General features: G+C 38.4%; 1 protein-coding gene across 1 annotated transcript; it reads left to right on the top strand.

Annotated features, from left to right (window-relative positions):
• The first annotated feature begins 13,157 nt into the window (after nt 1-13,157).
• LOC118850890 (6-methylsalicylic acid synthase-like) lies at nt 13,158-37,335 on the top strand. The gene is made up of 6 exons (XM_036760526.1): nt 13,158-13,212; nt 16,258-16,411; nt 22,331-22,491; nt 27,733-27,936; nt 29,753-29,934; nt 31,783-37,335. Exons 1-6 carry the CDS (start codon nt 13,158-13,160, stop codon nt 37,333-37,335), a joined length of 6,309 nt encoding a protein of 2,102 aa, XP_036616421.1.
• Nucleotides 37,336-61,704: the final 24,369 nt, after the last annotated feature.

Below are 61,704 nucleotides of genomic sequence, written 5' to 3'. Positions count from 1 at the left end.
AAGAGGCGGGGAAGTGAGACTCCGAGGACTTTTTCCTGGTCTCAGTTTGACCCTTGTCACAACCCCGGTGTGCGTTGAGACCTTGGACTGGCTTAAACATTATTTCTGGAGGGATACTTGGGAGGGGGAGAGGGGAAAATCTCAGGGAGTAAGACAACCTTGCTGGGAGATTCTCTCCACTCCGATATAGAAATCTAAGCAAAAGGGTCCCTACCAAGAGGCTGAGCAGCGAACACCATAAGCTCATGCCAATAGAGGCTTTCAGGTGTATGTAGAGATTAATGGTCTAGCAATGTAAAAAAGCCAACTGATCATCGAAAGGATGTTTAAGACCTACCCAGTTTTGCAGATAGGTGCCATCATCTATAAGGTTTCTTAAGGATCTACGGGATAACAATATAGCCAACTCTGAATCATCCAAACTAATGAAAGGAAAAAATTTTTTAATGGCTTTGAGTTGCTTTTTCCCATCATGTTTATTTTCTCATATCTGACTCGGGCTAATGGGGGAAGGAGCCCACATGAGGATCGGTTATAGGAAGAAGCCCATTTAAGATTAAAAATGTGCTGTGGATATACAAAGCACAAGTACATTAGTTCTCAGGTGGACATAATAAAGAGTTTCTTATATAGTATTGATACAAAATTGACAACTGAATGGTAGGTAGGGTCTCTAGCAGGGGTAAGGAAACCTGTGGCCTCAAGGCCTCATGTGGCCCTCTAGGTCCTCAAGTGTGGCCCTTTGATTGAATCCAAACTTCACAGAACAAATTCCTTTAATAAAAGGATTTGTCCTGTAAAACTTGGATTCAGTCAAAAGGCAGCACCCAAGAACCTAGAAAGCCACAGGTAGCCTGGAGGAAACAGGTTCCTCACCCCTGTGGTGAAGTCTTCTTTCATGTAGTTTCATACTCTCACTGGCCTTTGATCTGGATCTGTTAGCACCGTCTAAGTTTTAATTTTGTAAATTCCACTTCTCTGGGATTTAAATAATGCCTGAGAGAGTTATAATAAGAATAATTCACATTTTTAAGGTTTCCCCAAAACTTTCCTTGCAATAATCCTATGAGATACTGCAAACATTTTATCCTCATTTCACAGATGAATAAAATAAGGTTCTGAAAATACTAATGACTAGTCTAGAGATCACATAGCTTAAAAAAATCCAAGGTAGGCTTCAAAGGCACATTCCATTTACACCACTTTATAGGCTATATGATTCTACTTCTTTGTTTTGGGATCCTGGGCAATGCACTTGTCATGGGATATCAGGCATTATAATTATATGGGTTGTTATCTCAGTCCTCTGCTAGACAGTTTCCATGATGGAAACAAAAAACTCTTCTCCCTCAGTCTCCAACCTAGGACAAAGCTTTACAGAGTGTATGTTGTTATGGATCGGAGCATCATCAACATAGAGAGGAACATAAGGTTCAGAGTGGTTAAATGACTTCCCCACAGCGATAGCTAGCAGCAATAGTTAGGGACAGGATTTGAACACAGTCCTTCAGACTCCAAGTCCAATGTGCTTTTTATTACACCATACTAGTTCTCCTCTCTCACTTGACAACCTGGTGTTGATTTCTCACCAGCCCATGGAACAGATACATGAATTGCAAGGGATGATGATGAGGGAAGTTTTAAAGGACAGTCTACCTCTTGGGGTCAATATGGTTGCCCCTCCAGCCCTGTAATGACTCCCTATCATTAGTTCCAGTAATAAGAGGTGGACAGTGACCTAGAAACTAACTGCTCAGTTATTATGAATATTTATTTATGATTTCAGGTTGAGTAACTCATGTTGGTCTTGATTGCAGGCTGGTCTTGTGTCAAGATAATCTATGCTACCATCTGTTGGGACTTAGGTATCGAATGTCTTCAAGGCAATTTGCTACTGGGTTGTAGCAGCAGAAAGCCTCCTTCTAGCAAGGAAAGCTACAGTTCTACAGCTCTGTATCACTACCCAAACAAAGTCAACAGAATCCAGTATTATGCCATAAGCTAAAATTTAGTGTATTATTTTGACCATGTCCTTGGTCTCAGACAGCTATATGATTTGGGATTCAAAAATTCCTTTTAACTGCTGTTAAATTCCTGTTGGTGAATTTATACCTCCAAAATCCAATTTGGGAACTCTGCCATCCAAAATCCCACAGGAGCTTTATAGGGAGGGTTTCAGGTGATGATGCTCCTCTCACTTTCAAAATCATCTTGGATTAGCATAAGAATGAAGCTAGGGGCCACCACAAAAACTGGATGAAGAAGGCAGGGTCCCCAACTTCACGTATCATATGTAAATGCCAATGACTTTCGTGCTACATTTTACCTAGCACAAACTTCACCATTCTCACTACATAAATAAGAAAATATTGCACTAATTCAACAAGTGTTCCTCTGGTTGCTTTGCTATGTTTTTCATTATAGGTCCCCAAACTGTATCTTTCCCAGAGATAGAAAGCATTTCTAGGATTCATATCAGATCTGGAGGAATTATGAATGGACAAAACATGCAAATAGATCACACAGAATCAAGTTCCACCAGCAGGAGTTAAGGCTCTAAATCATTTTTTAGGGACAGAAAAATATTTACAAAATGCAAGGTATTTTCAAGACTGATGGAGTCCCTCATACAATTGTTAAAAATGTGGGTGATGGATAGTTGTTTGTGAAGCAGGAAGAGTGAGTGAATTCCTTTCATTTCCCATGTAATCCCTTCCAGCTGGTGCCAAGGCCATTAAAATTATCCTGTAGTTTTGACAAATGACAAAGAATCTCTTAGCAACCCTGGAGGGGCAGAATGGAGCTGGCAACCTTTACTCTGTACTCTGTTTTTGGTTCCTATTTCCCTTTCACTACTATCTACCACCTGCAGGCAAATAAACACCTAGAATATGTAAGCAAGAACATTAAACTGACACATAGCACACATAAGAGAATGAGATTCAGTTCTTGCTGGTGGCAGGGTCTGTCAAAATAATGAAATACACTCGGCCCTTTGTAGCTCATCTTTTAAAGTAGCCTGCCAATTATTCTCATGTTATTTGTTTGACAAGACATATGAGAGGCTGAGCACATGCTAGCTGGCAATAATACCTGAAAAGGGGAACCCAGGTTACTCCAAACACTGAGGAGGAGAAAGGAGCAGGGAAGGTCAAAGGTAAACCAGTAGAAAAAAGGCTGCATTGTGGGAACCCAGAAAATGGCTGAATCACAGATGTCTCTCTATATACAGACCCTCCTGGGCTTTAGACAGCATACGGAGGTCTGTCTATCATCTCTTGGTCGATGAACATGTTGGCATAAGCTAGACTCCCATGGTCCTAGAGACCACTGAGTTTCTCATAATTTGTACAGTAAACCATCATGTTTTACCAAACTTCTATAGTATCCATGAGAAGTTTGTCTCTGTGTGGGAATCAAGGGACATGTATGTGATTTAGATTTTCAGATTGCCGATAGAAGGCAGCGGCAGGATACTACTTGTAAGCTCCTTGAAGTCAGGAACAATTTGTTTTTACCTTTGTAGCCCTAACATCTTATGTAGTACCTTATACACAGTAGCCACCAGATAAAAGCTTGTTAAGTTTAATTGAAGTGACCAGTAAAATGTAACAAAGGAGACTCCAGTTGTATATAAAGGGAAAAGTCAGTAACAACCTCTGAAGTAGCATTGTTTGGTCTGTTTTGTTTTAAATAGAGTATTTGAAGAATGGAAATATGTCTTTGAAATGACTACCAATAAGAGAGGTGCCCTCTAGAGAAAAGATGTGAAATTGAGGGACTAATGCTATCCTGGCTTTGGGCCATTTTCCTTCTCATACTTTGGATCCTTTTGCTTTCTCTTCTGTCAGATAACAAAACCTATAACAGGTGACATCAATAAAGTTATTTTTCCACATAATCACGGCATTATCAGATACTTAATATAGGCCAGTTACTTACTGGAACACAGGAAATGCTGAGATTTTTTCTGAACTTTAGTCAAGGCCCTTTTACAAGTTAATTTGTCTCTCCTCTATAAAATGTTAAAAAAAAACACCATGACATTATCATTTTAAATCCCATCTGACTATATAAGGAGACCGTGAGACGGAGTCTAAAACTTTCAGCTTTGGAGAAGAGAGGAATAAGTACTAAAGGTAAGAAACAACTATCTCTTTATAATTGACAAAAATCTGGACATAGAAGCCTAATTGTAGCACTCGTTGGGACTGATCCTGTGAAGCCATATTATAAGATGGACAATGACACAACAGGATCCTTTCAGGATTCTTGGTGGCTAAATCTCTTTGAATGGAATCCAAGCTGAATCCTATTTAATGCCAAATTCAGTGCTATATAAAATTGTTATACTAAGGTTCCTGTGTCCTTTCAATTCAGTGAAATTCAACAAACCCTAATTAAACTTCTGTTAGGCACTATGCCAGGCACTGGGCATAGAAAAAAAAGCAAAAAGCAAGAGTACCTGCTCTCAAGGAGTTTATATTCTGAGTTTCTTTTATTTTATTTTGTTTTTACATATCATTATTTATAAGTCATTTTAATTTTACTTCAAACTGTAGTAAACTCTAAGTTAACCAAAAATCAATAGGTATCTATGTATGTGTGTGTGTGTGTGTATACTCACACATACTGATTTTATATATACTGAGATATGCAATATATTAATATATTATACAATGATACATTAATAATATTAAATAATAATATATTTATATAATATATAATCATGCAATAATATGTTACAAAATATAATACAATATATCATATCATATTAAAATATATAATACACATATAACTCATAATATATATTATGCATATTCTAAACTTCTGAATAGTTAAAACAGTTTGCATACATGAGACTGTTTTTTAAACTGTATCTCTGATTTTATCACTGATTTTAGCATTGTGGTAAGCACTGGGAATATAAAGAGGCAAAAGATAGTCCCTATCCTCAAAGAGCTCAACCTTACTTAGAAAGATGCCTGGGGGGAGAGGATTCTGGGAAGATTGTGGAGTTGGTCAGAAAATTCCAAGCTTTCTAGATTCCCCCACAAACAAGACAAAATAACACCTCAGAGTGAACACAGAGAGGTAAAAATAAACAAGAGTTGGGGCAGAACAGTGATCATGCTGGGACAACCAGAAAAGCTCCAAAGAAAAATCCTAGGAGGTTTGGTCCCTGTGAAGGGTAAACACCTCCAGGCTAGTTCTGCTGAAACAAAAAGCCATGAGTCCTGGGGCTACCTGGATTGGGAGGTAGCCTTAGTCCCAGCCACAGGAATTTTCATCACCCAGACAGTGTGGGGAATACTGCATCTGAGCGGTAGGGGCGGGGGGGAGAGGTAGAGATTGAGGGAATGTCTTCTGATAAGGGCCACCAGACCCAGCTGTGCTGCCATGAAATGAGACACAGCCTTGGGTGAGAAGGAACCGGCATATTCCCAGTGAGTACAGAAACAGTGGGGTGGGGATGTTGGGGGGGGGAAACCTAGGGATTCAGGTATCCCAAAACTAAGTTCCCAGGGCAAGGTCATCTGGAATGAATTCACAGACTCAAGCAATCTTTAAGTCGAGTTGGCAAAAGTTTATTGTTACACTTTACAGCGGGTAAGATTTCTTAAGTAACCTGCAACCTAAAAGGGGACATAATTATGTCTTATATAGGGCACTTTGGGGGGAAATATGTGTTAGGTGTCTTGATTAATTGTTCGGGGGTGGGATTAGGGCGTGGTTAAGGCGTGGTTAAGGAGTGGTTATTTCTTAAAGGAACATGTACTTTTAGTATCTACTACACAGGCTTATTACTCAGAGTTCACTGGGAAATAGCCCAGGGGGGGCTAGGAGGAGGTGTGGTTTTGACCATAAAACATCACTAAGTCATCTATCAGTCAGGGCTAGCTGAAGACGTCCAGCTTGCTTCCATCAGGTGTCTTGTTAGTCAAGATTAATGTAAGGGAGTATACATTTGACTATGTCTAGGATACATATCAGTAAGGCCAGTAGGCAGTAAATATTGTTATGTCCCAGTGCACAGCCAATTAGCAATACATAGGGAGTCTAAACTAATAAATTCTATAGGTAGGCACAGCTGGCCACAGTATCAGGAGAAGAGATAAGTGTTTTGCTAAGGAATGCTGCCCTTGAGCTGGAAAGAATCTGCTAGGGCCAATGCTTTGAAGCTAGGGAGAGATGTGATTTTAGAGTTGGGGTTCAGGCACAGGCACCCAAGCAGAAGCTGTTAGAATTAGGGTCTAAGTACAAGCACCCAAGCACCCCATCAGGGACACCACTGGATTGGTCTTGGTTTCAGTTTCAGGACAGAGGGGAGAACTGAAGGAGGATCTTAGGCCAGCAGCTCCACCACCCATACCCCAGGACTAGAAGTGATTACAACAATAAGCTGCCACAAATTTTTAAAAAATGAACAGGCAAAAGAAAAAGAACCCAGCTATAGAAAGTTACTATGGGACCATTTACTTTTTGTATAATATGTAAAATGTAAAACGTATGTCTAAGATTGTCATTAGTAATTAGGTATTTTGTAAGAAAGATTGGGGTAGAACTGAGTATGATATGACTTTAAAAAGTAAAATCATTTAGGAACAGCTGATAGAGAGTAATTATTTTATACAAATGAGGAAGAATCGATACAGAAGAATTAGATGGGGGAGGAGGACTGGTAGTTCTGGTAATCTACTTTCATTCAGAATGGGTTTAAGAGGGAACAATACATATATATATATGTATATATATATACATATATATATATCACAAATATACCTAGAAAAGTATAAAAGTCTTCTAAATTCAGAAGAAATAAAATGGTGAGGGGATAAGGGAGGGTGGAGAGGACAAGGGAGGGATCTCTAGAGGGAAGGGTATGGGGATAGGTTAAAGCAGGGTATAGAAGGGTGTTTAGATCAATGGAAATGGGAGGATAAGGGAGGCATCTCTAGAGGGAAAGGTGAGGGAATAGGTTATAGGGGCTATAGAAGGGTGTTTAGATTTTTGGGAATAGGAGGATAAAGGAGGGATCCTTGGAGGGGGGTAGGCTAAGTAATAGAAGGGCAAGGTAGTGGGTAGAAGAAAAGTGGAGGAGTCAGGAGGGATAGGGAATAAGAAATACGTACAAACATAAAAACAAAGATCAGGAGTAGAATTTGTTAGGGGAAGTATGTATCTATATATGTATGTATGTATACATATGTGTATATTTGTATATATCTATATACATATCTATATGTATGTATGTATATATGTGTATGTATATATCTATATAGAAATATATCTGTACTTAATTGTAGCCTTGGGGTGGGGAGGCAGGGCAAAAAAAGAACAAAGTAAAAAGTGTATAGCAGAGAAGAAAAGAAAACTTACAAGGAAGCAAAGAGAAGATGGACAGCTCTTAGCACATCATGTAGTATTTATCATAAGGCTTTCTTGAAGTGAAAATTTATTGTTACATATTTTGAATCCTCATTTATGTTCTGCTATTCACATGACATGCTTTTCTTTCTTTTCTTATTTTGTATTTAAGTTCCAATATTTAAGTTTATGATTTTTTTCTTTTCTCTATTCTATATTTGTGTTCTGGTGTTTGAGTTGAAAATAATTTTTTTAAATCCTAAAAAAAATTTAGAAGAAATAAAATGGTAAGGGGATAGGGAGGAGAGAAAGTATAAGGGAGGGAATAGGTTAAAGGAGGGGGAAATAGAAGGGTGTTCAGATTTATGGGCATGGGAAGATAGGGGAGGGATCCTTGGAGGGGGGCTAGGCTTAGTAATAAGAGGGCAAGGTAGTGGGTAGAAGTAAAGAAGAGGAGTCAGGAGGGACAGGAAATAAGAGATATGCACAGATATAAAAACAAAGATAAGGAGTAGAATTTGCTAGGGAAAGTGTATGTCTATATATGTGTGTATGTGTGTATGTGTAAATATGTGTATGTATATACTTATATATAGATATATCTGCACTCAATTGTAGACTTGGGAGTGTGAGGGAGGAAGGGGGAAAAAGAATCAAGTAAAAAGTACACAGCAGAGAATAAAAAAAACTTATGAGGAAACAAAGAAAAGATGGACAGCTCTCAACATAATGTGTAGTACATGCTTTCTTGATACAGAAATTTATTGCTAAATATTTTTAATCCTCTCTTATCTTCTGCTGTGTACAAGACATGCTTTTTTCTTTTCTTTTTTTCAGTTTTTATTTATTTATTTTTAGTTTAGAACATTCAGTTCCACAAGCTTTTGAGTTTTAAATTTTCTCTCCCTTCCTCTCCTCCCCCCTCCCCAAGACAGCATGCAGTCTGATATAGGCTCCACATATACATTTATATTAAACATATTATCATATTAGTAGTGTTGTAAAGAAGAATTATAACCAATGGAATTAATCATGAGAAAGAAGAAACAAAACAAAAAGGAGAGAGAGCAAATAGTATACTTCAATCTGCATTCAGACTCCGTAATTCTTTCTCTGGATGTGGATAGCATTTTCCATCATGAGCCTTTTGCAGTTGTCCTAGAACCTTGCATTGCTGAGAAGAGTCAAGTCCATCAAAGTCAGTCATCGCACAATGTGGATATGACTGTGTACAATGTTCTCCTGGTTTTGCTCACTTGACTCAGCATCAGTTCATATATGTCTTTCCAGGTTTTTGTGAAGACTGCCTGCTCTTCATTTCTTATAGCACAATAGTATTCCACTGCATTCATATACCACAACTTGTTCAGCCATTCACCAATTGATGGGTATCCCCTCAATTTCCGATTCTTTGCCACCACAAAAATTGCTGCTATAAATACTTTTGTACATGTGGGTCCTTTCCTCATTTATATGATCTCTTCGGGATACAGCCCTAAAAGTGGTATTGCTGGGCCAAAGAGTATGCACATTTTTATAGCCTTTTGGGCATAGTTCCAAATTGCTCTCCAAAATGGTTGGATCAGTCCACAACTCCACCAATAATGCATTAGTGTTCCAATTTTCCCACATCTTCAGTATTTATAATTTTCCTGTTTTGTCACGTTAGTCAATCTGACAGGTGTGATGGGGTACCTCAGAGTTGTTTTGATTTGCATTTCTCTAATCAATAGTGATTTAGAGCATTTTTTTCATATGACTAAAGAGAGCTTTAATTTCTTCCTCTGAAAACTGCCTGTTCATATCCCTTGACTATTTATTAATTGAGGAATGACTTGTATTCTTATAAATTGGATTCAGTTCTCTCTATATTTTAGAATTAGACCTTTATCAGAGACACTGGTTGTAGAAATTCTTTCTCAGTTTTCTGCCTCCCTCCTAATCTTGGTTGCATTGGCTTTGTGCAAAAACTTTTCAGTTTAACATAATCAAAATTATCCATTTTGCATTTCACAATGTCCTCTATCTCTTCTTTGGTCATAAATTCTTCTACTCTCCATAAATCTGACAGGTAAACTATTTCTTGCTCTCCCAGTTTGCTTATAGTATTAGCCTTTATATCTAAATTGTGTACCCATTTTGACTTTATTTTGGTATATACTGTAAGATATTGGTCTATGCCTAGTTTCTGCCATACTATTTTCCAGTTTTCCCAGTAGTTTTTGTCAAACAGCGAGTTCTTATTCCAGAAGCAGGAGTCTTTAGGTTTATCGAACAGTAGATTATTATTGCCATTGACTACTGTGTCCTTTTTTCTTTTCTTACTTTGAATTTGTTTCAGTATTTAAGTTTGTGAAATGTTTCTTTTTCTTTTCTCAATTGTGTATCTGAGTTTTGATGTTTGAGTCCCAAATTAAAAAAAAAAACAACAAAAAAAGGAAGTTACTATGGGAATTGAAAAACTTGGGATTAATCTTCAGAGGGGGATACAGAAGCAAAGACAATCTCTCCCACCCCAAAGAATAATGTAAAATGGTCATCTGCCCAAAAAGAATTCATAGAACTTAAAAAAGACTTTAAAAATCAAATGAGAGAAATTGAGGAAAATTTTTTTAAAAAATAAGGACAATCTAAGAAAAACAATTAGATTATGAAAAGAAAGTCAACCAACTGGAAAAGGAGATCCAGAATCTTAAGGAAGAAAATGACTCACTGAAAATCAGAATTAGGCAAGGGGAAGCCAGCAAAGTTATAAGAGACCAAGAAATAATAAAATAAAATAAAATAAAATAAAATAAAATAAAATATAAAGAATGAAAAAATAGAGGAGAATGCGAAATATCTCACAAGAAAAAACAACTGATTTGGAGAACAGGTCAAGAAGAGAAAACATAAGAAAAATCAGATTACCTGAAAGCTACAATCAAAAAAAGAATCTTGATTAAAAAAAATACAAGAAATAATTCTGAAGCATTAGAATAAGAGGGGAAATTAGAAATAGAAAAAATCCAGTGATCACTACCTGAAAGAGAGCTTACAAGGAAAAGCTACAGGAATGTCACAGTTAAATTTTGAAAGCCTTAGCTCAGGGAAAATATATTACAAGCAACAAGAAAAAGAACAATTCAAATATGGTGGAGACACAATTAGAATCACACAAGACCTAGCAGCAGCCACACTAAATGACTACAGGTCTTGGAACAATATATATCAGAATGCAAAACAATGCAGGTTCTAGCCAAAAATATCATACCCATCAAAATTAAGCATAATCTTCAATTTTAAAATGGACATTCAATTAATTGCTAGACTTTCAGGATTTTGTTGCAAAAAAACCCTGAACTTAATAGAAATTTTGACATATAAGAGAAATATAAGGTACACATCAAAGACTAATTACAAGAGCCTCAATAAGAATAGACTGCTTACTTTTTATATGAGGAAAAATAAAATATATACCTAAGATTGCTGTTAGCAATTAGGTAATTCAAAAGAAAGATTGGGGTAGACTTAAGTATGATGTGATTCTAAAAAGCAAAACCATTTAGGAAAAGATAAAAAGAGTAACTACCTGATACAAATGAGGTGCAAGAGGAAGAATTGGCACAGAGGAATTAGATGGGGAGGAGGGCTGGTAGTTCTCTCATCAGGAATGTGTTATACATATATATCTAGAAGACTATAAATGTCAGAAAGAAATAAAAGGCTAAGGGGATAGGGAGGTGGGAGAGGATAAGGGATGGAATTTTAGAGGGAACCCTACTCATATCTGCATTAAAGAGAAAACAATTCATACATTTAGAAGGGAATAAAAGTCTTCTAAATTTATAAAGAAATAAGTGTGAGGGAATAGGAAAAGGTGAGATGTATAGAATGGTGTCTAGATTAATGGGAATGAGGTAAAGAAGGAATAACATTTATTTGGAAGGCTATAAAAGTCTTCTAAATTCAGATAGAAACAAGAGGATAAGGGGAATGGGGGAGAGAAGATAAGGGAGGGATCTTTGGAGGTTAAGTAATAGAAGGGCAAAGTAACAGGTAGAAGTAAAGTAGAGGAATTAGCAGGGATAGAAAGTAAGAGATACATACAAACATAGAGATCAAGAGTAGAATTTATTAGCAAAAAAAAGCAGGGGTAGTAATCATGATCTCAGACAAAGTTAAAGCAAAAATAGATTTAATCAAAAGAAAAATAGGGAAACTACACTAATGTCAGCCATATTAATCAATATTGTTTTAGACTATTTAAATTAATTTGACAGCATAAGGTTGGAAAATTGATGTGGTGTAGGAAATGATGATTGGTGGAAAAATATGGAAAGACTTGGACTTATCAAGGAAGATGCTATTCACCATCAGAGAAACAGAAGACAAACAAGTATAGTACAGTCTAACATAGATGCATATGAATGCATATGTCTATATATGAGTATGATTCTAGATATCTATGTATGTGTATGTAGGTGTATGTATGTATCTATGTACATGCATGTATGTATACATACACATACACACACTCTTAATTATAGTCTTCTTGGGGGGAGGAGGATGGGGGGAAGAATAAAGTAAAAAGTGTACAACAGAGAACATAGAAAATTTATAAGGAAGCAAAGAAAAGTTGGACAGCTCTGAACACAATGTGGAATAGTATTTATTATATAGGCTTTCTTGAAATGGAAGTTTATTGCTGTATATTTTGAATCCTCTCATGTTCTGCTGTGCATGTGGCAATGCTTTTTTTCTTTTCTTAATTTTATTTAAATTTTAGTATTTACATTTAAATAAATTATTAATGATAAAAATAAAGATGCCTGGTGCACTGAAAGGATGAATGACTTGCCCAGGGTCACACAGTCAGTATGTGTCAGAGGCAGGACATGTCCCCAGGTTATCCTGATTTTAATACTGACCCTAGCCATTATTCCATGCCTCCCCTGCTCTCAGCCTATGATCCTAATTAATTCTTTGACCGTAGTCAAGTGACTGGAATTCTCTAAGCCTTAATTTCCTATAGTTGAAACTTATGATGCTGTCTTTCATATATGTGCATTTTATTAAGCTGGATAAGTTGTTTTTTGCCATTTTCTACCTGAATATCACTCTAGGTAAATTCCAATTTACTCCACAGAACTAAGAAAACTCACCATTCCACTGACTGGGCTTAATTTCACCACTGTCTGGCCCTCTTGTGACCTTTGGCTCCCTCAGACTACCTGGCTTGTTAATATTTTTAGTTTGTGCAAGAGTCTTTTTTTTAATTCAACTCCCCCTCTCTCGTTGGAAATGTGGGAAGCCAAGGAGGGGAGGATTAAATTAATTTTCTCTACTATTGTTCCAAGTCAAATATTACTGATCTGCCCCCCGGATCAAGTAAGTGGCTGTTTAAGAATTTTCTGATTAGAAATATTTTATACTCTCTCAGAGGGTAATTGCCCAAACAAACATACAATTCCAATTCTGCATCTTGGAGGCATTTAAGTCACTCAAAGCAATTCTGAAATAGAACATGCCAAGAGAATTGTAAAGAAAATAGTTCTAATAATTTCTATTTTATCTGAGATGGATAATTTCTCTTTATTCATAGGAACACAGGACTTAGAATTTTAAAGGGTCTTAGAGAGTATTTTATCTAGACATGATAAGTAGTAAGGCACAAAGGCAGGATTGAACACCACAGCTTCTACCCCCAAGTCCAATGCTCAGTTATGCCATACTGCCTTCAAAATACAACTTCTAGTGTACTGTGTTGTCTGTTTGTTTTTGCAGCTATTAGGCAAATGTGAAGAATGATGGAGACAGATGACAGAATTGCAATTGTAGGAATTGGTTGCAACTTTCCAGGGGGTGAGTATGGTAGTAACAATGACAAAAGCCAGCAATATTTCTAAATTAGCACAAATTGTTCTCATTTAATGTCCAAATGTCCAGAATCTCACTTCTAATGACCACTGAATACCACTGTGTTTGAAGACTGTCCAAGCAGCCATAGCTGTTCTCTAAGTCCATCTATTAAGTGGCAGAAGAGAGGGGATATCCATAAGAATGAAATGATAGATCTTTGAAGCATGAAGGAGAACAGGGCCAGGTTTCTTGAGCATCATGGTACCTGTTTCCCCATCTACCTTTCCATATGCCTAATTTGCCAGTACGGAAGTCAGAGATGAGGCTCACGTACACCTGTGGCTAGCAGCCCACTGAAGGATGGCAGGGCATGGGTTTGTGTTACTCCATGGTAACCAACCCAATCCCCTTTACCAGAGAGACTTAGTACCACATACCAGCCTTGACTGCCTTCCTTATTCTGAGGGGCCTTAGATAGCATTGACTAGGAATGTAGCTTTCCCTGGTCCTGAAGGTACACACTTCATAGCAAATCACTCCTTGGCTTGCTGTGCTGAGGCAGCTAGGTGGTGCAGTTGATAGAGTGCTAGGCCTGGAGTCAGGAAAACCTGAGTTCAAATCCCACTTCAGACAATTACTAGCTGTATGACTCTGGGCAAATAATTTAACCTCCATTTGCCTCAGTTTCCTCAAGTGTAAAATGCGTACGATAACAGCACCTACTTTGAAGGTTGTAGTGAGGATTAGATGATTATAGGTATATATATATGCATGTATGTATATGTATATGTATGTATGTGTGCAAATACTTATACACACACACATATATATATATGTATATGTATATGTATATAATAAAGCACTTAGTATAGTGCCCAAAACAAGTAGGTACTATATAGATGGCTATTATCTTCCCCTTCTTAAAGAAATTTAACAGAATAGCTGTGGATTCATAGGACACTTTTAGAGGAACACACATAATACCCATCTCCCTGAGTGACTTCTGGGAAACGGCAGTTTGCCAACAGGCAAATCATCATTATCACTACATTTATAAAGAATTTTGAGTTTTGCAAAGACCTTTGCATTGATTGTGTCATTTGACATTAATACAGAAAGGAGGGAAAACACCTTGGAGAACCAAATCATCCCAGCCATGCTGCTTCATCACAATGAAAGTCTTAATGGACTCCTCTCTTCCCTCTCCTTGTGCTTGATCAATCAGTAACTACTATATTATTGGTGACGACAATAACAACAATACTATGATACTAACAGCTGTGAAGTAGAGTTGTTTACTAATGGAATATGACCTAGCATTTCATATTTAGAAGCCCAAGGGGAAAAGCCAATAAGCTCTCGTTCATTTTCAAACTCTTTGAACTCAGGGAGCTCTCATTTCAAATGCTGCAGTGGTGGCCCAAGCGGTAGAGGGAGGTAACTACCCCTTCAGTATCCGAGTCCTGCAGTCAGAGGTTGAATAATCAGACAGGCATGGAGCTACAAGACAATATCCATAAATCAAGATAGAGGATTAAGTTAATAAGTTCATATATTGTCTTCTACTGAATGAAACTTCTTTCTAAATACTTCTTTTCAATTCCTTATCCTGATTAACAGACAAGAGATTGCTGAGAATTAAACGCTGTTTGTTCCTTTAACTATCACAAGGGGCAACTTCGACACTGGTCCTTTGCTTGAGCTGGTTGAATGTTAAGGATGCCATAAGGGCAGACCTCCCTTCCCCACCTGACCCCATTAGTTATAATCCAGCACCAGGAGGCACTCTGAGTTACCAACAAGCACTCTTAGACTTAAGATTTAGACTCTTAGTAACCAACTCTTAGACTCTGAGTAACCAACAAGCACTCTTGCCCCTCTGCACTGGGAAGGAAAAATCTATACCTCTTCCCTTTGGAGGTGGTTTCAATGGAATTTAATCAAGTGAGCATGTCATAACAAATTCATATTATATAGGTCTCTATACAGGTGCAATGCCTAGAACACTGGACCTAGAGTCAGGAAGAATTAAGTTCAAATCAAGCCTCAAACATTCCAAGCTCTATGTGACCCTGGGCAAATAACTTACCTCTGTCTGTCTCAGTTTCCTGGATTGTAAAATAAGTTTAAAAACAGCAACTTCCTCAAATGAGTTAATATTTATCAAGAGCTTTGCAAACCTTAAACACTATATAAATGCTAGCTATTATCATTCCATCAGGCAAACATAGTTTAACTGTATAATGTTCTCTCTCAAGATGATAGAAGCAACCAGAAAGAAACCCAACATGTTAAAAACAACCACCTTAGGACCTAGGTGTCCACAGTTCCTACCAAACCCAGGCAGCCCAAAGCAGTCTTTAGGCAAAGAGTTCTAGGAATAGTTTGGGTGTTTAGAGTCATACCTCCCTGTCTGGTGTCCCACCAGGAACTAACAAGCATCCCTCAAGGTTGTTCCACTCATAATTTCTTTGTGGGTCAATGCACAGTCAATTGGGAAATTCATATTAGGGAATTAGGTTATCCCCAAGCTGACTTTTTCCTGATTCACACCTACATCACAGAAGGAACCTCTGAAACTGCTTCTTGGGGTTCATCAACTAGGTTATATAAGACTTCAATTACTTCTTGTTGCTACGTCATCATAAGTTGCATAATAGAGCCATATCTAGAAGAGTGTCCAGGCTGAGAGAGACTCTTCTCGTATCACCATTCATTTTTCTTGTCCTTCACTCCCCAAATCTTTATCACTTCCTACATATCTACATCATTAAAACTTGTGTCAATTTTGACTCTGATCCTTACTCTATTTTTGTATATTCCCTTCCCATCTGAGTAAGATCAGTCAGGATCTGAATTAAAATGCAAGAGGATTTTTCATCTTCCCTTTCCAACCCTACCATCAAGCAAACAAAAACAAAAGTCTTATGTGTTTGCTTGTTTATTTGTTGCTTAGAAAGAGGGAGAAATTTGGCTGACTTGCTGCCTGTATAGAGCCTTACCTAGCAATGTATTCCCTAACTTTGAAACATTATATTCTTATAACAGGTGAAGGAACTGACAACTTCTGGCGGGTACTTGTGAAAGGCCGAAACTGTACAGCAGAGATACCATCTGAAAGGTTTAACACTGAACAATGGTATGATGCAAATGATAACATGCCTGGTAAAAGTCGGACAAAAGAAGCAGCTCTTATTGAAGGGTAGGTCACTTCTGGAATTTCGAAATGGCAATTTTTCATTCAAACTGAGCACTTCATTCTTGGAACCATTCTAGAGATAATTTGTTACCTGACCTGACTTGTTTCTTTTTTGACCTCTTCCAGTTCCCTCTTGGTCACCAACCCAAATCAGTGCCCCCTACACAAAAATCAGAGAATCTCAAAGTTAGAAGGAACCTCAAAGGCCACATAGTCTGACCCATATCTGGGCAAGAATCCCCACTATAAACATACCCACCTAATAATCATCCTGCCTTTGCTTGAACACATCTAGTAAGAAGGAACCCACCACTTCCCAAGAGAGCCTATTACACTTTTGAATAGCTTGAAATATGGAAAAGCTTTTCCTTAGATCAAGCTTAAAGCTATCTCTCTGCAGCTTTTACTGGGTCCTCCTGGTTCTGTCATGTGGGACCCAACAATAGAGGTCAAATTCCTATGCCACAAGACATACCTTACCACTTATAGATAGCCATCATGCCCCCCTGCCCCAAGTCTTTTTTTCCCATGATTCAGCATGATTTTGAGTCTCTTCACCATCCTGGGGATCTTCCTCTGGATGTTCTCCAGTTCATCAATGTCCTTCCTAAGATGTGGCACACAGAACAGAATATGACTAGGCAGAAAATAAGGAGCCCATCACTTCCCAAATCCTATACACATCTCTTAACCCAGTCTAAGATTCCATTCAGTGGTTTTTAATTTTTTTTTGTGCTGCTGTATCACACTTTTAACTCACATTGAGTGTGCTGCTCACTAACACCCTAAGATCTTTTCAGACCACCCCCTATATAATTAGTTGAGGTAGCTCAGTGGCACAGCACATAGACTGCTAGAAATGGAGTCAAGAAGACCTGATATCATGTCCTGCCTCAGACACTTACTAGGTGTGGGATCCTTGGCAAGTCATTTCACCTGTGTCTGTTAGTTTCCTCAGCTGTAAGATGGAGCTAATAATAGCAACTACTTCAAATGAAATATTTCTCAAGTTCTTTGCAAACCTTAAAGAACTATAGAAATGCTAACTACTATTAGTAGTAGTAGTAGGCCAGCCCCAACTTACATTTGTGAAGTTTATATTTTAAACTTAAATGTAAGATTTGGGTTTTGTTCCTAATAAATTTCAACTTATTAGATTCAGCCCAATCTCCTTGTCTGACAAGCTCTGCACCACCTAGCTACCCCTCCCCCTTTATTTTGGTGAGGCAACGGGGTTAAGTGACTTGACCAGGGTCAAACATTGAATAACCTAATTTTTTAAAAGGGAATGATGCTAGTGTAACTTGAACTATTATTAGCAAACCTATGCTGGCTCCTGGTAATCATCACTTTTTTTTCTGTGCTCACACTCCATACATTTAATGATATGATCTAAATTTTTTGTTGACCCACTTATTCTTTAGGATTTGATTACTTAGTTTCCAATTATTTTTTAATCTTTCTATGGCCTTTTATTAAATGAAATTTTCATTGTATCATGATCTGAAAAGGAAGCATTTAATAATTCTGCTTTTCTGCATTTGATTGTGAGATTTTGATGCCCTAATGCGTGGTCAATTTTTGTGTGCCATATGCCACTGAGAAAAAGGCATATTCCTTTCTATCTCCACTCAATTTTCCCCAGAGGCCTATCATATCTACCTTTTCTAAAATTCTGCTCAACTCCTTAACTTCTTTCTTGTTTATTTTGTGATTAGGCTCATCTAGTTCTGAAAGAGGAAAGCTGAGGTCCTCCACTAGTATAGTTTTGTTATTTCCTCCTGTAACTCATTTAACTTCTTCAAAAATTTTGATGCAGTACTATGATCTAAATTTTTTTTACTGCAAATTGGCATTAAACATGTCAGTAATTTCCAGTTTCCAGTGGATAAGAAACAAGAAAGGTTCTTTAGGTCATAATTTTAGTAATTATAGCTTTATAGACTCCTTAAATATGATATTCTAAAATTCATTTCCTAAGAAAACTATCAAAATGTTCAGCTGTTGAAACGTTCTACTATTTTCATTTACATTTTCTTTTTTTCTTTATTTAGTATTTTATTTTTCTCCAGTTACATGTAAAAATGATTTTAACACCTGTTTGTAAAACTTTGAATTCCAAATTCTCTTCCTCCCTCCCCACTCATTGAAAGGCAAGGAATTCAATACAGGTTATACATGTGTAATCATGCAAAACGTCTCCATAATAGTCATGTTGTAAAAGAAAACATAGACAAAAAAGAAAGAAAACCTCAAGAAAAATAAAGAAAATTTAAAAGATCTGTATTCAATCTGCATTCAGACACCAACAGCTCTTTCTCTGGGGATGGATAGCATTTTCTTCCTGAGTTGCCTTGGATCGTTGTATTGCTGAGAACAGCTAAGTCATTCAGAGCTGTTCACCTTACAATAGTGCTGTTATTTTGTAGACGGTACATTTCACTTTGCATCAGTTTATGTAAGTCTTTCTAGGTTTTTCTGAGAGCATCTCACGCATCATTTCTCATAGCACAATAGCATCCCATCATAATCACATACCACAATTTGTTCAGCCATTCTCCAGTTGGTGAGCCTCCTCTCAATTTCCAATTCTTTGGCACCAGAAAAGAACTGCTATAAATATTTTTGTACATATAGGTCTTTTTCCTTTTTTAATCTCTTTTTAGATACAGACCTAGTAGTGGTATTGCTAGGTCAAAGGTTCTACATGGTTTTATAGCCCTTTTGCATAGTTCCAAATTGCTCTGCAGAATGATTGAATCATGAGGCAAAGCCAAGATGGCAGAGTAAAGTCAGGGACTTGCCTGAACTCTCCATCAGACCCTTCCAAATACCTTTTAAAAATGACTTTAAACAAATTCTAGAGCAGCAGAACCTACATGATCAAAAAAGAGCGTAGATGTCATCTTTCAAGAAATTACCAAGGAAAACTGCCCTGATACTGTAAAACCAGAGGGTAAAATAGAAATTCAAAGAATCCACTGATCATCTCCTGAAAGAGATCCCAAAATGAAAACTGCCAGGAATATTATAGCCAAATTCCAGAGTTCCAGGTCAAGGAGAAAATATTGGAAGCAGTCAGAAAGAAACAATTCAAGTGGAGCCACAGTCAGGATAACACAAGATTTAGCACCTTCTACATTAAAGAGTTGGAGGGCTTGGAATGTGATATTCTGGAGGGCAAAGCTAGGATTATAACCAAGAATCACTTACCCAGCAAAACTTTGGTTTTTTTTTCCCCTTCCCAAACCTCATCCCCCGAAGGCTACAATTAAGTATAGATACACACACACAATACATACATATATAGACATATACACACAAAGACATACATAAACACACACACTAGTACACACACACATTTACATATACATATACTTAGCGATAATCATAGTCGTATATAAATATATACATTCATATGCATCTATGTAAGACTATACTATACTTATTTATCCTGTGTTTTTCTGAAAGTGGATAATCTCTTCCTTCTTTAGTCTGACTCTTTCCATATTTTTCCAAGTCCACAAACTCATCATTTCCTACTGCACGGCAATATTCCCACCTTATACTATCTAGTTGTTTTAAGTAGTCTAAAACAACATTGAAAAATATGGCTGGCACATAGTGTAGTTTCCCTATTTTTATCTTTTGATTAAATCTGTTTTAGCCTTAACTTTGTCCCAGATCATGATTACCACCCCTACTCTTTTTTCCCTAACAAATTCTTCTCCTGATCTTTATTTTATGCTTGTGTGTATCTCTTATTTCCCATCCCTCCTGACTCCTCTACTTTACTTCTACCAACTACCTTGCCCTCCTATTACTTAATGTACCCCCCTCCAAGCATCTCTGCCTTATCCTCCTATTCCCATTAATCTAAACACCCTTCTATAACCTCCTTTAACTTATTTATACATATATTGTATTATTATTCCCTCTTGAACCCATTCCCTAAGAAAGTAGGTTTCCAGGACTACCAGCCCTCCTCCCCCATCCAATTCTTTTATGTTGGTTCTCTCTTGCACCTCATTTGTATAAGATAATTACTCTTTTCAGCTGTTCCTAAATGATTTTACTTTTTAAAATCATGTCATACTCAGGTCTACCCCAATCTTTCTTATGAATTACTTAATTACTAATAACAATCTTAGACACACATTTTCATATGTAAAAGGTAAACAGTCTGTCCTTTTTGAGGCCCTTTGGTATGTTTTGAGTCTTTGGTATGTACCTTATATTTCTCTTGACTCTTGTATGTCAAATCTTCTATTAAGTTCATATTAGTTTTGTCTTTTTTTTAACAAAATCCTGGAAGTCTGACAATTCATTAAATATCCTTTTTCAATCAGAATTGTGCTTAGCTTTGCTGGGTATGATATTTTTGACTGGAATCCCAGTTCTTTTGCTCTTTGATAGATAGTGTTCCAAGACCTGCAGTCTTTTAGTGTTGGCACTGCTAGGTCTTGTATGATTTTAAAAATTTTTTACTTAATTTGTATAATTTAAATTGTTTTTTAATTAATTTAATTTAATTTATTTATTTAATTTATTTTTTCTTGTTGCTTATAACATTTTATCCTTGAGCTGGGGTTTTTAGAATTTGTCTGTGATATTCCTGTGGGTTTTCCTTGTAGTATCTCTTTCAGGTGGTGACTGGTAGATTTTTTCTATTTCCCCTCTTATCCTATCACTTCAGGACAATTTTCTTCAATTATTTCTTATATTATTGTATCAAGATTTCTTTTTTTGATCATAGCTTTCAGGTAGTCCAATTATTCTTATGTTTTCTCCTCTTGATCTGTTCTCCACATGAGTTGTTTTTCTTATGAGATGTTTCACATTCTTTTCCATTTTTTTCATTCTTTATTTTTTGTTCTATTATTTCTTGATCTCTTATAACTTCACTAGCTCAATTCTGATTTTCAAGGAGTCATTTTCTTCCTTAAGATTCTGGATTACCTGTTCTAATTGGTTGACTTTCTTTTCAAAATCTACTTGTTTTTCTTGGATTGTTCTTGTTTTAAAGTTTTTCCCTCAATCTCTCTCATTTGGTTTTTAAAGTATTTTAAAGTTCTTCTACAGATTATTTTGGGGCAGGTGACCATTTGACATTACTCTTTGGGGTAGAAGAGATTTCTTTGCTTCAGTATCCTCCTCTAAAGATAAATCCCAGTCTTCTTTATTCCCATAGTAATTCTCTGTGGTTGGATTCTTTCTCCTTTGCCTGTTCATTTTTTTAGAATTTGTAGCAGCTTAGTTTTTGTAATTACCTCTAGCCATGGGGTATGGGGGACAGTGCCTCTGGCCTCAGGTCCTCTTTCAGTTCTTACCTCTGGCCTGGAAATGAAGGCAAGACCTCCAGCTTCCTGTAAGTGCCCACAGCCAGCCGTGTCTCTACTCCACTGCTACTGCACTAACCAGGTTTCCTTGCTCTCAGCCACATCTCCACATCACAGATGGGTCTGGCATTCCTTGTCAGCAAAGGTTCCCTTAATTTTCCCTGGATCAGATGCCCAACTCCTTTCACTGTCCCTGGGTAAAAGTTCCTATGGCTGGGGCTGAGGCAGCCTCCCAACCAAGCTAACCCTAGGGCTTGTTGCTTGTTGTTTAAGCAGACCTAGCCTGGAGGTGTTTACTCTTCAAAGGGATCAAACCTCATCCTGGGATTTTGTCCCAGGAGAATTACTGTTCTGTCCCTAATCTTACTTATTTTTCCCACTCTATGCTTGCCCTGAAATGCTATTTATGATCTCATTTGTGGGAGAAATCTGGAGAGCTTGTAATTATCTGACCTAGTCTGCCATCTTCCCAGAATCCTCTCCTAAGCATATGCTTTCAAAAATACTTCAAATCCTTTGAAGTATTAAAGTTTTTAAAGTGTGGCATCAGAAGATATTTCAGACAATTTTTTTTCTTTCACAGATTTAATGAATTTGACAACAAGTTATTTGGAATCAGTGATGCAGAAGCCGAACGCATAGACCCTCAACAAAAATTACTCCTAGAATGTTCCTATAGAGCCCTGGAGGATGCTGGAATCCCAACTGAGGATGTGGCAGGATCCAGAATTGGTGTTTTTGTTGGTGAGATAACAGTCTAGAAGTGATCTCTTTCACAGTCCTTCCAACTTAGAGTGCAAAAAATTCTGTAATATGATCAGGACCAAGAAACTAAAGTAGTGTAATCAATTGGGACTTTGTGCACTTTTGCCAAAATTAAAGGGAACTGGAAGCCCTTTCAGTCTTTCAATACTTCAGAAGCAACTGAGTGTAGCACCTAGGCAGCAAGAATAATTCACTTAAAAGGAAGTTCTAGGAGCTTCCTCCACTCATACGAAAGTCTCCCCTAGGTGAATTCCTCTTTAGTCATTCATTTTCTGACATGCTGTCCTGTAATTCTACCCATCTTCTCTGAATCCTTCTGATGCCTGCTTCTAGGACTTTCCTGGGTCACTTGTCTATTCCAGAAGATCCTTCCAGTTCTGTTCACCCTAGCCTGCAAACCTCCTAATTAGTCTCCCTGTATCAAGTCTCTCCCATCTCTAGTCCATCCTTCAGCTGCCAAAGTGATATTCTTAAAAAACAGATCTTACCATGTCAGTTGCTTGCTAGATAAATTCCAGTGGTTCCTAATTAATTCTAGGATCAAATGCAAACTCCTATGTTTGGCCTTGTGTAATGCCAATCACAGTAGCATGCCTGAGGACTGCTGCTGTGAATAATTTCAAGGGTCTAATCACATAGTATAATGAACTCTCTATTTATTCAGATGCTAAACATTGTTCAATAAACCAAAACATAACATTTGTAACAACGTCCTTAAGCAAAACATATCACCTGTTATAGATATAGATATAGATGGCACATAGCATATATCATTGCATTCAGTAGTATTCCACAAAATACTTGTTTACCCACCAGGGGGTCCCAGGCTAAGGTCTTCTCTAGCACAACACATCCTTAAGAGGTAGCAGAAAATACCACACCATCTACTCCAGGTCATAATAAGAACATCACACTACACAGTATATATCATTGCATTGCCAAAATCACGGGGGTCCCAGGCTAGGGTCTTCCCTAGCATGTAGCATCCTTAAGGGGTAGCAAAAAAAATCCCACTTTGCTTGCTGTTACACCTTGAAAGCCTAGCACAACCTGGTGTCAATCTACCTTTCCAGCTTTATTATACATTACTATCTTTCACATAGAAAAACTGGTCTTTGTGCTGTACAGAACTCCATTTCCCATATTCATGACCCTGGAGAGCTCCATGCCTGGAAGGCACTAACTCCACAGATTCACTTCTTAACATCCTTAATTTAAAGCTCAGCTCAAGTTGAATGAAGACTTTCCTGATTTCCCAGTCACTAGTGTCACCCTCAAAAAATTTACCATGTATTCATTTTTTTACTTATTTAATATATGCTTACTAATGAACTTGTCATTTCCGCAGATAAGATGTAAGTTCCTTGAGGGCAAAGACTTTTACTTTTGTGTCTCTTCACAGGGCCTAACACAGTGTCTTATTGTTAATCCTTACAATTTATGTTAATTCTAAGAACACAGATGTTTCTATGTGGATCTAAAAGCAATCCCATGTCATCTAGACACTGCTATACTCTGCAGCTATTAACAGATCTTCCTTTTGTAATACCTAGGTATGAGGGGTGTCCTTCAAAGAAGGAGAGGAAGAGTCAGTAATAATTTGGTCAGTCAAGGTGTCCAGCAGCTGCCTTGGCAGAGGTCAGGCATACACTGTCAATCCACCTTTTCTCTCCTCCAAAGCTGGAAGCAATAGTAACACACTAAATGCTGTCAGTTAAAATGGTTTCAACCCTTTTATCAGGCAGCTTTGGGATTTTGCTTTGTTCATTTTGCTCCAGGATTCAAAAAAGGGAAATAAGTCTAGATATACATACTCTTTCTCATTCTGATTGGCTTTCTCCTACTCAGAGGTGTTCTGGGAACAAAAAAATTGCTTTCCTCACTGGGTATTGGATTTCCTGCTCTGAGTCTTACCCTGCATCCACAGATAACTCCTGGTAGACGGCCGTGGGGTTTTTAAAACAATAGGTTCAAATCATATTGAGTGAAAGTAAACAGAAAGAGCTTGCAAAAGATGCTTTGGCATGTTCCTGTAAAAGGGACAGAAACTGAATGTTTCTAAGCCCCACCCCCCATACCTGTGATATGATCAGAAAGGTAAGAAGCAAATGATGAATTGGGAAATGGGAAAGAGCTCCCTTTTTCAGAGAGGAGGGGCTAGAAATCCTGTACCTATACCAAAGCCTCCCCAGGTAACACTCCCCTAGGTTACACTCTTAGGACAGAGGGAGAAACCCAATGAGGTTGTGGATGGGCTCCAGGTATCTCTTCACCTCATTGAACCTCTCATCTCCTTTTTTTGCCTTTTCTCCTTGGCTTTCAATCAGTATCACAGGTCTGGGCCAGCTAGGTTGCCACTTCCCTGGGAAGTCATACAAGGTAAAAAGGCATAGGAATTTGGGAAACCCAGAGTAACGTATACCTACCCACATGTAGACACTTGAATCAAATCTCTCTGGTCTGTAGAGAAGGGGAAGTCTGTGCCACAGAAGAAGGCTACACTTTCATCAAGAAATTTTCCAAAATATTAGTAGATGGTCACTACCTTCATGTCTTTACCACCTACTCATTCTTTATCCCTCTGCAATGTGGCTTCTGACCCCATCACTCTATTGAGATTTCTCTCTTAAACATCACTAATACCTTATTGCCAAATCCAATAGCTCTCCTTAAGTTCACCCTCTATTTAACCTCTGCATAATTTGACATAGCTGAACACCCCATCTTTCTTGAAGCACTCTCTTCCATTCACTCCACTAACATTTTTCTGGTTTTCTACTTAACCTTCTGACCAATTTTTCTCTGACATCTTCCCCTGTTGGTGTTCCTTCTCCCTACCCCAAATATGAACTTTACTGAAGGTGTTGTCCTTGGCCTTCTTTTTTCTCTATCATCTCTTCCTCAGAGACTTAATCCATTCTCATGACTTTAAATTTATTCTTAAATTTATTGCTCTATTTCTTACTTCACTTTTGAAGTCCTTTTCCACATTTCTTGCTGTCTGCTGGGAATTTCCACTTGGATAGACTTCCAGGACCTCCAACTCAACATGACTAAACTTGAACTTAACCATTTTCCTTCCCTAACCTCAATCTCCTAAACGAGTTCCTTCTTCTGACTTCCCTATTTCTACAGATGGCATCGTCATTCTCTCAGTCATCCAGTCTTAAAAATGATCAGTCAAAACCAAACAAAAACAAAATCAATCAACAAGCATTAATTAAGTGCCTATAATGTGCTAGGAACATTGTAATCTTTGATTCTTCCCTCACATTTGTCCTCCATAGCTAATGACAAAATTCTGTCAGTTCTTTTTTCTCACATTTATTTCTTCTTATTTCCACTACCACCATCTTAGTGCAGAACCTTATTACTTAGAAACATTGAAATTCAGACTCAAAAAAGATCTCATAAGTTATTTAGTCTAATGCCTGCTAATCCCTACCTGAAGTATGAATCCCTTTGATACCACCCCAAACTCACTCCATTTTTGGATAGTTATTTCTCATACTTACTTAGCAGAGATATGCCACATTGTGGCAAGTTGCATTGTAGCTCTGACTAATGCATACTCATTTCCCAAACCCCTGATTAAATATTATGTCTTGAGTTAACTTTCCCTAACCACCCTAATGAGAAATAATCCCTCCTTCTTCTGGAGTCTATTCTCCAATCATTTTGCCTCTTTTGCCTTTAAGGTTCTATCCTCTGAGTACTTTTGTCAATGTACAAGTATTTGGTAAGCACTTCTAGGCACTGTGCTAGGCCCTGTGAAGAGACACAAAAGTAAAAGTCTTTGCCCTCAAGGAACTTACATCTTATCTGTGAAAATGACAAGTTCATTAGTAAGCATATATTAAATATGTAAAAAATGAATACATGGTAATTTTTTTTCAGGGAGACACTAGTATGGGGTGGGGGAGCAGATCAGGAAAGTCTTCATTCAACTTGAGCTGAGCTTTAAATTATGGATGTTAAGAGATGAATGTGTGGAGGTAGTGCATTCCAGGCATGGAGCTCTCCAGGGTCATGAATATGGGAAATGGAGTTCTGTACAGCACAAAGACTAGTTTGTCTATATAAAGGGTATATGTATAATAAAGCTGGAAATGTAGATTGGTACCAGATTGTGATAGGCATTCAAGGCCAAACATAGGAGTTTGCATTTGATTCTAGAATTAATTAGGAACCACTGGAGTTTATCTAAGATCTGTTTTTTAGGAATATCACTTTGGCGGCTGAAGGATAGATTAGAGATGGGAGAGACTTGGTACAAGGAGACTAATTAGGGAGGATTGCAGGCTAGGGTGAACAGAACCTGAAGGATCTTCTGGTATAGACAAAATGATCCAGGAAAGTCCTAGAAGTGGGCATCAGAAGGATTCGGAGCAGATGGGTGGAATTACAGGACAATATATCAGAAAATGAATATCTGAGGCTATAGATGTATCTTTGGTCACAGTCTTGGGAATCTAAGAAAGAGAAATCTGATAGTGGCTAGTATGGGGAAGTAGAGGCAAGTCAGCATTCAGTCATCAACGGCAGACATTTAACCAAAGATGTTGTGAGTCAGGAGCAGAGCCTCACTTCTTGAGATGACTGGAGAGAATAAGGCAGGGACCTGACCAGGGTTTTAACCCTTCTTTGTCCAAAGAATAAAGGTGAAACTCAGTCTGTAAGCTGTAGGTTAACAGGTCCTATCTAAAAGAATTTTGGACATTATAGTACCATTCATATCATATGTTGCCTACTGCCCTGTGATTTATTACTTGTGCTATATAATCTTCTTTACTAGACTGTAAACCTCTTGAGTGCAAGAACACGTCTTAAGAAATCTTTGCATTCTGAGCAGCACCTAGCATAGTACCTGGTACCTAACAGAATAGACTCTCTCAATTAAAATTTTAAAAAATTTTCTTTGGTGCATTATACATAGAAGTGTTGCATTATGTGCTGGAATATACATAAGGCATAATCCTTTGCTTCAAAACCTTAGAATATAAAGTAAGATAAATAATATACATGCAAATGGTACAAAGAGAGTGCTGTATAAACTAAGTCAGTATTTATGGAAGGAAGGAAAAAAGAAAAGAAGGAAGGGAGAGAGGAAGAAAGCCATTTCATTAAATTTAAAAAGTAAATGAAAGCTTGGAGTTCATATTTATTATGCTGCTTTCTCATAAATCTGTTACAATTCTTTAATTTTTTCACTTTTTACAGGTCTTATGAATCAAGACTTTACAACTATGCTTCACAACTTTCCAAATACTTTGAACCATTATGATGCCACTGGATCTGCAGCAAGTATTGCTGCAAACAGAATCTCATATGCTTTTAACTTAACTGGACCATCCCTTTCTATAGATACTGCCTGTTCATCATCTCTTGTTGCCCTACATTTCGCCTGCCTTGCAATTAAACAAGGTATTCTTTGATTTAAGCAGCCTAAAAAACACTGCTGTGCTATGTCATGTCAGATGCTAACCTTGTGCTTTTGTTTACATTTTAATGGATATGTCATATCTACCCCCCTAGATTAAGAGCACCTGGAGGGGGAAACTAGGTCTTACACTTCTTTATATCTCTAGCCCCTAATAGTAATTTCTATTGATGGCAACTATGATTATAGCGATGGTGGTGGTAGAGGTAGAGATGGAAGTGGGTGAGAGTAAAAAGGTGATATTCATCAGCACAAATATTATAATTTAGTTTATCCTTTTACAATTAATCAAAACATTGCACAGTAAATCACCCAAATGTGCATATCACAGCACCAGAGTAAACAAAGTAGCAATTTTTACCTAATGGGAGGAAAAACTTAGACAGTAGTCATAGTTTACATAATTGCACATGTATAACCTATATCTGATTGCTTACAGTCTCAGGGAAGGATAGAATTTGGAACTCAAAACTTGAAAGAAAAAGTTTTTAAAATTGGGGTTGGGAAGCATATAGCATGGCACCTGCCTCAGGAAGCTTACAATCCTGTTGAGAAAAGAAGACTGATAGACATGAAATAATTAGAGAGCAATAAAAGATTTATCTATCTGTTTATTATTTATTTTATTGATTCATTTAATTACTTATTTATTTATTTAAAAAATTAAATTATAATATATGTACTCTAAATGCAGTAAGGAGTTTAGAGGAAGGAGTGGCCAATATGTAGCAGAATATTTATGGGAGTCTTCAAGGAAGAACCCTTGAGGATATAGAAGAATAATTAGGTTCTGAAGAGGGAGAACCAATCAGGCCAAGATCACATTATCATCATAAACACAGAGAATTGGGTGAATACAGTATTTGCTAGTACCATTCACATGAGACGTCATAAACTGCCTTTCAATATAACCTTTGCTGTATTATGTCCTTTACTAGATGGAAGCCTCTTGAGGACATGGACTATGCATTAAATATGTTTGTATCCTGTTACATCACTAAGCATACTGCTTTGTCCGTAACAGAGGAGGCACCCTCAATTTGTTTCAATGAACTTTTATTTAGTCTAGGTTTTCTTTTAGGCACTCAAGGAGAAATATAAAGCATGGTCCTTGACTTCATAGGAATTATAATATAAAAGTGGGGATATAGTACATGTGCAGAAAGGTACAAAGAATGTACTACATGACTCAATTAGGGAGGGAAAAAGGGAAGGAAGGGAGGAAGGAGGGAAGGAAAGGAGGGAAGAAGGAAGGAAGGGAGGAAGGAAGAAAGAAAGAAAGGAAGGAAGGAAGGAAGGAAGGAACAAAGGGAGGAAGGGAGGCAGAGGGGAAAGGGGGAAAGAGAGAGGAGAAGGAAGGAGGGAGGAAGAGAAGGAGAGAGAGGGAGGTCTAATGCCTCATTTTATTGTTCATACTGTAATAAAATCAGCTGAACTCAAGGAGATAGATTCTGTTAATTGTGAATTGTGAGAAATTGGAATATGAACAAGGAGGAAAAGTTATGGCCTTTGTATGGAACAGAAAGGTTTCTTAATGTATCTGCATAGTAAGAGTGGATATTACAAAGTAAGGTAAAATATGGAAAAACAATAAGAGAAGTTGAAAAATGGAAGAGATCACATCAAAATGGAATGAGGAAGAGTTGAGACATTGAGCCAGAAGGCTGTTGCTATAAGACCAGATGGAAAGTAATGTCTCTAGGATAGTTACATGGTGGGGGAAGATAGGGGACAAGGGTCAGGAAGAACGATGAGAGGAATTTCAAAGAATTGATTCTCTTACTTATTATTTCACTGCAGGGGACTGTGAGGCAGCTCTTTGTGGAGGTGCGAGTTCTATTTTAGACCCTGTAATATACGTAGTATTGAGTAAAGCCAAAATGATATCTCCTGAGGGGATAAGTAGACCCTTTTCTAAAACAGCAAATGGTTATGGAAGAGGAGAAGGCTGTGGCATTGTCTTAGTGAAGCCACTAAGGAAGGTAAGAGTTTTCCTCTGGAGTTTCTATCATGAAAAATCCAGTAGTGCCTAATATCCACATAATTGATTCTTTCTACGTAATAATAGCTTACATGATGGTACATGGCATATAACATCTGTAAGAAAGCATTTCATAGTTCATGAGACTCTTCCCACCATAACCCTATGAAGCCGATAGGGAATGTATTGCACTAGTGACCTATCCCCCAGTTATGTTCTTTAACTCTGAATGTCTTTTTCTGTTCTTTGCATAATTTACTAATTTCCTTAATCAGTTTTTTTTAGTTTGCCTGCATTGTCTGCAACTCCATTTTCTGCTGTTTCAGCCTATAGGTGCATTTTGATTGATTCTCTTGATCCTTTCAGATTTTAATATATCTTGTGACTCCTAGAAAAACATTAGCCCCTTAAAGGAAGGAGCTGTTTCATTTTTGCCTTTGGATCTCCCACACACAGCATAGTGTTTATGACATGCAAGAACTTCAAAAATGCATGTTGAACTAAATGGATTTCAATCGTAGTCTCAATTTTTGTTCATTTACTTCAGTATCAACTTCTGATCTGTATAACATTTTGTATTTCTAGCTTAAGTTCCTCCTATGGCTTTTAAATTTTTCTGTAAGATATATTATTTGGTCTTGTGACATTCTTGCTTCTACTTAATTTAAATTTTTTTGTTATTTGTCTATGTAAGGCTCTCTCCAAATGTTTTCCATTCATTTTACTGCTGGTAATATTGGGTTTTTTTTTGGTCTCTCCTTAGTATTGTTCCCCCCCTCCCAAATCATACTGACACCTTGCTTCTCTTTGTTCATTCCTCTTTTGGTTGATTTTTATTTTCTTCATTTTTCTCCTGTTTTGTGTTTTTGGAAGAGGTGTGAGGAATTCTGTTTCCTCTTAATCTCCATTTATACTATTTTGATAAGAAAATCCCCTATCAGAAAAATTATGTAGGGATATAAAAGATGGGTCTTTGATTTTGATTCTGAAAATATTTAATAGACCTCAAAGTACATAGATATACCCACTATTTTAAAAGTTGGTGCAATGATGGACCAGGTAAGTATTAATATCCTTCCCATAAAGTACAGGGTGACTGTTTTAGGTCCTCTTTTGTCTTTTACTGAAAATACAGGGAACTCAAAGATGAAGAAACTCCCTCCAGCATTGCAAATAGCCAGGTTCTTTGCAATTTATCATCTTAGAAAGTTGCCTGAGGCATTGACAGGATAAGTGACTTGCCCAGGATCACAAGGCTAGCTTTTGTCAGAGGCAGGATTTGAACTCAGCTGTTCCTAACTTTAAGGCCATATTTCTCTCTATTCATCCATATGGCCAATAACATGGAAAATGAAAACTAAGAATTCTGCATCTTATAGTATGATCTAATTGATCCAATACGGTTCCTAGTCAAATAACGTTTTTTGCAAACAGTCCCATATTTCTCATTAAATGATATATATTAGCTACATCTTGAATGAAATCATTTTGAAACATACTATCTAGGATCACTGAGTATTCTACAAAAATAATAAACTGAGACACAGGAAGGATAAATGACTTATCCAGGCCCACAAGCTAGTTAGTAGTAAAACTGGGAATGTCACTCATAAACTATGACTCTTATTCCTGGATTCTTTCCTTTAATCCATGGTACATCTCAATGCATTACTCTGATGTCAAAAAATTTATGTTAAGATTTGAAATTAAACTGTTTAGATAAGATGAAAATGTTGACTGTCAAATGACTTTGGGGGGTGGTGGAGGCTTTCTTGGATATTCCTTTAATTCAGACAATGTTGTTAACTAAATACCATTGCATCTACCTAAATTTAATTTAATATTACAGGCACTGGAAGACTGCAACAAAATCTGGGGTGTTATCAACTTCAGTGCAGTGAATCAGGATGGACGATCAGTAACTCCTATCACCAGGCCCTCTCAGAAACAACAGGAGAAACTCCTAGAGAGCATTTACTCAAGTCATATCAACCCATCAATTGTGCAGTACATCGAAGCGCATGGGACAGGAACACCTGCTGGAGACCCTACTGAAGCAGAGAGCATAGGCAACATTATTGGCAGAAGAAGACCTAGAAATGCACCTCCTCTGAAAATTGGTTCAGTGAAAGGCAACATTGGTCATACTGAGTCAGCTGCCGGAGTAGCAGGCCTAATTAAAGTTGTTTTGATGATGAAACATGAAAAGATAGTCCCATCTCTCCACTATTCAGAAAGTGGGAGTAGCATAAACACAGAAAAGTTAAATCTCTCCATTCCAACAGAAGTAGAGAAATGGGAAGAGTCTTTAGAATTTGGCAGAGTTGCTGGCATAAACAGCTTTGGATATGGAGGGACCAATGCCCACGTTATTGTCAAGCAGTTTAAGCAGCAACCTCAGCATATACCTTCTAAAAGGCCCTATGAAATATTGATACTTTCTGCAGCTTCCAGTAAGTCCCTCAAGCTCATAATGGAAGACACAGCTCAACAACTGCGTCAGAATGACCATGTGTCTCTACAGAATCTGACCTATACATCTGCCTGTAGAAGAAGCCATGCCAACTACAAATACAGAAAAGCTTTTGTGACAACTTCCTTAGGAAATCTGCAGCAACAACTTATTTCAGCAACTGGAGTCCAAACATCTCACACAAAAGGGACTCCTCAATTAGTATATGTGTTCTGTGGTAATGGAGCCCATTACAAGGGAATGGGCAAGGTCTTGCTTAGGTCAGAACCAGTGTTCAGAGAAAAATGCCAAGAAATCTCTAATTTGTTTCTCCAATATGCACCTATCAGGCTGCTGGATTTGATAGAGGAAGAATTTGATGATTTTTCAAGACCTGAAATCGCCCAGCCCCTCCTCTTCCTAATCCAGGTGGCTTTAGCATCCCTCCTGAAGTTCTGGGGCATTGAACCCATTACTATTGTGGGACATTCAGTTGGAGAAATAGCTGCTGCCCACTGTGCCGGGCATCTTACCCTTGAGGATGCTGTGAAGGTTATTTACTACAGGAGTAACTTACAGGCAAAGGTCACTGGAGGGAAAATGCTAGTAGCTGGAAATATTCCCATTGAGGAAATCTCAAAATCCTTAGACCCCCACTCTGGAAAGGTATGCATTGCAGCCTTCAATAGTCCCAATTCCTGTACATTGTCTGGAGAAGCAGATGCAATAAATGCACTTCGTGAAGAACTACTTCAGCAATTTGGGGCAAGGAATATATTTCTCTTTGACTTAAAAGTCCCTGCTGCTTATCACAGCCATATGATGGACCCAATAATCACAGATATTACAGAGAGTATAAAGGATTTGGTGAGGCAAGAGCCAGAAGTGGAAATTATCTCAACAGTGACAGGACAAAGAGCTTCTGTAGAGGATTTCACGACAAGTAAATATTGGGCCAAGAACATTCGAGAACCAGTTTCTTTCACACAGGCCATCAAAGCTTCAGCTCAAGGAAAGGACAATATAATGTTCATTGAAATAGCCCCTAAACAAGTATTACAAAGGAATATTAAAGAGACTCTAGGAAAACAAAGTGTTGTTTTGCCTGCACTGCAAGCAGAGAAAGATTATGAGACCCTTTTTGCACTGGTAGAAAATCTATTCGAAGCGGGATATAATCTCAATTGGCCACACTTCTATGATGGCTTGAAGGCAATTCCAACAGAATATCCAAGATACAAATTTGATCGTCAGAATCTTAACACATACCTGAAAAGCATTCAGCAGCAGCACAGCACACCCAATTCTAATCATCCTCTCATTAGCAGTGCAAATAACAACTTGGAAATCACCTGCACAATATCTCAGAATACAGCACCCTATGTTTATGAGCACAAAAACAATGGTGTACCTTTGGTTCCAGGGGCCCTTTTTGCTGAAGTTGGTTTAGCTTCAGTAATGATCAATTCAAGACCTAAAATACCTGTAAGTGCATGTCAACTGAGTGTCAGTTTTTTATCTCCCTGTGTGGTAAACCAAGGTTCCCTTGACTTGCGAGTCAAACTTGAATTGAAAAACACAGCGACTGAATTCAAAATACTCTCTTCATCCTCTGTAGTTATTGCAGCAGGGCAAGTTACAAAGATACCAGAAGGAAATATAAGTGATAGCAAACTTCTGTCTCTTAGCAGCATCTTCCAAAGGTGTAAGTCAGTCTTAGCCACGGGGGAAGTTTATGAAATCCTTTCTCTTGTTGGTTTTCAATATGGCAACATTTTTAAACAACTAGGTGATATTTCATACTGTGATGAGCTAAAGGAAGGCATAGCAACTATTAGAGTAAATGAGGCAACCAGAAGGGAAATGTATGACTATCACATTCACCCAGTACTGCTAGACTGCTTCCTGCAGATGACAGCTGTTATTGCCAGCAGAGGCAACAGAAATGGAAGAAAGCCTGCATTTCCTTCTTCCATAGGCAGCCTTGTGGTCTTCAGACCCCTGGAAGAGGAAATGGTGATATATATGAAAGCCAACAAGTCTACCGAGAACTACTTAGAAGTCTGTGGATTTTTTACAGATAAACATGGCCAGGTTTTGGCAGAACTGAAGCACGTTGGGATCACATATATGACAAAAGCATCTGCTAATGATGACTTCTTGTTTGAAAATAAATGGATACCAATCTCTCCAGTGCCAGTAGCTGAATATTCACTTGAATCTCCTCAATTCTTGGTGTTTGCTGACAAATATGGAATAGCTCAACAGTTAAAAAAATACTTGCACAGTCAATCCAAGTATATTACATTGGAGGAGTGGGAAACAATTCAAAAATTTGAAAAGTCAGAAAGAGATATGATGAGAACAGCAACACAGGGCTTCCACAATGTAATATTCATGTGGGGAATCCAAAAACTTAATGAAAATTCCCCAGGAACAGTAATCATGAAAGAGTCAGCAAAGTGTTGTGAGACACTTCGTCAAGTTGTCTTGGCCTTGAGGGAGCAGAACGCTCGTTGTTCTGTGACACTAGTCACTTACAGAACCGCATCAAGCATCGTTGATCATATTAATCCTGGTTTTGCTCTGTCTGGCATGACAAGGTGCTGTTTTGTAGAAGTTCCAGACATCACATTTAAGATGATAGATATCAGTTTTACAACTACACAGGACATAGCGAGTTTGGCAGAAGCTATCATTAAATATAAGGCGGAAGATTATCCTGAAGTCTGGATTGACCAGGGAAGAATGCACATTACTGAAATCAGGCATACTCCCTATAAACTCCCTTCTGACAGCCAACTTCCCAGGAGTCCACAGACTTCAGGAATGTTTACTTTATACACAGGAAATCCATATAAGGCAATAGATCTGGCTGCTCAGGTAACAGAACCTGAAGTCATTCACCTTGAAAACCACACTATTGAAGTTCAAGTTGAGAGGATATGTATCCATTCAGAAGACTATTTCCCTGTTAGCACCTCTAGTTCAACCTTTGGAAACTCTTTGTACTGGACAGAGCACACTGTGGAACAGCATCAATTGCTAGCCCTGGACTTCAGCGGTACAGTAACCAACATAGGCAAAGGAGTGAAAGAAGTAAAGGTCGGTGATCATATTGCCACATGCTTTCCAGTTGTTGCATCGTCAAGGGTCTTAATTCCTGAGATGACCTGTTTCAAAACCAAGAAATTACCCATTTTTAGAAATACACCTTGTGTTTCATATTTCATAATAGCATGGAAAATTCTCTCTCAGATATTGCCAAAACCAAAGAATCTCGCCCCTTTATCTGTTATCTGTACTCATCCAGGATCAATTTTAGGCCAAGTGCTGACTTTGGCAGCCAAAGATGTGGGCTGGAAAGCCAGTCTTCTCTCACCCTCTCCTGATCTACACAAAACTGTGAAACAATGTCAGGCACTCATATTTCTGCCTTCATTAACTAACTTCTCCAAGGAAATGCTGTCTGACCTTTCAAACCTCAGAGATGTGGTAGTTTTACATGGGAGTCACCAGCCTGAATTTCTGCAGCAGCTACTTCATAACAGTTATGATCATATCCAGGTTCACACCCTCAACATCAGTCCGATTTTTCAGAAATCAACTTTAATACGAAATAATAGAGCTATCTCCCAGTGGGCAAAATCAATGACTTTTCCAAAGAACATAAATTTAACCTATTCTATTTTTCATCCCATTGGGTCTTTTGCCTTCACAGAGCCAACTTTTCTCTCCTACTTCACTTGCACAGTCCTCCCACTAGTTGTGTTGGAAGGAAGATTACCAGAAACTGAAATTTCAAACATACCTAAGAATGCAGCAAGAAAGAAACTATTTCAGCCAAATGCAGTGTATATTGTATCAGGTGGACTGACTGGCCTTGGCTTTGAAACAGTCAGATTTATTGCCCAGAATGGGGGTGGCTCTGTGGTGATTCTTTCAAGAAGAAGTCCAAATGCCGAGCAACAACAGGAAATACAGTCTTTGGAAAATCAGAATAAAGGCTGCAAGATCATCAGCTTGCAGTGTGATGTGAGTGTTCACTCTGAGGTGAACAAGGTGATTAGTTCCATTGGTAATAACTTTCCAAAGGTTCCGATCAAAGGTGTGTTTCACAGCGCAGTTGTGTTAGATGATGGACATCTTGAAGCTCTGAACCTCACTCGCTTTGAGAAAGTATTAAGTCCCAAAGTTGCAGGAGTAATAAATCTTCATTGTGCTACTAGAGGGCATGAGCTGGATTATTTTGTCTGTCATTCATCCGTTACCTCATTCCTTGGGAATGCAACCCAAATGAATTATGCTGCTGCTAACTCCTTTCTAGATATCTTCTGCCATTATCGGAGGAACTGTGGTCTTGCTGGTCAATCCATCAACTGGGGAGCCTTGAATCTTGGACTACTGCTAAACAAAGAGAATCTTCAAAAGTTTTTAGCAAGCAAGGGAATACTTACTCTTCAGAAATCTGAAATTCATGAATATCTTGAAAAAGGCTTACTTCTAAATAATCCTCAGCAAGCAATAGCTAAATTTGATGTAACAGGTATGAAGAAGTATTTCTTTAGTCAGGTTCCATCTTTCAAAGTCCGATTTGCTAATCTTATACAAAAGGAATACAAAACGTTGGGTGAGACTAACACCGTGGCTCATCAAGATTCATCTCAGATGACAACTAAAGATTATATCTATTCTGTAGTAAGTGAACTCAGTAATACCAATCCAAAGGACATTACAATGAGCACTTCTCTCATGTCACTTGGCATGGACTCTATGTCAGCTATGACCCTACAAAATAAGCTCTTCCAAGACAAAAAGGTGGAAATTCCACTCATCAGATTACTTGACCCCAACACAACTCTGATGACCATTCAGTCACTTTTGGAGGAACAATCAGAGAACATGGTAAATAAAGGAGTTGGTGATAGAAATCAAGACACTTATTTTTAGGATAACATTTTGAACTAAAATGTTGAAAAACCTAACTACAGAATGGAAAGCATGTGACTTACCAATTTGTATTATCCTATCCTGCCTTTTTGCAAATCTCCAGGAAGACAAAGATGAGACTAGCAAAGCAATTAATAAGTAAGTTAGATCCATATCAACAAATAGCTAGATAATTCAACTGCAGCTCTTCCTTTTGTTGAAGAGAACCAACAGAGCTCTGTTATCTGCCTGTTGTCAGTCTACTTCTGGGTCCAGTTCAAATCTATGGTCTTTTGCCAAGGTAATCAATTTGAAATTGCAGGATGGAAGGCATATTTAAGAATAAGAAGAAATAGATCCCCTCTGAGCTAGGACCTAGATGACAGGAGACAATTGGTTGTGGCTCAGAGTCTCAAAAATCTTTCATATTTCTTTCACACTTTAAAGTTTGCACGACACTTTCAGCAGACCTTGCAATAGCCACATCATTTGGTTCACTCAATATATCTGAAGCCTTCCTTATCCAGGAAGTGGCAAGTCCAATAATGGGCTTAGATATTTTTGTTTTGAAACAAAAATGGGCTATATTCTCTCTCTGAGGACTTGGATCAACTTTTGATCATCTTTTGTCTTGTAACAACAGCCTTAGTAAATAATGGTCTTTTGTTATTGGTTTCTACACTAGAACCCAGTAAAGGAAAACATGAACTAACACTAGACTGGGCATTAGAAGAGACCTGACTTAGGGTTCCAGCTTGAACTCTTAGTGGGCCGTGAACAAATCACAAATTCTCTGAGCTTTAGTTTCTTCATCTGTAAAATGAAGAGATTAATATTTGTACTACATACTTTACAGAATGCCTGTGACAAAAATATCCTAAAAGCCATAAGGTATTATATTTATAAAAATATCAGCTACCATTACTGTTATTGCTGTATTCTAATCCTGCTGCCATCACCTAAAGACTTCTAACTGCTTTTCCTGTATCTAACCTCTACACTCTGCGATTTTCCCTCCAATATCCCACACACTTCTGATAGTTTCCTGAAAGATCATTCTAGGTATGCCACTCCCTTGTTCAAAAGTTTGTAATAGCTCCCAAATGGCTACAAGATAAACTCCAGATTTCTCAGTTTGCCGTTCAAAGCTCTACTCAATCTGCCACTAGCCTCGTTTCAACTTTATCTCACGTTTGCAGAGCTTAGCAACAACCATAAGTGTTGTCCTCAAGGTGAAAAAAAAATCAATGTAAATAAAACTAAATTACTAATATATGATATTGCCGGTCAAGGGTGACTCAGAACACCAACTTCTGGCTATTACAGAGGTGTACAAGGTGTTGTATTCATTTATGACATCAGGAGACACTTTTTAAAAATTGGATAATTGGCTCAACAAATTAGAAAATACTCTGATGAGGAATGACACAATAAAAATATTAGGTACAAACAAATCAATTCTGAAAATCATGAAGCTTGGTGGAAACAAAAACCTGAAATTTATGCTGAAGTATTAATAAATGCTGGTGCAAAAGCCTGCAGCAGTGTCCAGTGTGTGTTTGAGGAAGCTATTGACCCCTGGGCCCTAGGATAAAGAGAACCAGAATGAAATATTATATAACTATCACATGAGGGGAAAGACATGAAGGAGACTCTGGGGAATATTGCTCTGTTACCAACCCTAGGAAGGTCTACATTCTTCACAGTTGATAAGAAAATGGCATCTTGTTGTACGTATTCTCCTTTACTGCTATTTTAGGAACCACAGAATTTGCATATATTTCTTTTGAGTAATAGCAATGGGCACCTATGATAAACCTTTCACAGGTAAAAATATTTATGGTAAATACACACCCTTTGCCCTCTATTGTCTTTTATGTAATATGAAATAGATATTCATCAATAAGAGCCCTCAATTTTACGAGCTATTGTAAATTGTTTTTCAAAAATCCATCTAACATATTGCTTGACGAAGAACTATGAATGACTTAGCTATTATCAGCAATACAATGATCCAAGACAGTCCCCAAGGTCTCATAATGCAAAATGCTGTCTGTCCTCCTCCAGAGTCTGAATACAGACTGAAGCATTCTATTTTTCTTCTTTCTTTCTTTCTTCCTTCCTTCCTTCCTTTCTTTTTTCTTTTTGATTCTTCTTGCACAAAAATGACTAATATGGAAATGTTTTACACAATTGCACATGTATAATCCATATCAAATTGCTTACTATTTCAGAAAAGGGTAGAGGATGAAGGGAGGGAGATAATTCGGAACTCAAAAAAATTTTAAAATGTTAAAAATTGTTTTTACATCTAATTGGAAAAAAATAAAATATTTTTTGAAGACATTGTTCTCTCTTGGTTCTCCTTCCCAATTTCCTTTACTGAATCTTCACCTCTGTCACACCCACTAACTGTCTGTGTACACCAAGGTTTTGTTCTTGGTCTTCATCTCTATTTGCTCCATTATCTTTCTCTTGGTGATCTCATCAACTCTTACAGGTCAAATAATCATTTCTATACAGACAACTCGCAGATCTATAAATCCAGCCCTTGCCTTTCTCCAGAGGGCAAGTCTTACATGACAAACTATTAGATGTTTTGAATTGGATGTAATGATAATAATTAACACTTAGTCCTTTCTTTGTGCCAGACACTGTGCTAAGTACTTCACAATTATCATCTCATATGATCCTCACAACAAGGTAGGTGCTATAATTGTCCCCATTTTGCAGTTGAGGAAACAGGCAAACAGAGGTTGAGTGATGATGCAGGGGGTAGTTTTTGAGGCCAAATTTGAACCCAGATCTCCATGACTCCAAGCTCAGTGCTCTATTCACTACATGACCGACCTGTTTAGGATGTCCCACAGGGATGTAAAATTCAGTTTATCCAAAACAGAGCTCATTAGCTCTCCCCTGCTCCCGCAAAAACCCCATCTTTGGAACCTCCCTATTACTGTTGAGAGCACCACCACCCTTCTGGTCACCTAGGTTCACAGCCTTAATATTATCCACAAACCTTACCGTAACTGGCCCCTTCTATGCACTCACACCACTGTGACCACAGCTCTGGCCCTTATTTCCTCTTGCCTAGATGACTTCAACAGCCTCCTAACTGGTCTCCCTGCCTCAAGTCTCTCCCTCTTCTATCCATCTCCTAAAATAACTGTCAAAGGAATTTTTCTAAAGCATCGGTCTGACCACAACAGCCCCCTACTCAATAAACTGCTCCCTATTGCTTTCAGGACCGAGTTTCAATTCCTCCATTAGGCATGTAAGGACTTCACATGCCTGTCCTAATTTTCTAGTCTGTTTACATGTTACTCTCTTTCGAACTCCCTGTGGTCCAGCTATACTGGCCGATTTGTTACTCCTTGTATAAGACATATCTTCCATCTTCGTGCCTTTGCAAAGGCTGTCACCCAAACCTGCAGTGCCCTCTCTCCTTACTTCTGCCTCTTAGAAACTCTGTCTGCCTTCAACATTTAGCTTAATCACCACCTTCTGCAGGTGATTTCTAAGGTTATCTTTAGGGTACTTTGGTTTTGCTTTGTTTTTTTAAATAGAAAGATATCATTTATCCCAGCTACCGTGGGAAACTGGGGAAGTACATGATCAAGTTAGCCACCTGTACACACGCAAAAAATAAAATTTTCAGGGCAGCTGGGTGGCACAGTGAATACAGCACCGGCCCTGGAGTCAGGAAGACCTGAGTTCAAATGTGACCTCAGACACTTGACCCTTACTAGCTGTGTGACCTTGGGCAAGTCACTTAACCCCAACTGCCTTGCCTTCTCCCCTCCAAAGAAAAATAAAATAAAATAAATAAAATTTTCAAGACTTCAAGTCAGTGACACCACCCAACTGCCATAGAATGAGCTAATGTCAGACAGGTGGCCCTAGAGATGCTGAGAGGGAAAGGAGGAAGCAATGCATGGAAGGGGTCCAGACCTCCCAAATACATCCTCAGACACATAATCTGCTACATAGTATACAATATCCCTAGCTAAAGAGTGGAGGGAAATGTGGGAAATAAAATCCACACAGTCTGCTATTAATGATGAAGACAAGAGAAGTCTGGGAAACTTCTAACCCATCAATGAAAGGGGGATAAGCCCTCACTCCCCAAGAGGATAGAATTTATTCCCTAACGGCCCCATTGGTTCAGGCCCATCTCATGATTCAACAAGGAGTAGGCCTTGTCTTGAAAGAACTGAAGAAAGATGAGGAAAGATGGGCCATTCAATTCCCAAGTTATTTCCTAGCTCTCCATCCTTCAGGGTAAAAGGTGAATGGTAGGCACTGCCTGAGCTTTAGCATGATAGGAGGAGCACTCAGGGACTATGGGAGCTACAGCCTCCTCTCAGAAGGTTGAGAGTTCCCATACCCCCATACCAAATCAGCCTCTCTCCCTGATTCCAATATATGATTTGGGAGATAACTAGTGAACGAAGATGGAGGGATGTGGAAAACGAAGGCTAGAGAATGCCCTGAGCCCAGAATCTACTTTAGCTCATATTTACGTTTGGCTTTTTTCCCTTAAAAAAAAATCACAATTTTTAAAATTAACATTAAAAATCAGTCTCTATCCAGGCTCAGTTCTGAACCAAAATGGGGGTGGGAGTGAGCAAAAGGTGATAAATGGATAGTTGGCAAAATGGGGTGAAAATGCAAACTGCTATTTCTACTAGCTTTCTAGGACCAACCCAAATTTGTTAAACTAGTTCTGAATAATATTAGTTGCCCAGATTAGTGGTGGATCTTCCATTCTAGGAATGGAGGGATGGCATACGCTCACCCTAGGTGATGGTGCTCAAACAACTTGTCTAGCGCTCTGACAAACTTCCAAAATTTATAAGGAACTCAGGCCCTATCTCTGGATCATTTGGATCCTTGTAGTGGCAGTACTCTGTTGTTGGGAGCAAAGATACAGGATACCCTCATTCTAGCTTTCCAGGATGTAATAGGTAATATGTGGAAATAAGACATCCTTCCTCCTTTCATAGAAACCCAGGGTACAGTGTCAACTCTCTTCCTACCTTGTGCAGAAAAAGGGATAAAACCAGGACTCTCCTCAGTGCCTCAGACCATAAGTCTAGAAGAAACCATTTGGAAAGAATAAAGAACTAAGGAGGTAAGGCCAGAAATGAACTGGAGCAAATTAGAGCAAGAATATGGAAGAAGTAACAGATTACACTTTAATTCCCTACCAGTCACTGCCCTAGTCCTCTAGGCAGTAAGAAAGTATCCTTAATAAATATCAGTGATGGAACTTTTCTTGCACAAATGGGAAAAGTTGGGAAGCCAACCTTGGATAGCTGCTTCTATCCCCACTTCAAACTGCAATGAAGGCACACTCAAACGTTTGTAGCAAACCCATTACCCTTACCATCTCTATCACCATCACCCTGTGGCCTCCATAAACTATAAAGAATATCCTTCAATATGTCTTATTTGTATATGGCAGTTTTGTGCAAAGGATTCTTCCTTCTCCCTTCCTATTGTGGACCACAGAATCACTCAATAGGAAAAACATTGACCACCAAAAGCAGGAATTTCAATGAATGGGAGAACGTAATCAATTCTTTGTTTCATTTTAAGGAAAAAAAATTCTTTGAACTTAAAAAAGTTATCACCAATTTAAACTGGTGATCCTTTAGTAGCGCTAATTCAGAGTGTCATTCTAATGGGTGGCTTTCTATTGCCTGCAGAATAAAATACAAAATTCTTCAGCCTGACATTTATAACTCTCCACTACCTAGTTCCCACCTACTTACTGCCTTTCCAGATTTATTTTTAGCACTTTATTGTACACACACACACACACACACAAATGCATACACACATACAACTTTCCAGTCAAACTAACCTTCTTAGCTCTTTACCAAAACACAGTTTCCATGCCTTTGTGTAGGCAATATATTCCCCATGTCTGGAAACAACTTCTTCCTCATCTCAGCATTAGTTAACAAACAATATGCATTTATTAAGTTCCTGCTATGTGCCAGGCATACAAATGCTAGGTATACAAAAAAGTAAAAGATAGTCCTTGTCCACAAGGAGCTCACAGTCTAATGAGGAAGTGTTAAAGCAATCAGTAAATGAGATCTTCCCCACTCCCCATTAGAATAGGCTTCAGGTGAGGTCTCAGGTGGGGCCAGTGAAGGGAGGTCTGATTATATCTCCGCTCCCAAGCAGGCCCAAAACCCATAACTACTGGTTGCTGAGCCAATGTGGATGTGAAGCGAGCGCACCCCTCCCCCCCACCCCGCTGGGGTCCTGGGGGGAGTTGCTAAGACCAGAGCCAATGGTAGGCGCCTAGTTTCTGGTCACTCAGATGACGTTCTAGTGCATTGGATGACGTCTAACGACTGTATAAAAAGAGAGAACACAGCTTGGGGATTGAGCCGTGGTGGAGGCAGGAGAAGGAGGAGCAGCAGCAGCAGCAGCAGCAGAAGAAGAAGAAGAAGAAGAAGAAGAAGAAGAAGAAGAAGAAGAAGAAGCGGCAGAAGCAGCAGGCGCTACTGAGAGCAGAACTGACCAGCATGCAGACCTGAGAGTGTTGAGCATGGGCTTGAGGCCAGTTGATAATCTTCTTACTGGAGGGACGAACATTGGGGGAGAGCATGAATATGATTTGGCTTACTGTCATAATGTTTTTCTGTAACCTCCTGGTTACTATTGTGAGATGGACTTATCAGGCCTGGAATCTTTTGACCAGGATATCAAAATGGGGACCATTCATGGGGTCCATGAGTCTGCTACTTTGGAGCTTGAATAAATGCTTTAATTTCTCTGCCTTCTACTTAGAGAATTCCTTATATCCTGTGGTTCTGGACCATTCAGGCATATTTATGACTTTCTTTGAAATCATGAATTCTGCCTTCATGTTACAGGATGGTAACGTGCAAACAACCATTGTAATAAGATATATACAGGATCAATTAGAGGTAGTCAGCCGAGAGAAGGGATCAACTTTTAACAGAAGATATTTGATCTGAGACTTGAAGGCAATGAGGAAGGTTAGATAATAGAGATGAGGAGGGAAAGAGTTCTGGCATGAGGGACAGCGTCTGGAGTTAGGAGCAGTTCCGGAGGTTCCTTAAGCACAGCTCTGACTGTGTCACACCTCTACTCCACAGACTCAGGGGTTTCCTAGTTGCCTCTAGGATAAAACATAAACTCTTCTCCCTGGTATTTAAAGCCTATCCCGACCTGTCCCCACCCTACCTTCCCAGCTTTGTTTTATATTACTTCTCTGTTTCTCACACACAGCACACTATCCCCCATTATTGTGCCTTTGCACTGGGCTGTCCCACATGCCTAGAATATACTCCTTCCTCATCTGCTCTACATAAACCCCTCTCTTCTTTCAAAATGAAGCTCAAGCAGCAATTTCTACAGCAGAGCTTCTCAAACTTTTATGTGTCCTGTTTTTATATGTCCCTTTGGCAGTCTGGTGAATATTATGGACCCCCTTTTCTGAATAATGTTTCTAAATACATAAAATAAAATACATGGGATTACAAAGGAAATCAATCAGATTGAAATTCAGTTATGAAAATATTAAATGTCGCCATTTGCTTTTGGAGACAGCAGCAGCCCAGCAAGGATGCTACAGCTCCTCTTGTTCCTGCTACAGATCATAGATACAGAGTTAGATAGAACCTAAGAAATCATTTCTACAGAAAATAGATACAGAGTTAGATGGAATCTAAGAAATCATTTAGACAAACACCCTTATTTTGAAAATGAGGAAACTAAGGTCTGGAGAGATTAAGTGAGTTAGTTGTTGCCCAGAGTCACACAGCTGGTAACTGAAGGAGTTAGGATGTGATTTCAGGTCCTCTGATTTCAAATTCAGTGCTCATTCTACTGTACCACACTGCACTTTGATTACTAGATCACTGAAACCATCTTTCATTGAATCTATGATCATTTTTAATAGAATGGTGGATTTCTACACAAATTGTAAACATTGAGAAATTTTTGTACTTATCTAATGCTTCGGCATCACTACTGTGAAGATAACTCCCCTTTCTTTGGTTGCCAAACTCCTGGAAAGATTCATCTCTATCACTGTCTCCACTTCTTCATCATTGGTATATTCCTCAGCCACTCAACTACTCTCTTCTAGGTTATCAGAGATCCCTTATATGCTGACTATGGTGGCCTTTTCTCAGTCATTCTAGTAGACCTCTCGGCAGCTTTGGATACTGCCAACCACTCCCCTTCTCTTAGCTTTCTTTTGCTTCCAGGACATTGCTTTCCCTTGGTTTTCCTCCAACCTGTCTAAACACAATTTCTCAATCACTCTTGCTGGATCATCATACAACATGTACCCACTATGCAAGGGTTTGCCTAAGATTTTATCTTTGCCTCACTTTTTGTATAGCTCTAAAATTTCTCTTGGTGATTTCATCTGTTCCCATGAATTTAATTACTATATATATGCCTACACATCAAGTATCTAGTACATATCTACATATCTAGTACATATTGTACAAACTGACATATCTAGTCCTGATTTCTGTCTTCAACTCCAGTCCCACAGCACCAACTGGATGTTGCGTATTGCTTCTGAATACCCCATCAATATCTCAAACTCTAAAATGGAACTCATTATGTTTTCCTCTAGGACCATCCCCCTTGCTCTTGCTCTCTCTCTCTCTCTCTCTCTCTCTCTCTCTCTCTCTCTCTCGCTTGCTCTCTCACTCTTACCCTTTCTGTGAAAGGGAGAAAACTGGTAAACTCAGAGTCATCTCTGACTCTTCCTTCATGAATTCTACCTCCTCAACATCTTTCATCTGTCTCTTTCTTTCCATTCACACAATCATAACCCTGGTTCAGGCCCTCTTCTTCTCTTTCCTGGAGAGATCAAGATCCTCCTAATTGGTTTCCTTGCTTATTCCCTCCTTATTTCCTCTAATTCATCTTCCATATAGCAATAAAATGAATATTTCTAAAATACAGCTCTGACCATATGACTCCCTTATTCAAGAATTTTCAATGGCTTCTATTGTTTCTAAGGAAAAATAAAAAATTTTGGCCTGACATTTAAAGGTGCCATCTTCCTTTCCAAACTTACTTCATAATCACTCCTATCACTCTATGTTTGAACCAAACTAGCTTAGTCATTCTTTTCCAAACTTCAGCCACTTGTCTTTTCACAGACTCTGCCCCATATCTGAATTTCCTCTCTCTTCACCTCTGCCTCTTAGAATCTCTAGCTTCCTTCAGAGTTCAACTAAAAGGTCACCTACATGAAACCTTGATCTCACTAGTTATTATTATTCTTGTCTCTCTTAAATTATCTTTTTAAAAATTTATTTTTAGGTTTCAACATTCATTTCCACATGATTCTGAGTTACAAATTGTCTCCCCATCTCTACCCTCCCCCCATCCCAAGATGTCATGCATTCTGATAGCCCCTTTCCCCAGTCTGCCCTCTCTTCTATCACCCTACTCCACTCCTCCTAAACCTTTTCCCCTTACCTTCTTGTAGGGCAAGATACATTTCTATACCTCATTGCCTGTATATCTTATTTCCCAGTTGCATGTAAAAACATTTTTTAATATTTGTTTTTAGAATTTTGAGTTCCAAATTCTCTCCCTTCTTCCATCCCCACCCACCCTCCTTGAGAAGGCAAGCAATTCAATATAGGTTATCCATGTAACATTATGCAAAACACTTCCATAATAGTCATGTTGTGAAAGACTAACTATATTTCCCTCCATCCTATCCTGTCCCCCTTTATTCAATTTTCTCATTTGACCCTGTCCCTTTTCAAAAGTCTTTGCTTTTCACTACCTCCTCCCCGAATCTGCCCTCCCTTCTATCATCCCCCCATCTTATCCCCTTTCCCCCTACTTTCCTGTAGGGTAAGATAGCCAATTGAGTGTGTATGTTATTCCCTCCTTAAGACAAATCTGATGAGAGTAAAATTCACTCATTCCCCCTCACCTACCCCCTCTTCCCTTCCATTATAAAAGCCTTTTCCTGACACTTTTATGTGAGATAATCTACCTCATTCTATCTCTCCCTTTCTCCCTCTCTCACCCCTTAATTTTATCCTTTTAGACATCATCCCTTCATATTCAACTCACCCTGTGCCTTCTGTCTGTATATACATATATTCCCTTCAACTACCCCAATACTGAGAAAGGTCTCATGGGTTACAAATATCATCTTTCCATGTAGGAATGTAAACAAAACAGTTCAACTTTAATAAGTCCCTTATGATCTCTCCTTCCTGTTTGCCTTTTCATGCTTCTCTTGATTCTTGCATTTGAAAGTCAAATTTTCTATTCAACTCTGTTTTTCTTATCAAGAATGCTTGAAAGTCCTCTATTTTATTGAAAGTCCATATTTTGCCCTGAATTATTATACTCAGTTTTGCTGGGTAGGCGATTCTTGGTTTCAATCCTAGCTCCTTTGACTTCCAGAATATCATATTCCAAGCCCTTCGATCCCTTAATGTAGAAACTGCTAGATCTTGTGTTATCCTGATTGTGTTTCCACAATACTCAAATTGTTTCTTTCTGGCTGCTTGCAATATTTTCTTTTTGACATGGGAATTCTAGAATTTGGCTACAATCTTCCTAGGAGTTCTCTTTTTGGAATCTTTTTCAAGAAGCTATCAGCGGATTCTTTCAATTTCTATTTTACCCTCTGGTTCTAGAATATCAGGGCAGTTTTCCTTAATAATTTCTTGAAAGATGATGTCTAGGCTCTTTTTTTAATCATGGCTTTCAGGTAGTCCAATAATTTTTAAATTATCTCTCCTGGATCTATTCTCAGGTAAGTGGTTTTTCCAATGAGATACTTCACATTGTCTTCCATTTTTTCATTTCTTTGGTTATGTTTTATAATATCTTGATTTCTCATAAAGTCACCAGCTTCCACTGGCTCCATTTAATTTTTAAGGCAGTATTTTCTTCAGTGGTCTTTTGGACCTCCTTTTCCATTTGGCTGATTCTGCTTTTTAAAGCATTCTTCTCCTCATTGGCTTTTTGGAGGTCTTTTGACATTTGGGTTAGTCTATTTTTAAGGTGTTATTTTCTTCAGTATTTTGTGGGGTCTCCTTTAGCTGACTCGTTTTTCATGATTTTCTTGTATCACTCTCGTTTCTCTTCCCAAATTTTTCCTCTACTTCTCTTACTTGATTTTCCAAATCCTTTTTGAGCTCTTCCATGGCCTGAGACCAATTCATATTTTCCTTGGAGGCTTTTCATGTAGGATCTTTGACTTTGTTGATTTCTTCTGGCTATATGTTTTGATCTTCTTTGTCACCAATGAAAGATTCTATAGTCTGAGTCCTTTTACACTGCCTGCTCATTTTCCCAGCCAATTACTTGACTTTTGAACTCTTTGTCAAGATATGATTGCTTCCAGAGTGGAGAGTGCTTTCTCCCAACCTTCAGGGGTTTTGCACTATTGTTTTCAGAGCAACTTCTATTCTGAGGTGGTATGATGCTCCTCTCCTGGCCTGTGCTCTGGTCTGTAAGTGCAAGCACTCCTTTCTGCCACGTCTAACTACCAAGAGAACTCCTTTTTCATAGTCACCACAAGCTCTGTCACACCAGCACTCCTCCACCCCCAAGAACTGCCAACCAGGACCACAACCCAGATCCAAGCAGGGCAAAGCGAGAGAACACTGCCTTAGCACCAGCAAAGAGATCCCTGCATTCCCACTCTGATCAGACACTTGATTCCCCCCACTGTCTGTGGGCCTGGAGCCAGAAGCAGCTGCTGCAGCCACAGTTGTGGCCACCTCCACTCCCCCAGGACTAAGGTCCAGACCTTGCACTTCTCTCACCCAAGTCCAACAGTTTTCCCACTGACCTGCTCCATTGTCCTTGGCATTTGTGGGTTGAGAAGTCTGGAAATTGCCAGAGCTGCTAGTGATTCAGTGCTCTGAGGTCTGCTCTGTCCAGTCTACTCTGGCCTGGTCTGTCCTGATGCGGCCCATGCTGGGCTGTGCTCCGCTCCCAACATAGTGCTATAGACCCTTCTCAGTGACCATCCAGGCCATCTTAGGCCGGAACTTATTTCACTCTGTCATTTCGTGGGTTCTATAGCTCTAGAATTTGTTTAGAGTCATTTTTACAGGTGTTTGGAGGGATTTGGAGGAGAGCTCAAGCAAGTGCCTGTTTTCAAGCCACCATCTTAGCTCTGCCTCTCCTCTTAAATTATCTTGTATGTACTTATCTGTGTATACATTGTGCCTCCCCCCATTAGCATATTAGCTTCTTAAGGGAAGAAACAGTTTGGTTTTGCCTTTGAATCCCCTGGCTCCTAAAACAGAGTCTTGAATATAGGAAGTGCTTAATAAATGTTTGTTAAATTGAATTGAACCACCACACATTGACTATAGGCAGATTAAGGAGCTGGTTTTCTACGGAGCTGGCCAGCAAGTCATTTACAAGTAAAGAAATGGCTTGGAAGGTAGCATGGAGGAATGAATAGAGAGCTTGCCTTGGATTCAAGAGGACTGGGTACAAGTCTTGCCTCTGTTACATAGTAGTTCCATATTACTTGGGAATTACTTAACTTGTCAGTGCCCACAGACAATTCTCTTGCACTCTAAATTGTAGAACAATTGCTCTTCTGCATTGTAGACAGAATTTTCTTATTGGGAAATCTTTATGTTAAAATTATAAGAGAAGGAAGGAAAAAAGGAAGTAAAGAGAGAAGGGGAAAAAAGGAAGGAGAAGAGAGAAGGAAGGAAGGAGAGGAGGGAGGGAGGAAAGAGGAAAGGAGGGAAGGAAGGAAGAAAGCTCATAGGCTAATTGGGGGAAACAACTGATAAAAGAAAGGTCTAATGTAGATTGAAAGACCTAAGATCTTTAGAGTTCAAAGACCAGGTAGATGGCAAGGACTGTGCCCATAGGCTCCATTAGTAGGTCAGATGATGGGACTTAGAGTCTGTAAGGGAGATGATGAGGCCTGGCTGACCTTAGAAGGTAACAGTAGGACAGGGCAGATTGCTGAGCCTTCTGGTCCTCCATCCCCCTGGAAGGATTAGAGATGGTGACTTTCATATCATTCATATAATGTAAGTTGTTAGGCAACCTGCATGGTTTCTGAGTGACCTGAACCATGGAGTGAGTGAAGATGAAGGCAACGGGGAGGATGGAGCCCGTAAGATTTTAGGTCTTTCAATTCACCCTACAGCTGACCTTTCTTTTATGAGTTTTCTCCCCCATTTAGCCAGTGAGCAACTTGAGAACAGAGATTGTCTAGCTTTTTCTATTTGTATCCTCAATGATTAACACCATGCTTGACGCATTGTAAACCTTCAATAAATGCTTTTTCATTCATTCATTAGAGTAGAGCAGTGAGGCAGGTATTGCATATTCATTCATTTTACTTTCCTTGATAAAACTACCCCTTTCTGAAGTTGAACCATTTGATAGCGGCTGTTTGGTCATTGCTGGAGGTGGCTAGCCTCTTGTCCACAGGGCTGCTTCCCTCCGGATGATGGCTACAGGAGCTGGGCTGGAACTGGGGTCAGTTGTGTGAAGGCACTGCTCTTCCCTGAGCTCTTGGACCTTCTTACCCATTTGTGGTAGTTGGTCAGCAATTGGGAGTGGTGGCAATGGCACTTCACAGAAATTGCTCCAGAGTCAAGGATGGAAGCAGTGTTGGAGGACATTCGTGAGCACTTAATAAATGTTTGATAAATTAAATTGAATTATTGGTGATTTGTAAAGAGGATGTCTCCCTACCCTCATTCTTTCCCATCTTCACAATGATGTCACTAAGTCTCAGGCAGCTAAGTGGCACATTACATAGGGCCCTGAATTTTTGGTCAGGAAGACCTGAGCTCAAAACCAGCCTCAGACACTTAATAACTGTGTGACTCTGGGTAAGTCACTCAACCCTTGTCTGACTCAGTTTCCTCATCTGTAAAGTAAGGATAATAATACCAACTACTTCCCAGGGTTGTTATGAAGATCAAATAAGATAACTTGTAATGTACTTTGTAAACATTCTAGCACTATATAAATGCTAGCTATTATTGTCATCATTGTTATTGCCAGAGTATATGTTGGTTTAATTTCTAGAATCTCATCAAATTCTTCATAGAATTCCTCTGCCTCTTTATGTTTAGCTACTGATGTTGGTGCATAAGCTGCAATTATTTTCATGGTGATGTTTTTTAAATGTTTATCAATAATACTACAATACATGATTGTATGTAAATATATATATACATATATCATAAAATAATCTTTCTTGTTGGCACTCTGCCAACTCCTTTCTTGAGGAAATATGCATTTATTAAGCACCAGGCACTGTGTTAAGTGATTTTAAAATATCTCATTTAACTTGTGAAACTGAGTGTTGTAAACTAAAAATAAAAAATAGATTAAAAAAAGAATTTAAAAAAATATTTCATTTGATCCTCACAGCAACCTTGTAAGGTAGGTGAAATTATAATTCCCATTTTACAGTTCAGGAAACTAAGGCAGACACCAGTAAAATTATTTGCCTAGGGTTACACAGCTAGGAAGAGTCTGAAGCCAAATTTGAACTCAGGTCTTCCTGACTCCAGACCTAGTGCTCTACCTACTGCAGTCCCTAACTGTCTACCAATGACCAACCCTTCCACTTGATTGCAACTTCTTCCTTCTAGTTTTATTTACAGCAAGAATATCAAGAATGTGATGATTCATGTCCTCCAGGGAATATGTCTACTCTTTGGTCACAGGGCAAAGTCCTTTCATTTAGAATGCTAATAGTCAAATTTAAGTTTATTGATTGTCTAAAAACTGTGATTCTTAGCACCATCTATTCCACTTCTGGCCACTCTACCACCATTAATGTAGAAGGAGAAAGGGGCCATGTAGTACCTGTGGATCGTTTGAAGATATGAAGTACACTTGAAACGGCTTAACCTTGAATATTTAAACAAGTAATTAAAAATCAAAAACAGGAAATCAACAAAAGAAATGACACTGATCTTGATTAAAATAATTTTGTCCAGACGTTTAACTAATACAAATTAATTTCCATGGCAAAGACCCCAAACAACATAGAAAGAACCTCAGCAAACAGCTAATATAGAGTTATCTCTTCCACAATGCAATTTTTCCCATCATGAGTTATGATATATCGCAGGTTGGCATAAGAAATTAAATGAAAATTTTAGGGAAGTTTTGTGGAAGCCACAGATGACATGTAAAGGCCAGCAAATGACACAGAGCCTATACCCAAATACTTAACTCAAATTTTACAATAAAGTGCTGTAAACACTCCAAAAGATAAAGAGTGTAAGAGGAAAAAAAAACTCCTCATACCTCATTTATAATAAAAAAGGCCACCATGAGAACATCAATAACTAAGACCTATACACCTTCTCTTTCATTGTTATACCTTCTCTGTCTCTCTTTCTCTCTCTCTCTCTCTCTCTCTCTCTCTCTCTCTCTCTCTCTCTCTCTCTCTAGCTGGCTCACTCTCTGTCATCTACACATGAATTGAGGGCATCTTTGATAAGGCTAGCAGGGAGCAAGGAGGGAACATGCAAAATTCAACAAAAGAACACACCTTTTTCTATTTCACAATTTACCAAGAGATATCAAGAATTTAAGATACCACTGTGCTTACTGTTTGCTGATTATGAAAAGGAATTTGATTTGATAGAACAAAACCCCACCCTACAGGCTCTTGTATAACAAGGTGTCTCCCCCTTACATCAAAATCACTCAAGATCCTTGAAAGAGATACCAATAGTCAAGTCAAGTAAGTCATTAAGAATTTAGTAAGCATCTACTATGTGCCAGGCACTCTACTAAACACTGGGTATACAAAAGAAAGACAAAAAAAGTCATAACCAAGCTGTCAAGGAGTTCAGAGTCTTATGGGAAAAGGGGAGGTGGGATGGGATAGAATAACATGCAAACAACTATGCATGAATAAGACATGGAAAGGATAAATTAGAGATAATCTCAAATGGAAGGGATCAAGAGTAAGGGTAATTGGGAAAGGCTTCTTGCAAAAGCCAGAACTTAAGCTGAGACTTAAAGAAAGTCAGGGAAGCCAAGAGGTAAATTGTTGCAGGCATGGGAGAAATCCAGTGAAAATATGCATGGAGTCAGGAGATGAAGGAACATGTGGAAGAAACAGCAAGGAAGCCACTGTCACTGGATCAAAGAGAGGATGAAGGAAAATAAGGTATAAGAAGACTGGAAAGATAGTAAGATGCCAGGTTATGAAAGGCTTTAAAAGGCAAATAGGGGGTTTATTTTTGATCCTGTGGGTAACAGAGAACCACTGGCATTTATTAAATGGGGAGACTTGAGGCAAGGAGAGCAATCAGAAGGTTATTGCAATAGTCTATGCAGGAGGTGATGAGAGCCTGTGCTAGTATGGTCATATTGTCACAGGAGAGAATGAGGTATAAGGCACATACAAGAAATGTAAAGAAAGGATAAATGACAAGATTTGACAACTGATTGAATATAGGGAATGAGAAAGAATGAGGAGTCAAGGGTGACACCTAGGTTGTGAGCCTGGGTGCCTGGGAGGATGGTAGTAACTATGACAATAAGAGAAAAGTTCGAAGAGGAAAGCACTTGGGGAAAAGATAAATTCAGCTTTGTACATATTGATTTTAAGATGTCGACAAAACTTTCAGTTTTAGATATCCAATAGGTCAGAGCTGTCCAACCTTAGGTTTTTATTGAAATAATAGACAATATATTTTCACTTGCCATTTTAGTGAGAGCTCTGCGGTAGCTCAGCTTCCTTTACTAAAGCATTTATGGAAATTTCTATGCTTGTAGGTGGGCTGCATAAATCACACTGCGGGCTGCATTTTGGACAGCCCTGCAATAGGTAATTGGAAATGTGAGACTAGAGATCATGAGAGAGGTTAAGGGTTAGTTAAGTTGATCTTACAATTCTCTTCATAGGAATGATCATTGAATCCATAGGAGCTAATGAGATCACTAAGCAAAATAGCATAGAGGGAGAAAAAATAGAGCTCTGGATAAAGCACTGGTATATTCCCATGGTTAGCAGACGTAATGTGGATGAGGATCTAGCAAAGGAGACTGAGGAGTGATCAGAAAGGCAGGAAGACAACCAGGAGCGAACAGCATCATAAAAACCTGGAGGGAATAAAATATCCAGAAAAAGGGAGTAACAGAGAGCACAAGGATGAAGATTGAGAAAAGACCATGAAATTTGGCCATCAAGAGACCACTGGTATTTTGGAGAGACAAATTTTAATTGAGTGATGAGATCAACCAGTCAATCGATGAGCATTTATTAGGCATCTACTACATTCCAGGTGCTGTGCTACTCACTGGGGATAGAAAAAGGGGCAAAGACAGTCCCTGCCCTCAAGAATCTCACAATCTAGTAGAGGAGACAACAAACAAACACATATATACAAACAAACATATAGGTTAGGTAAGAAATAATTAAAAGAGGGAAGGCACTACAATTAAGAGAGGTTGGGGAAGACTTCCTAGAGAAGATGGGATTTTAGTTGAGATTTAAAGGAAGCCAAGGAAAACCTGGAGGCAGAGATGAGGAAGGAGAGCATTCCAGACATGGGAGATAGCCAGAGAACATGCCTGCTATAAAGAGACGGAATGTCTAGTTCATGGAAAAGCAAGAAAATCAGTGTCACTGGGATGAAGAGTAAATGGCAGGAAGTAAGTTGTAAAAGGGTGGAAAGGCAGGAGGGGGCTAGGTTATAAAAGACTTTGAATGCCAAGCCAAAGATTTTGTATTTTATCCTGGAGGTAATAGGGAACCACTAGAGTTTACTGAATAAGGGTGACATAGACTTGCACTTTAGGAAAATCACTTCAATGGCTGAATGAAGGACAGGTTAGAATGGGGAGAGACTTAAGGCAGGCAGACCCACCAACAGGCTATTGCATTAGTCCAGGTGTGAAGTAATGAGGGCCTGTACAAGAATGGTGGCAATGTCAGAGGAAAGAGCAAGGTGTATTGGAGAGATATTGCAAAGGTAAAATTGATGGGCCTTGGCAACAGACTGGCTATGGTGGGGGGGAGGGACCCAGGGGGCAGAAGTAGACAATGACTCCTAGGTTGTGAGTTCGAGGTACTGGGAGGATGGTGTTGCCCTCTACAGTAATAAGGAAGTTAGAGATTTGTAGGGGGAAAAATAATGAGTTACACCGCGGACATGTTAAGTTGAAGAGGTATACTGGACATCCAATTCAAAATGTCTGAAAGGTAATTGGAGCTATGAGATTGAAGATCAGTATAGAGGTTAGGGCATGACAGGTAGATTTGATAATCATCAGCATGGAGATACTGATTAAATATATAGGGGCTGATGAGATGAAGTAATTAATATAGAGGAAGAACACAAGAGGGCCTAGGACAGAACTCTGGGTAGGACATGGTTTGGATAAGTATCCAGCAAATGAAACTGAGAAGAAGCAGTAAAATAGGTAGGAGGAGAACCAGGAGAGAGTGTTTTCCCAAAAACCTAGAGACAAGAGAGTATCAAGAAAAAGAGAGTTATCAGCTGTGCCAGAGGCTCCAGAGAGGTCAAGGAAAATGATGATTGAGGAAAGGCCACTGGATTTTTGCAATTAAGAGATCACTGCTAATTTTGGAAAGAGAAACTGAGTGGAAGGATGTCAGAAGGCAGACTACAGAGAGGTAAGAAGAGGAATATAGAAGGCTTTGTCAAAAAGTTTAGCCCCAAAAGGGAGGAGCACACTGCAGATTTGAATAGGCTGCAACATATAACCAAAGACCAGACCTATGATCACCTTGTTGTAGGGGACTCCTAGGTAAAGAAACTCAATGAAGTTGACTGACCATTGTGTGCAATGTAGCAGAAAGAGCACTCAAACAAGTGAGAATACGAAAATCTGCTTGGGTCCTAGCACTGGCTCCATCCTGATCTCACTTATGTGAACTTGGGCAAGTCATTTCACCTCTATTTGCCTCAGTTTCCTTAACTGTAAAATGGGAGTAATAATAGCACCTACTTCACCAGGTAGCTGTGAAGATCAAGTGAGATATTTGTTTTGTTTTTAATTTTTATTTTTTATAATTAATTTATTTCTTTTTCGTTTTCAATACTCATTTATATAAAATTTTGAGTTCCAAATTTTCTCCATTTCCCTCTCCTCCCCCCAGCCCAAGGCGGCGTGCAATCTGATATAGGCTCTACTTATCTATTCATATTACACTTATTTTCATATTAGTCATGATATAAAGAAGAATTAGAACTAATGGGAGGAACCACGGGAAAGAAGAAACAAAACAAAACTACAAAAGAAAAGGAGAACAAATAGTATGCTTCCATCTGTATTCAGACTTCAAAGTTCTTTCTCTGGATGTGGATAGCATTTTCTATCATGAGTGAGATAATATTTGTAAAGTGCTTAGCACAGTGCCTGACACATAACAGCTGTTTAATAAATGCTTATTCTGTTTCCAGCTCAAATCTCTATGATTGTATGAAAATGTTACTAACTCTGCTTGTTCTATTTTCTCTCTCCTAATGTACGCCTTTTGTTAAGTTACTGTAAACAAATAACATTTTTGAATAGGTAAAAATATTTTGCTTTCCTTGTTCTCTTTAAGCTTAACAATAAAGAGATCAACTGTCCAAGTAGGAAGAACTAGGAAAATTTGATGGAAATATTGGTAAAAATGGACATTGGGGAAATGTTTTGATTTGGCTGCCAAACAAACATTTGGTTGCTTACTGACAAGTTTGGGGTAAAACCCTCTTATAAGGTGATAGGGGATAGTTTGGGACAGCCAGGTTGACACTCTATCCAATTTAAAAGAACTTGGGAGAATCTGACTACCTCTTACTGGTTTGTTTTATACCATGGACATTAATCAGAGATAGGGCTCTGTTGGGGAACTCCTTACCCCAGGCATGCCAGACTTTCAGAAACCGTTTTCCTCTATTGGACCTCTAACCCAAAATACACTCTACTTACCCAAAGAGGGAGGAATTCTGCAAATGTTCTTTTCCCACTCAACTCTGGCCAACATTTTCATTCAATGTGTATTGCCTTGTCCCCAAAATACTATGTGGTGCATAAAGATAAATACTTGAGTAGGTAAATACACGAGAATTTTTTGATATTTGGTGGTAGGTCAGGTTTGCTGAGGGAACCTAACAGCTTTTACCCACGAAATAGTTGGTGAAATCTGGGTTCAGAGGCAGAATTTTTCATAGCACACTTTTGCCCCATCAAGTCATGTCAACAGTACTGGGGATACAAAGAAAGGCAAAAAACAATCCCTTCTTTCAAAGAGCTCACAGTCTAAAGGGAGATAAAACATTTAAACAATTATCTACAAGATATATCCTGTCTATACAGGTATAAACAGGATAAAGTGGCGATAATCAACAGAGGAAAGTCACTAGGATTAAGAGAGATCAAGAAATGCTTCTCATAGAAGGTAAGATTTTAGGTGGGATGTGAAGGAAGTCAAGGAAACCAAGAAGTGAAGATGAGGAGGTAGAGCATTCCAGGCTTGGGGAAGAGCCAATGGGAGATGGAATTCTTATTTGAGGAACAGCAAGGAAGTCATTGTCACTGGATCAAAGCATATGGTGGGAAGGAGGGAGGAGGAGTAAGGTGTAAGAAGACTGGAAAGGTAGGAAGGGGCCAGATTATGAAGTAAATGGCTTGAGGGAAAAGATATAAAATGTTGTTTAAGACATGATTTAAAGATGTCACAGTGAATCTAATTTAATACACCTAATAGGCAGTTGGAGATTCAAGATTGGAGGTCAATAGAGAGGTTAGGGCTGAACAAATTAATCATTGGCATAGAGATGATAATTGAATCCATGGGAGCAAAAGAGACCACCAAGAGAAATAATATAGAGGGAGAAGAGAAGAGGGCTCAGGACAGAGCTTTGAGGGACCCCCATGGTTAGTGGATACAGCCTGGATGAAGATCCAGCAAAAGAGCCTGAGAAGGAGCAACCAGACAGGTAGGAGAATGAGGAGGGAGCAATGTCATGAAAATCTAGAGAGAAGAGAATATCAAGGAGAAGAGTAATCAGCAGCATCAAATACTGCAAACAGGTCAAGAAGGATGAGAATTGAGAAGAGCAATCAAGAAAGCATCGGTAACTTTGGAGAGGGCAGTTTCAACTGAATGATGAGTTTAGAAGCCAGACTGCAGAGAGTTAAAAAGAGAGTAAGAGGAAAGAAAGTGAAGGCACCAAATGCAGACAGCCTTCTCAAGGAGTTTAGCAGTGAAAGGGAGGAGAGACAGAGGATGAAAGTTAGCAAGGATGGATAAATCAAGTGAGGGTTTTTGAAAATGGGGGAAGACATGGACATGTTTGTAGGCAGCAGTGAAGCAGTCAGTAGAGAGGGAGAGAGTGAAGATTAGTGAGAGAACTGGGATGACAGAGGGGAAATCTTCTAGAGAAGATGGGATGAAATAGGATCACTTATGTTTAGCCTTTCCAGACCTATGCACTCCATATTTTTGAAGTTGTTCAGCTAAGGTGGACAAGTAGCAGCAACTGACTGGGTTGATTTCCCTTAAAGACTAATTGAGGAAGAGGAAGTAAGGAGATCAGAGATCTCTCAACTAGAAGATGAGTTCATGGGTTGAGTGAGACAGAATCCTAATCCCAGACAAAGCAAAAGCAAAGATAGATCTAATTAAAAGATATAAGGAAGGACACTGTATCCTGCTAAAAGGCACCATAAACAATAAAGCAATATGATTATTTAATATATATGCACCAAGTGGTATAGCATGGAAATTCTTAGAGGAGAAGTTAAGGGAATTACAGGAAGAAATAGACAGCAAAACCATACTAGAGGGGGACTTCAACCTCCGCCTATCTGAATTTGATAAATCAAACCTCAAAATAAACTAGAAAGAAGTTAAGGAAGTGAACGGAATTTTAGAAAAGGTAGATATGATAGACCTCTGCAGAAATCTGAATGGAGATAAAAAGGAATATACTTTCTTCTCAGCAGTACATCGCAGATACTCAAAAATTGACCATGTATTAGGGCATAAAAACCTCACAATCCAGTGCAGAAAGGCAGAAATAGTCAATGCATCCTTCTCATATCATGATGCAATAAAAAATTATTTGTAATAAAGGACCACAGAAAGATAAACTAAAAATTAATTGGAAACTAAATAATCTAATCTTAAAGAATGAGTGGGCCAAAGAACAAATTATACAAACAATTAATGACTTCATTCAAGACAATGACAATGAGACAACATACCAAAACTTATGGGATACAGCAAAAGAAGTTCTTAGGGGAAGTTTTATATCTCTAAATGCTTACATGAATAAAATAGATTAAAAGGAGATCAATGAAATGGGAATGCAACTGAAAAAGCTAGAAAAAGAACAAATTGAAAATTGCCAATTAGATACCAAATTAGAAATACTGAAAATTAAAGGAGAGATTAATAAAATTGAAATCAAGAGAACTATTAAACTAATAAATAAAACCAAGCTGTTTTATGAAAAAAAAACAATAAAATTGATAAACCCTTGGTCAATTTGATTAAAAAAAAAGAAGAAAACCAAATTACCAATATCAAAAATGAAAAGAGTGAATTCACCTCCAATGAAGAGGAAATTAAAACAATAATTAGGAAGTATTTTGCTCATTTGTATGCCCATAAATTTGATAACCATAGGGAGACAGATGAATATTTACAAAAATACAAATTGCCCAGGTTAACAGAAGAGGAAATAAATTACCTAAATAACCCCATCTCAGAAAAAGAAATTGAACAAGCCATCAATAAACTCCCTAGGAAAAAATCTCCAGGGCCAGATGGTTTTACATGTGAATTCTATCAAACATTTAAAGAACAATTAATTCCCATACTTTATAGACTATTTGGGAAAATAGACAAAGAAGGAGTCCTACCAAATTCTTTTTATGACACAAATACGGTACTAATACCCAAACCAGGAAGAGTCAAAACAGAGAAAGAAAATTATAGACCAATTTCCCTAATGAATATCAATGCAAAAATTTTAAATAAAATATTAGCAAAAAGATTGCAGCAACTTATCAGGAGAATAATATACTACAACCAGGTAGGATTTATTCCAGGAATGCAAGGCTGGTTCAATATTATGAAAACTAGCAGCATAACTGATCACATCAATAACAAAACTAGCAGAAACCATATGATTATCTCAATAGATACAGAAAAAGCTTTTGACGAAATACAACACCCATTCCTATTGAAAACACTGGAAAGCATAGGAATAAGTGGAGTCTTCCTTAAAATTATAAATAGCATCTACCTAAAACCAATCAGCAAGCATTGTATTTAATGGAGATAAGCTAGATGCATTCCCATAAGATCAGGGGTGAAACAAGGATATCCGTTATCACCCCTATTATTCAATTTGGTACTAGAAACTTTAGCTGTAGCAATAAGAGAAGAAAAAGAAATGGAATTAGAATAGGCAAAGAAGAAATTAAATTGTCACTTTTGCAGATGATATGATGATTTACTTAGAGAATACTAGAGAATCAAGTAAAAAACTACTGGAAATAATAAAAAAAAAACTTAAGTAAAGTTGCAGTATGTAAAATAAACCCACACAAATTCTCGGCATTCCTATACATTACTAACAAAGCCCAGCAGCAAGAGATAGAAAGAGAAATTCCATTTAAAGTTACTGTAGGCACTATAAAATATTTGGGAGTCTACCTGCCAAGACAACCCAGGGCCTGTATGAACACAATTATGAAACACTTCTCACACAAATAAGGTCAGATCTAAATAAATGCAATAACATCAGTTGCTCATGGTTAGGCAGAGCTAATATAATTAAAATGACAATTTTACCTAAATTAATTTACTTATTCAGTGCCATACCAATCAAACTACCAAAAATTATTTTATAGAGCTAGATAAAATAATAACAAATTCATCTGGAAGAACAAAAGGTCCAGAATATCAAGGGAACTAATGAAAAGAAATGCTAGGGAAGGTGACCTAGCCATACCAGATAACATACTGTACTATAAAACAGCAGTCATCAAAACTACCTGGTACTGGCTAAGAAAAAGAGTGGTGGATCAGGGAAATAGGTTAGGTGTACAAGACACAGTAGTCAACGACTATAGCAATATACTCTTTGATAAACCCAAAGAATCCAGCTTCTGGGCTAAGAATTCACTATTTCACAAAAACTGATGGGAAAATTGGAAAATGGTAGGGCAGAAACTGGACATCGACCAATATCTTACACCGTATACCAAAATAAGGTCAAAGTGGGTTCATGATTTAGAAATAACGGCTGATACTATAAGCAATTTGGGAGAGCATGGAATAGTTTACCTATCAGATCTAAGGGAAAGGGAAGAATTCATGACCCAACAAGAGATAGAAAGCATTAC

Source organism: Trichosurus vulpecula, chromosome 5, assembly GCF_011100635.1.
Source record: "Trichosurus vulpecula isolate mTriVul1 chromosome 5, mTriVul1.pri, whole genome shotgun sequence".
Lineage (NCBI taxonomy): Eukaryota > Metazoa > Chordata > Mammalia > Diprotodontia > Phalangeridae > Trichosurus > Trichosurus vulpecula.
The sequence above is the reverse complement of the archived record's forward strand: the minus strand, read 5'-3'. Positions and strand labels throughout refer to the sequence as shown.

Coding starts and splice junctions, on each gene's coding strand:
- LOC118850890 (XM_036760526.1), top strand. CDS start 13,158: ATGGAGACAGATGACAGAATTGCAATTGTAGGAATTGGTTGCAACTTT. Junction 16,412..22,330: donor GAAGCAGCTCTTATTGAAGG/GTAGGTCACTTC, acceptor TTTCTTTCACAG/ATTTAATGAATTTGACAACA. Junction 29,935..31,782: donor TAGTGAAGCCACTAAGGAAG/GTAAGAGTTTTC, acceptor TTAATATTACAG/GCACTGGAAGACTGCAACAA.